At 42.8% G+C, this 72,089-nt stretch overlaps 1 long non-coding RNA gene across 3 annotated transcripts; it reads right to left on the bottom strand.

Annotated features, from left to right (window-relative positions):
• Positions 1-30,485: 30,485 nt before the first annotated feature.
• On the bottom strand, positions 30,486-67,121 carry LOC116073440. Of its 3 annotated transcripts, none has more exons than XR_004111802.1 (5): positions 66,928-67,121; positions 64,865-64,992; positions 62,420-62,626; positions 61,457-61,654; positions 30,486-30,683 (listed from the first exon to the last, which is right to left on the bottom strand). It is a non-coding gene; the product is annotated as an uncharacterized LOC116073440 (long non-coding RNA). The 3 variants fall into 3 exon arrangements; XR_004111803.1 differs by having other exon boundaries at positions 61,457-61,651; XR_004111804.1 differs by lacking the exon at positions 61,457-61,654.
• Positions 67,122-72,089: the final 4,968 nt, after the last annotated feature.

The following is a 72,089-nucleotide window of genomic DNA, read 5'->3' as shown; positions in this document are numbered from 1 at the left end:
CCTTTCCTTCAGTCTCTGCTCCACAATTTGTCTCCATATTTCCTCCCTTTGGTTGCCATTTTGTCCTATTGTCCTTTGCCTTACAGGAGCTTTGCAATTTTATGAGGTCTAATTTGTTAATTCTAGATCTTAGAGCATAAACCATTGGTGTTCTGTTCAGAAAAATTTCCCCTGTACCCATGTGTTTGAGGCTTTTCCCCACTTTCTCTTCTACTAGATTCAGTGTATCTAAACCTGATAAACAACTTCAGCAAAGTGGCTAGATATAAAATTAACTCAAACAAATCAATAGCCTTCGTATACTCAAAGGATAAACAGGCTGAGAAAGAAATTAAGGAAATGACACCCTTCACAGTATTCACAAACAATATAAAATATCTTGGTGTGACTCTAACCAAACAAGTGAAAGATCTGTATGACAAAGACTTCAGGTCTCTGAAGAAAGAAATCGAAAAAGACTTCAGAAGGTGGAAAGATCTCCCATGCTCATGGATTAGCAGGATTAATATAATAAAAATGGCCACATTTCCAGAAGCAATCTACAGATTCAATGCAATCTCCATCAAAATTCCAACTCAATTCTTCACAGAGTTAGAAAGATCAATTCTCAAATTCATTTGGAATAACAAAAACCCAGCACAGCCAAAACTATTCTCAACAATAAAAGAACTTCTGGGGAGGGAGGGATCACCATCCCTGACCTTAAACTGAACTTCAGAGCAATAGTGATAAAAACTGCATGGTATTGGTACAGTGACAGGCAGGTAGATCAATGGAATAGAATTGAAGACCCAGAAATGAACCCACACACCTATTGTCATTTGATCTTTGACAAAGGAGCTAAAACCATCCAGTGGAAAAAAGACAGCATTTTCAACAAATGGTGCTGATTCAACTGGCAGTCAACATGTAGAAGAATGCAAATTGATCCATTCCTATCTCCCTGTACAAAACTCGAGTCCAAGTGGATCAAAGACCCCCACATAAAACCAGATACACTGAATCTTATGGTAAAGTACTGTTTAATGACATGACAGAAATGCTATACTCATGATACATAGCAGTTGTATTGCCTGTGCAAGGTCTACACAAGATCATGCAGTCAACATTCTAACAATAAAGGAAGGAGGGGTTCACTAGCCATAACCCTCACAGAAGAATCATTGACCAATGATGGCTTCTAGAGGGCTGGGGGCAGTCACTTTTCTTCAAAGGTGTGGCCCCTGGTAGGTCAACTACATGTCAACATATGGATTCACCCATAAGTATATAGGCAGCACAAATTGGACAAAAACAGAAAGAAGACACAAAGTTTGGAAGGGGAGGGGAGTAGGGGATTTTTCTGAGAGGAGTTAGGGGACTGATGAGTGTTGAATGTGATCAAAATGCATTGTCTGCATTTATGAAATTCTCTAAGAATTAATAAAAATGTATTAAAATAATTGTGAGCCATTAGAAAATGCTTAATCTGAAATTCATGCCAGGTAAATAGTTAGAATCATAATGTCAAATAATATATGCTGGTAAGTTGTAAAGAAGTTGGAAACTTCATATGGTATTCTTCAATGGTGTAACTATCTGAGAAATTATCTGGCAGTTCCTTCAAAATATATGGTTATCAAAACTTGTATAGGATTACCATATAATCAGGAACTTTTGATACCCCCAGAGAATTGAGAATTTAATTTCATGCAAAACATAGCAGCATAATCAATGATAGCCAAATAAAAAAGCAATTCAAATGCCCATCAGTTAGTGAATGGGTGACCAGAATGTGGTAAATTCATACAATAGTATATTATTTGACCATGAAGAGGAATGAATATCTGACTCATGTTCCACTCTGGATGAATTTGGAGTGCTGATATAAACAGAGGAACTCAGCCACAAAGGCCACAAACTACATGACTACATACATAGGCAATATCTAGAGCAGAGAGCTCCATTAAGACAAAAAGAAAGAGGTGGTGGTTTCCAGAAGCTTGGAGAAGGGGGAATATTGTATGATTGTTAATGAATATGAGAGTTTTATTAATAGTAATGAAATTAGATTGCACTGAGGAGTGTACAATGTGAATTTTACAGTTTCAGCTGAATTGTTGTGCTGTGTGAATCAGACCTCAGTAGAATTCTCCTACACGTATACAGTATGGGCAGGAGTGGCTTTCTGGCTTCAGCAGAGGAAATTCTTGTCTAACCATCCTTACACAGCATGTTAGAATTGTAGTAGTTCCCAGTGCTTAGGGCTGACAAAGATGAAATGGGGATGCTCCATAAAGGGAAAGATGCTGTGAATAGCAACAGCAGTTTTAAAATGGAAAGCCCAGAGCATGTGCAAATAGGAAGAATCGGGGCTGCCTGTCACACATCACACTGTGCAGCCACACCTCCCCCAAAGGGAGCACCTGTGCTGCAAGGCATCATTTAAATAGATGGGGATTGGCATGCTCACAAATGACTCCAGAACTCTCACCTGTGCTCAACCCACATCTATGGTTTATAAACCACTTCTCCCATTCATTAATGTATTGATTTTCAAAGGCTTTCTAATGTTTCTGCTCCAAATGTGGAGAATCCTAGGTTTTGAAAATTTTTTAGACATGTGTCACTACAGGCGAGATGGAGCTCCTACACGAGCAGTGGAAAGAGCAGACACAGAGTGCCAGCATGGAGTCCTGCTGCTGGAAACTATGGACTCAACAATGTAGTAAATTAGGTCTCTTTTCTCTCTGGCTTACTAGAAAACGATTTGGGCTGTTCTCCAACCCTTTATTCCAGTTTCCCGTTACTCCCAACACAACACTTCCTCAAAACCAACCATACACATATGTAAGTGAGAAAAGCTGCTCTAGAAAGTTCTGCCTCGAATCCAAATGCATCAGAAGCGGGCCCAGAAGACTTGGGGTCCCTGTGAATGGAATCTCGAACACCACACAGTAGCTCCATAGCATTTTACAGCACTCATGAATTAGGTATTTACTTATAAAGTCTGGCCCCCAGCAACAGCCCTCCAGGTGCTTGCAGAGGCACAAATATCCTTCTCCAACCACTCAGCAGCCCTGCTCATATCCGGATGGACTGGTGGGCACCAGGGATGATGTGATGTGGGGCAGAGGAGATTCAAATACCAGGGCTGGCCAGGTTATTTGGAGCAAACACTGTGGGACACTTTAGAAAGTAGAAGGTTCTTTAGATGGCAGTAAATCAAACTTCTTGGAGGTTAATCAACTGGAGAGTCGGTAATGTGAAATTACTGCAGTCCTCTCCCTCAAGGAGTAAATGGCTTTATTGCCTTCCTCTGATAGAGAAACCGAGGTGTGAAAAGCAAGAGATGTGCATGGAGCCATAGAGAAAGACTCAAGTCTGGGAATAGTCCACAGGACACCTGGGAGTAAGGGACAAAAGCCTTGCTGGGACTCAGGCAGATTGCTGAACATCTCTGTGTCTCTCATCTCTCAAGTGTAAAATAACACAGCCTTAGTTCTGGTACACATTGTCTATATTTCAGGAGGATTTCAGGAGGTACAAAGCTGACACTACTGTGAACACACTTATTTTTGCCTTAGGGTTCATCAAGCAGTGATCCTTCCTTCAGGGCTGTCTTTGAGTATGAAGCGAGAAAAAAAAAAAAGCTACAGCTATATTTACTGAGAAACAATTATGTACCAGGTACTTGGTGACTCTCTTGTAGAATTCTCATAAAATCCTTTCTACCTGTGTCCTGAGGGCTGCCGTATTATACTCTCTGAAGAAGGGGAGTGCATATCCCGGGTTTGCTCAGCAAACAAGCAGAGGATGTAATGCAGGTCTATTCAGGTCTCTCTTTCTTTGAAGCCCATGTCCTCCCCCTCAGCCATGGAAATTACAACCTGAAGGGAGCTCTAGGTCTCATGGCTAAACTCAAATGCTGCTTCTAGTGACCAAGACAGAATAGAGTGGCTGCATACTTTTTAACTACCTGTGAATGTCCTAAAACATGTATTGTCTAAGGGACTTAAAACAGTGAAGTGTGCATGTAACTGCCTGAGTTGAAGGGCAAGCACTTCCACTTACCATATGAGCAAAGGGGGTGATGTGATTTAGATGCAGTTTAAATGTGCTCTGGGGTCCCATAGTGCTAGGATGCAGGTACTGTGGAGTGATGAAAGCTTTAGAATTAATGGCTTTGGAACCCCTTGAGCTTTGATGGGCTAGAGGCAGGTTAAGAAATTCCTCATACAGTCAATGGTAGCTGTGAAAGATTGTCTAAAAAAAAATAAATCTGAGACTGGCCTGTGCTGGTTTTCTGTCTTCTTTGATGGCTTGTTCTTCACACATGGTGGTGCTCCTTGTGATAAGGAGAATGCTTTCCGGAGTCCACACTCAACCAGAACTGTGAGCTAGGTAAGCCACAACTTACAGGTTAGCTTGTTTCAGGCACTCCCTTAAGAAAATGAAAAGCTAACTGTCTTAGTCAGGGTTTCTATTCCTGCACAAACATCATGACAAAGAAGCAAGTTGGGGAGGAAAGGGTTTATTTAGCTTACTTCCACATTGCTGTTGATCACCAGAGGAAGTCAGAACTGGAATTCAGGCAGGTCAGGAAGCAGGAGCTGATGCAGAGGTCATAGAGAGATGTTCCTTACTGGCTTGCTTCCCCTGACTTGCTCAGCCTGCTCTCTTATAGAGCCCAAACTTCCAGCCCAGGATGGCACCACCCACAAGGAGCCGTACCCCCTTGATCACTAATTGAGAAAATGCCCAACAGCTGGATCTCATGGAGGCACTTCCCCAACTGAAGCTCCCTTCTCTGTGATAACTCCAGCCTGTGTCAAGTTGACACACAAAACCAGCCAGTACACTAACAAATAGAGTAACTTTTAGTATGCAAGTTCAACTTTCCTCCTCTGTGCATCAAAGTAGTACCAACACATCTTCATACTACTGTGGTGAAATGGAACTGGAACTGATACACTTGGAGCTTCTATTGTATGACAGACTTTTTCTGGGAACACACACACACACAGACACACACACATACACACTCCAGATAGGGAGCTCATGACAAACCAGAGCACAGACAGTGCCAAAGCCTCAGTGCACCAGTAAGTTTCGTTGGAACTAGTTCAAGGAATGTGGGTGAGGGGTTGCTTACAGGATCAGAAGTAACTCAAGGACAGCTGCATCTCCAAACCTCACCTCAGCATGGGTGACAGTTCACAGAAGCTGGGAGTGTGAGGCACACTGTACAACCTACCGACAGCTCAACAAGTTGGAGAGGGTCCTTTCCAGGTGGCTCCATTGATCTATACCTCTTCTAAGTGGCTCAGCAAGTCTAAGCTTCTTGTGGGCAGCTGGATTGGTGGCTGGTCTAGTCTTAGAGTCAGTCCTCTTTGTGGTTTGGCTTATCTGAGAGAGACTCCCAGCCTTTTTTTACTGTTTATATACTCTGGGAATGGTGGGACATGATGAAGCTGATCAGTTTCAGGTCTTCCTTTGGAGTTGTTTACTTCCTGTCTAAGTGAGTTGCTCTATAGGACTGAGTGTTTCTATCTCAGAGAAACTGTGGTACACCAGATCCCAAGTCTGCATGGCCTCTGTTCAGTAAATGCAGAGGAGGGCCTGAAGTGCAGCTGCTGCCCTGTCCTTTGGCCTCTCACCTGGCCACTTCTGTCTTCCAGGTTTCCACTACTATCAACTTCTAGAAATAATTGTGTTTCTCTTTCCTCCATCTTTCTCAGAGGGTTTTCTTTCCTTGCGTCTTCCTAGACACACACAGCTCTCTCTGGCTGGGCGTCATGTTAAGTGAAGAATCCATGATGGTGATTCCTGGAAGCTGCCACTCAGATGGACTTTGGTTGGAACCACTCTGCAGGTAAGAGAAGAATGGGGCACTAGTGATAGGAGACAGGAAGAGGCACAAAGCTATCCCCATCTACTCCCAACTCAGGAAACAAGGATATTTGGACTGAAGAATGTCCAGAGCAAAAGCAGGCTGGTGAAGCACAGCCACGAACTATTTTTAACTGTCTATTCTCTTCTTCCATGCCTTTAAAGACTGGTTCAAATACATCTTTCAAATAGAACTGCTGTCCTTTGAAAGGAGTTGTGGTCTTTTAATGGCAGCATTGAGAGGTTTAAAAACCAGCCTCTCTACTTCCCTACCTGCAAAGATTCTTTGGGTAACTCAAAATGGGATTCACCCCTGGGCTCCAAAGATTCCTGTAGACAGCACCAAAGCCAGGAACAAGAACAGAGCTACAGAAGCCATGCATAGGAAGCTCCCACAAAGATGGCCCTCACAGGGGCAGAAAAAGGGTGGCTTTTGATTTCCATGAAGGCTAGAGATGAGCCACAGCCTTGCTTGGCTAGACTATTAATGGGTGTGTGAGGACACATTCAAAAACACCCAGGGTAAACTCTGAATCTTCCAGTTTTCACCAGGACCTCCTCCTCTCTCAGTGGACTGAGCATCACTAGAGAACAGCTAAAAAACAGTTTCCCTCTGACTTTCCAGGAGCTGGAGGGTCTTTCTACCACTACTAGATGTTGGCATTTTCTGAATACTTATGTTCCAGATACCTGGCAGAGCACTGGTCTGAAGTAGCAGAGTAAAGAATTGGTACCATTTTGTGTGTAGTAAATCTTCTACACACTTTGGTCTACTCTACCCTGTACTTTGTACATACCCATCCAGAGATCCCCATTGTCATCCCTCCCACCTGGGTCAGGTGGTTCAGAAGGGGAGATATGAGTCCCTGCCCCAATCTGGACTCTCAGCTCCCCTAATAAGCCTCAGCCCATGCTGCAGAGGTTTCTCTGCTTCTTATTAGAAGAATAAAAGGGAGGTGGGATCTAAAAAGGAGGCAAAGGGTGTATGTCCTTTATGTGACTCTCTCCAGGAATAAAGCTAGCACCTTCAGCGTTCTGGGTAGCAGATCCACATAGTTTACCAGCTACAGCAGTATGGAAGATCACACAAGCCACGTGTCCGTTATTCTAACTATTCAGATTTGTTTTTCAGCAAAACACCTTGACTTTATCTAGTTTTTGTTTTTCTTTTTAGTATACCTGGACCCTAAGATTTATTTGCTACCTGGTCCATCTTTAATATTCTTGTCTTTAATGTATGCTGTCTCTGTAGAGGTAGGATGAAGTAAGCTGAACTGGAGAGCCACACATGAACAAGGATGAGCCTGAAGTTATGGGCAGGCTAGACAGATTTCAGGAGAAGAATGCTAGGGGCATAACAAGGTCAGTAAGACAAGAAAGACCTCAGCAGCAATGACTAGAATAGACTAAAATGAAAACCCAAAGCAGGCTCTCTGTGTCAAGTTCTCCTCCCAGGGCCTTCCTGGGAACTCTACTCCCCACCTCTACCTGAAAACCAACGACTTTCAAGGCCTTGAGCCTAGTGAAGGACAAGAATTCTTTGCCCTGAGTATAAAGGCCAGACTTTTCATTTTCGAAAAGCTTTTACAGGCATTAGCTAATTTATTTTGTTCCACCCAGCTTGACACCACACCAGAGCTGAGCATGTAGAAAGAGATGTGTCAAAGTGTTAGCAATATTGATAGATCCAGGAAATCATCCACCAGTGAGCACAGTCTGCAGTCAGAAATAGAGATGGAAAGTGTAGGAGGTCACAGCATGGTAAGTTATGGGCCAGACAAGGAGCTCCCTCTCTTATTCTTACCATTCTTTCCTCTGTGGAAGCCTTGGGAACTGCTAGAGATTGCATTTTCTGTATCTCCTTAATATATATATATATATATATATATATATATATATATATATATATATATATATATATATATATATATATAGTTCAGTCGCTCCTTGATGGGACCAGGCAATGGTGAATGCTTTAAAAATGGAGTCTAGTGGGAGATCCTTGGATCTCTGGTGTCACCATCATGACTGTCAACTCAGAGACATGCCTCTAAGTGGGTCTTGAGAGTATCTCTATAATTAATAGAGGAGACAAAACCCCTGAGTGAGCAGTAACTCCTGGTATTTGATCTTAGGCAAAAGGCCCAGAAAATATGCCTGCCCAAGAAGTCTCATCCAGATAGTTAAAGGCTTAAGGAATACAAAAGGGCCGAGTAAGCAGTAAATCCTTGTATCTAGAGTAAGGACATTGATCTCTTCCCACCTTTGGACACAAGCTGAAAACTCAGTTAATCTTGCATTTCAAGTCTACCATCCTCATCCTAGAGAGCTTCACACTTCATACCTCCAAGTTTCACTTTGCCCACTGCAAGTCTATGGCTTTCAATTTCCAGAAGTTTATATTGTCAGTCTTTTATAACACACACACACACACACACACACAGCATACATGCACGTGTGCTTGTACACACACCACAAGATGTAGTAGAAGACCCTGACTAATATAACGTCGAAGTGTGTCCTGGATGGAGCTGTGTTGGAGAAGATGGCCGAAAACAAATTCACTAAACTCTCAAAAATGTTTTTAAAAAATGACTTCATGCTGTGTGATTAAGTCATAAAGGTAGTTGAATATAAAACTGCAGAACTGGGTGTTGGTTAGATCTTTAATGAGGTCATATGCTACATGAAGAATCACAACACAAGGTTGTTCTGTCAGAGGTTAGGAACAGACCCAGAACCTTGGGAAAATACTAGCATTGCTCCCCTAGGGGAGCCAAGCCTGCTTTCAAGTGAACTAGATGAGGCTAGGTGTGGTGGCTCATATGTATAATATAATTCCAGTACTGGAGAGGCAGAAGCAGGAGAATCCTGAGTTTGAGGCCACCCTGGACTACATCAGGAGATCCTGACTCAAAAACAAGAAACAAAACAAAACAAACAAAAAATACTTGAGGAAGGAGAGGATGAGGTGGAATGGGAAGGAGAGGCACACTGTACATGTAACATGGAATCTGTTGGATGGATTTGTAAGGAAAAGTGGTCTAGAATTTACCTGTGACCATAGCCCAGCAGTTTAATGTATCTCTCTCCTAAAGTCTTTCTTGCCTCCTGTGCTTACTTTTTACATCCCATTTCTTTCTTTTACAAAGGCATCATATTCCTGAACCACCAACCACTTCCATGAACTGCAATTTTTAAGTGAGTGATGTCATTCTATCATGCAGATAGACCCCAACTTCTTTAACAAATTCCTTATGTGGAGGCTTTTATATTTCCTCTAATTTTTCACTGTTAAAGAACACTATGGTGAAAGGCTTCCGCTTAAATTAACATCTCCACATTCCTGAATGTTTCCAGGGAAAAACATGCACAGATGCAGAGGCAGAAGGGTCATGAGTTTTGAGTTTAACCTGAATAAAAGCTGAGAAAAAAAAAAGACATTGACTGTCTTAGGGTTTGTATTCCTGCACAAAACATCATGACCAAGAAGCAAGTTGGAGAGGAAAGGGTTTATTCAGCTTACATTTTTACATTGCTGTTCATCACCAAAAGAAGTCAGGACAAGAACTCAAGCAGGTCAGGAAGCAGGAGCTGATGCAGAGGCCATGGACTTACTGGCTTGCTTCCCCTGGCTTGCTCAGCTTGCTTTCTTATAGAACTACCAGCCCAGGGATGGCACCACCCACAATGGGCCCTCCCACACTTGATCACTAATTGAGAAAATGCCTTACAGTTGGATCTCATGGAGGCATTACCTCAAGGGAGGCTCCTTTCTCTGATAACTCTAGCTTGTGTCAAGTTGACATACAAAACCAGCCAGTACATTGATCAATCTGAGAATGTTGAAAGCTATAGTTATGCCTCTTCAATGAGTGGTATCCCCAACCCCTCACAGAGAGGAGATAGCCATACTACCACAAACTCATTCACACCTCAACACATATTCTTTTCTATGTTTGTGCATGAATTTTTAGTAGAGGAATATCACAGGTTTTTTGTGAATGAAGTAGAAAGTGAGCCGGCCCTTGAGGAAATGGTGTAATTTCAATCAGGGTAAATGTGGACAAGAAATTTAGCACAGCTGTTTAAGGCGCAGTGCTGTTTTTAAAGACTCCAATAATCTAGATGTAGGAAAGCATCAGGTTCGTAGGTGATATACGGGAAGGATGGGCTAAAAAGACAGGCTAGGATGATATCACAGAGGGCCTTGAATGGCATCTTAAGAATCTTATATTTTAGTCTGCAGCAATTGGAAGCCATTAGCAGTTTCTGAGCAGGGGAGCAATGTGTTTTTGTATGCTATCCTGAGGTTGCCAAGAACCTGCCAGAAGGTTGTGAAATGGCAGGAGTAGGTTTCATAGTTTTGACAGTAACCAGGAGACATGTCTATTTTCCTCACTCTGGTATCACTGGGATTACAGTACTTCACCAATGTTTCAACATGTTTCCTATTAAGAGGACAAAACCCCATTGGAACAAATCAAAAGAGAGCAAGAAGAAGAAAAAAAATGGATGCAGAGCAGGCAGCACAGAAGGCAGCCAGGTCCACAAGCAGCATTTGATAATTCATCTTACTCCTTATTTCTCTCATCAATATTTTATGTCACTAGGAAACTCCAGCCTCATTTTCTGGTAATGAATTTATCATGAGACTAAGAGTAAGTTGCTGAAGCAGATGCCTGGGGAAGCCGGGTAGGAAGGCAGCTCCGAGCTTCAGCTTGCTGGCTCTGCCGCCCATAGGGCAGATGCCACAAGACCCAGCTAGCAAAAGCAAAGAAGCCTGGTCCTGAGCAACAAGGGGCTTTGTCTATGTGGAGCACTGAGTCCTCAGATAAACCCTCTTCAGAAATGCCTTCCCTCCCTAGGGGGCTGAGTAGTACTGGGGGGAGGTTAGTCAACACCACTGATTAATCACACACTGGGCCAAGAACCTTGTAATAGAACTGGGGAAAATTAGAGTACTCTAATATAGACCCTTGTTCTCACACAATTAGCTGTCTTTGTCCACATCCTACCATCTAGCAGAGAGCTCTGAGAGTGGGGTCTCGAAACTCCAGCAGCTGTCCCTTAAGGACCCTGGTGTCTAATTTCAGCTCTCACTCTGACTTGTGTGTAACTGGCATAAATCACTTAGTATAGCCTAGCTCCAGAAATCAAATTTTACAAATGGGAAAATAAAACTAGCCATAGCTATGTAAATGGCACTTCATGTGCTTTCAAAATATCCAATTCATTTCTACGGCAATCCTGAGCTATATACCATTGTTACTTACAGTTTGAGGATAAGGAAGTATATACCTAGATATATAGGGACCTTCCCCCACCCCATCATGAGCCAGCTTTGAATCCAAGGCTTTTGATGTGCTAATCATCATCCTCCACCATCTTTTATCACCTGTTAGAAAGAACTGTTACTATATGTAACCAAGAGAAGAAACTGTAATCCCATTCAAGGTGGCTAAAGGAATCACAGAATTTACTGGTCCACAGAAAAGCCAAAGTATATTGCTAATTTTGAGTATAGTTTGAGCAAGGTCAGACAGGACACACACTCAGTTCCCCTCTACTTCAGGTGCATTCCCATAGAGGAGCATATCTCTCAGACAAAAATCAGAGATAGAATGACATCAATCCCGTGAAGGGCCATTGGCACCGTGGTTACCTGTCTGAGTCAAGTGAGGACATTAAAGACCTCTCTGCCTTATGGCTAGAGTTACATCGCTATAGAATTATGTTATCGCAAGACCATGTATTTGGAGTAAGTATATGCAAAATAAAGGTCTCACTGAAGAAATAAATCTACCTTCATTGAGAAAAATTGAAATAAGATTAGAATTTATATACAGCATTCACTGGTGCAAACTAATTAATTACCTAAGTGGAATTTTTAAAGTAGGATAATTTCAGACACTCATTAGCACATGACACATAACCTCAGGGAAACACAGGCAAGAGTCACTACTAAAGGTTTGGGGGGTAATACTACTTCCTTTCCCTCCTTTAAAATTAAGTTTTAGCAACTCCTCAAGTCCTATTTCCCCATAGGGTAGCCTTCTGCTATCTATTGCATATGTAAAATTGATTATTGCAAGGTAGCATTACTGCCGATAATGCATCTTTAGAAAATTATAAATACCCTGCAAACAATCCCTGCTCATTCTAGAAGCAGAAATTATATTCGCCACTTCTCATTAAATTTCTGAAGAACTAATAAATGACTGATAGGCATTCTGTAACAATGTTTTGCAGAACATGCACATGGGGATGCTGACTGCTATAACCAGGCTCTATACTGGCTTAAAGACTAAATGTTGAGGATTTCTCAAAAGGTGCTGGCCAGAAGGGAGCAGGATCCCAAAAACAGCAGTAGGTCCCACAATCTAGGTCCCCTCACTTCAAAGTTAGTCTCTTCTATGCTGCAAGGTTCAAGTTTACTCACAAGTCCTGGGACCAGCTCACCAAAAATCTAGCCTCTCCCAAAAAGAAAGAAAAGCTGCCAGGAAAAAAAAAAAGCCTTTCACTGCAACCAATCTCCTTACTCAGGTTCAGCCTTGTGTAGCTCATCACTGGAATCCATCACATATCTTCTCCATTTTCTTTACCCAAGCCACTGCTTATGTACCAACAGTGTGTTCTAAATGTGTCCAGTTGTATAGTAATACTCAATATACTTTACTTACTTCTCTCTACCATCAGAACAACCAGTGGGAGGAAACTAAAATTACCCACTTTACAGGTGCAAAACTAAAAGCCTAAATAGACAGCTATTGTTTGGATCAGGAGTGTCCTCCAAAGACCCATGTGTTAAAGACTCAGTCCCACCTTGATGCTCTTGAGAGATGTTAAAACCTTCAAAAGGTTAGGTCTCAGTGGGAAAGGTCAAATTAGTTACTTCCCTTGTTGCTGTTATAATGACTGACCAAAGTATTTTAAAGAAGGAAAAGGTTTTGAAGGCATACAGTTCCATTGCAAGTCTATAATGACAGATAAACCATAGCAACAGGAACATGATGATGCTGGTCACCTTGAGTCTACTGGAAAGAAAAAGTAGGCAATGAGCTGTCCTGGTCATCTGTTTAGGATGCTGTATATAAATTCTAATCTAGTTTTTTCCTTTTACCTAGTCCTGGCCCCCAGCTTGTGAAGTGCTGCCAACACTTAGGGTGGGTATGCTTACTTCACTTAACCTAATGCAGAAAATGTATGTTCACAGACATACACAGAGATTTGTCAGCACAGTGATTGTAGATCCATCCACATAGACAATCCATGTAAACCATCATAGACCCATCTTCGTCAATTTGATACAAAACATATCACCTTTAAGCCAAACTTTCCACCCTTCCTCCTTCTAGGCTCATGGTCATCTAATTGCAAAATGTGTTCTATCCATCTTCAACTGCCTCCATAGTCTTTACTAGTTCCAACTCTTTAAAAATCTAAAATCCTAGTATCTTCTGAATCTCAAAGCAGCCTCTTAACTCTAAATTCTAATCAGATAAAACAAGCTGTGTATAGTTCTAATATGAAATGGTACCCATAAACATAACCATTCCTTGAAGCATGACAAGGAAAAATTGAGTCAACAAGAAAAGATACCAAGTCCTGTAGCTCCTGTCCAGCAGTGGGGCTACAAATGGATTCATCTGGACTCCAAATACCTTGGGTAGCCACACTTCCCATCTCTGTTGTTTAAACTCATAGTGTCTCTGTAGGGACAGTTCCACTCTGTGCCAGCAGCTTTCTTTCAGCCAGATATGTCTCATTGTTCTGGCCTCTCTAACATCCTGGAATATCCATTGCAACTTGGGTTTTACCCCCATGCAGTATCTTCTCAGAGTCTCCCTTTGAGGATTCTAAACCTGCCATATATTAGTTACACAGTTGCCATATATTAGTTACATATATACAGTTGCACAGAGATACTGTATGAGCCTGACCCTCCGTCAGTGTTACTTACTTGGAGATGCCCCCGAGTGAGACACCAAGACACAGATAGATGCAAAGGCAAGAGGTTTATTTTCTGGCACTTCGGGGTCAACCCTCAATCAGTCCCTCAAGGAGAATGATGAGAAGGCGACCCCCGAATGGCTATTACAAGCAGTTTTTATACCTTTTAGGAGCACAGGTTACATCAGCAAGGTTACAGTTCAAACTTATTGGCTGAGCATATTGACCTTTAAATCTACTGGCTAGCAAGCATGACACGCATTTGAACTCTACCTGGGACTTTCCAGAGGGTCAGGTAACTATCAGTCAGTACATTCTGAGAAGATTTTACTCAAGAATGTTCCTGTGGGTGGAGAATAGAACTTGGCCTAGCCTTGACCCCAGGTTGGGGAGAGAAGCTGTAAGGAGGGTGTGGGACAGGAAAAGCCCTTAAGGGTCCCTCACTGTGATACTTGATCAAAGCAACTTAAGGAAGAAGAGTTTTGGGGGCTTATGTTGGGAAGTCCACCCTGGTGAGGAGTGATGGTAGGAGTGTGAGCCTGCTGGTCACTTTGAGTCTCAGTCAGGAAGGAGAAAGTGCTAGGTGCTCCTACACAGTTCACTCCCTCCTATGTACACAGTCCTGGACCCTGAATCATAGTCCAGTGTTGCAAACATTTAGAATAGGTCTGCCTGTCTCGATTAACCAAATCTAGAAATTTCCTCACAGGTAAGCCCAGAAGTGAGTCTTTAGGATGATTCTTGATCCTATCACATTGGCAATGAAAATAAAGCACTCCAGGGGCTTAAGTCACTGGGTTGTACCCTCTAAGGAAATGTGGGAATACTGGTCTTTTTTTTTTCAGTTTTAATTAAAATATATCACTTTTCCTTGTCCTTTCCTCCTTCCAACCCCTACACACACACACACACGCACACACACACACACACACACACACATATACACACACGCACACTCATACATACATACATACATATATACATACATACATACATACAATCTGATGAACTTATTTCGTGTTGGTTTTATTTATATGGTTTTAGGGCTGACTATTTGGTACTAAACAATGAATAAAGTGTCTTTCCTCTAGGAGAGACAAAATCAGTCTCTCTCTTTTGCTCTCACTCTCTGGCTCTCACTCTTTCAAAATAGTTATTACTTGCCTATAGTTCTTTGTCAAGGAATATGGCCCATTGAAATATTCCCCTACCATATTAATGTGTCTTAGCATTGACTCTTCTTCATATCTTGCTTAGGCGTATTGCTGATGTTTATGAATGTAGCCACCACGTTATTTCTAGGATATACAACCTCACAGCAGATTTCCTGGTCCTCTGACTCTCATAATTTTTCCACCCCCTTTTACACGATGTTATCTGAGGATTAGAGTAATGAGTTGAGTTGTAGGTGTATCTACTGGAGCTTAGTTCCACAGTCAGTTGATCTCTGTAGCCATTTATGGTTTCTGTAATGGTCTCCTTTTGCTGAAAGAGAAACTTCTTTGATAGAGGATGAGAGCTACACTTATCTGTGGGTATAAGGAAAAATTTTACAATGCACTTAAGAATTATGCTGGTATAACTGAGTGATGGTGGTACATGCCTTTAATCTGCCACTTGGGTGGCAGAGGCACTTATATCTATGATCACACTAACCCTAAGTAGTTGGCTAATTTCCAGCACTAGGTATGATTTTCCCTCCTTTTGAGTGGGCCATAAATCCAATTAGATAGTTGTTTGTTACCACCAAGACAGGAGTGCCACTATTATAGTTTTAGAGCTATTTTGCCATGCTGATTGGTAGGGCTGATAGGCATATGAGCTGGATAGGACTATTGATTGTGTCTGTCCCTTGGAAGCTTGCCTTTCTGGTGCTACGAAAGCTTGACCCTAGGAAGGAGGCTTTGATGTTATACTCAGGTTTAATATGAAATGTTTTGTGTCTTCAGCAATAGGGACTTACCTTCAACCTCTGAGAAACAAAGTGGGGACCCATTTGAACTTTTGATTCTTGTCCACTCAACCATTAACAGAAAGATATACAACTGTGAGCCAAAATATTTTATTAAGTTGACTATTCTAGGTGTTTGTTACTTGTAATGGATAATTATCTAAGTTAAAGGTCAAAGAATTGGCTCTGAGACAGTAATAACTGACTACATTTGTAGAAAAGCCCAAGTCCTGGTCTCTCTGCCTTGTAGATTTGAGCCATTATAGGTAATATTGTCTCCTAATGAATGGCCATCAGCTGTCAATGATGAAATTACCTGTGAGCTCCTTCAGCAATTAGTGTCTCTTCAATTTCTTTTGTGGTTAATCATAAACAGCCTATAATAACTCAACTGTTGTCCTTCAACTAGTCATTGCTCCCTTAATTTGAACATTTATTTCTTGTCTTGACAAGCCTGTAAGATGCTTACAGGAATTTATATTCACCCTAATATGGTGTCTGTCACATATAACAGACACAAATTCCACATCTATAAGTCAGTACTTAGAATGGCAAAAAGCAGTCCTAGGTGAAAAGCCTTTGGTTTTGCAGCACCTTCCTCTCATAGGTGCGTACAGTGTCCATCTTGTCTTTACTCCTTCTTATAACACAGCAGCCCTGGCATCCAGCCCTATAACTTCCTCCTGACCCTACAAGTATATATAGTTATTACCTTTCGACATATTGTTTATAACATATTGTTTCAATATATTTTTTGTAAAAGGCAATACATAAAAATAAATTCAATTCAAAAGAAGAAAACATCCACAGTTGGTTAATGATCTTTTCCCAACCTATACTTTGCAAGGTCTCATTTGTCACAGATGCAGTTTGCTGAGTTCCTCCCGACTAAGATGTGTGTTCTACTCTAGTGTCCTCTCAGGACACTATGTGGTCCACATATGTGGTCTCTGGTCTAAGGAGTCCTTGAGAAAGAAATGAAGGCTAAGCACTATTTTTTACTATTTTGGTAAAAAGATATCATATAAAATATACTATTTTATAAGTGTTTGACTTGATTTAGTGGTATTACATACATCAACATGGCTAAGGAACTATCATCACTATCCACCTCCAGAATCTGTCACCATTATTAACTGAAATTTCATTCTCAGTAACCCATAGTCTACAAGCAGACCACTCCCCACAGTAATGTGCCATTGATGTTGCTCCAAGAAGACCACTGGAACTCCAGCTCTTCTCCAGCTGGGCCAACACTTGACATTTTGTTTGCTTTTCTTTTGTTGTTGTGATGATGATCAGGAGCCATACTAATGGGTGTGCACTGTTACCTCACTTACATTAAACTACATTTCCCAACAGCTAATGATGCTGAGCATCTTTTATCAGCTTATTGTCCATCTGGATCAATGTCTGTTCTAGTCCTTTGCCCATTTTTAAATTCATTTTTTGCTAACTTGTTTTTAAGCTGTAGAAGTCTGTTATATTTTCTTTATTGGGTACATAATTTACAAATACTTTATTCCATGATTTGTTCCCAGCCCCCAACCCTCTGTCTACAGGATTGAAGATGAACCTATGACACTATTCATAATCTGTGCCAGGCAGTGGTGGCACATGCCTTTAATCCTAACACTTGGGAAGAAGAGGCAGGCGGATTTCTGAGTTCGAGGCCAGCCTGGTCTACAGAGTGAGTTCCAGGACAGCCAGGGCTATACAGCAAAGCCCTGCCTCAAAAAACAAATAAACAAACAAAAAAGAATTTCATACATTGCATTTTGATCATATTAACTTCCCCTCCTCTAACTTTTCTTAGATCTTTTTCCCTTCCATACTCACCTTTATTTATTTACTTACTTACTTACTTACTTACTTACTTACTTACTTACTTACTTACTTAGTGAGACAGGGGAATTCTAAGTTGTGCGGGGCAGCTTTGAACTCCCTCTGCAACTTTCGATTCCTTCAATTTACAATCCTCCTCTTAGGTTCTCAGGCACCTAGGCTTACATTACAGGCTTATGTCTAGAGGTCTAGCTCACTCTCTCAATAGTTTCTACACTTGTCTGTTCCTTTGTGTCATAAACCAGAAATATCTACCACATCCAAAGCCATCAATCTTTGTGTTTTCCTCTAAGAGTGTCATGGTTTTACATATTATAGTTAGATACTGTATTAGCCACTTCTTCATCACTGTGACAGGACACCTGAGAGAAACAACAGGAGGAAATTTCCAGTCTGGCTCAGGGTTTTAGGAGGTTTAGTTGCTCGCTGCTTTGTCCATGTGCTTGAGGGGACAATTATAGCAGCCAGAGTCTATGGTAGAGGACAGTTATTCACATTATACTGGTCCAGGAAAAAGATTAAAACAGAAACTACCAAGAGGTGTGCCCTCCAAAGATCCCTAGTTACCTACTTCTGCCAGCTCGGCTCTACTTCCTCAAGCCTCTACAGATTTCCACCAACTGACAACTAAGCTCTTAAAACAGGAACCAGGAGAGGAGCATTCCAGGTTCACATCACCAGTGGTCTTAGCATGTTTATCAAGTAAGCACTGGACAGTGTGTAAGAGTATATCTTCGTATTATTCCTCTGTTCTCCATCTCTCCTTCTTCCTGTCCACATGAATAGCAGACAAAATAATGAAAATGAGGAAGTGTGAATCCTTCAACTCTTTTCACAGCTTGAGGAATACCAGAGTCCTTTGTGATTTCATGGGAATTATAAGACAGACTTTTTAAAAACTTATTTCTGAAAAAAAAAAAAGACTGATTTTGACAAATTTGCTTGAATGTGGCCATCACTTCAGTTGGTCCTGTCCTCGTAATAGTAGCTAGTTGTTTGGTTTTTTTTTTAAATCCCTGAATTGCAGTGTCTTTTCAGAAACAATTCTCTAAGCAATATATATATATTGTGCAGAACAAATACAATCAAATTCTAGAAGAGTTCAAGTTTAATTATAAAGATTCTATAGCCAGTGTGGTAAGCCCCCCATAGGCTCAGATATTTGAGTATTTGGTCCCTAGTTAGTGGTGCTGTTTGAGGAGGTTTAGGAGATATGACCTTGCTGGGGGAGATGTGTTGTTTGGAGAAAGCTTTGAAGTTTCAGAAGCCATGCCATTTCCAGTTAGCTCGCTGTGATTTGCACTTGAAGTCCAGGATGTGAGCCTGAGGCTTCTTGCTCCTATAGTAAGTATCATGCCCTCCATGATGATCTGCCATCATGGATTCTAACCCTCCAGAGCCATAAGCCCAAATAACTTCTTCTTTCTATAAGTTGCTTTGTTTGTGACATTTTATTACAACAACACAAAAGTAATTTATACAGCCAGGTTTCAAAGGATAAGTAGACATTGCAATAGTGAGTACCTGGGTGGTTCCCTATGAGCCAAGGTCATTCCTAATGCTTTGATATATATGAAGTGGCCTAATTCTAGAAGCTGTTCTTTAGAGCAGGCATTATTATTTCCCCCAATTCTATAGATAAACTAGACCACGAAAGAGAGAGGAAGTAACTCACCCAATTAACTATGCCCATAATTACAAAATCATAGATCTGGATCTAGAATTCCAACTTGGCCAGCCTGGCTTCAGGGAACCTTTGATTCTGCTGAATAATGGTCCCCCAGACAAACTAAATGCTAAACTGAAATTTTACAATGTGTTAGCTGAACAAGAAACTATAGAAGATCTCACTGGCTTGAGAATCTTGAGATAAGAGGACAACCCTGCATTATAAGAGCAGGCCCTAAACGCTGTTACAAACATTGTTATAAATACATGGAGAGACCACACAGATACTTTGGAGACATGGGCCATGTGAAGAGGCAGAAGCTGGAAGAGGCAAGAAGCAGATACCTCCTTGGAATCCCTAAGGCAGTGTGTGGCCCAGCAGCATTTTGAATCCCTAACCTGTAGAACTGTGGGAAAATAAATGTCTGTTGGTCTTTGCCATCAAGTCTGTTACTGCTGGCTGAGGCAGACTTAGGAAGCACCATGGCTATTAATCAGGGTTTTATGGAGCCACGTATTAGTGGATGTTACCTTTACCTGTGTCAGGTAAAACAATAGCAGCTAATACAACCTACAGGAGGATCTTGGGAAAAAAAGAATACCAAGCTGGCTGGATCATGAGCTAAGCACAAAGCTTACTTAACAAGATGATACTTTCCAATGCACTTTCTCATGGGTCCTACCACTTAACTATCTAACCCTACCGAATCTCCTCTACACACAGAACAGAATCCCAATCCAGGTCTTTCTTCAAGATCTAAGCCATGACTCCCCCTTTCTCTTCCAAGAAACTCTCTTCCTCTCCCTACATTCATCTTTTAAGGAAGAAAAGAAACAACCAGAAAGCCTCATGTGTGTCTGTGATATTCAATCCTCACAGTAGTTTGTGGTCTATGGTCTCTCTTATTCTTCCTGTCCTCTAGAAGCAAAAAGCCAAGGCTTAAAGAGGTCTAGGTACTTTGCCCATGGCACACAGAACTGGGAGTGGCTTGATCTTCAATCCACCACAGCTACACAAAGATCCAGCACATGGAAATGTGCAAGTTCCATACCCAAATGCTCATGATTTTTTTTCATTTAAAAATAAAAATAGCCTTGATATAAAGTTAAAAACAGGGTGATTTGCATGAGACCCTGAGCTCTCAATTACACCAATTACTTTATAATTACAGGCAATGCCATCTTGGGTTTTTCAAAACCTACATCTAGTCTTAAGGCTCTGTCAGGAAGAAGGCCTCTTTTCAGAGAGATTTCAATTAGTATGCATGTTGTATGCAGAGGGAGAGAGAGAGAGAGAGCCTGCTGAAGCTCCAGGGAAGAACAAGGAGACATGAGCTTGAGTCACCTCCCACTCACCAAATGGGGCTGTTTCTATAGGAAACCTGAACCTCTGAGAAACCCTCAACTCTCAGGTCTGGAAGAAGGGCACTTCCAGGCAAACTGCCTAAACCTTTGTTAAAAAAAAAAAAAATGCCACCTGTCTGATGCTCTGACTACAAACAAACGCTTCTTGGGGTTAGTGGAAAACAGTGTAACATTTAAATTACTACTAGCCACCTTACAAGCCCCAGGAAGTAACAAACAGAAAGGAGAGCTCTTCACATCCCTCTGGTTGCAAGGATGCTCTGCCCTCTCCCAGTGATCTCTGATGAAAGAGAGAATTGTCAGCAAGGATGTCAGCTTAGAAACTCTTAGAATGGGGATGGAGGAGTGGCTACACACAGCCAGTAAGTCCAATAGCTCTTCTCCACTCTCTTTGCTAAAGCACCAGCCCTAAAATATTGTCACTCGAAGTAGAGCTTCCTGACAGGAGCCAGGTGTATCTCCACACTAGAAAGGGAAGCTGAGGGAGCCAGAACATCAACAAACCTTGGCAACTCCTAAGACTAACTCCTTACTCCTGTAAAAGCCTGTCACCAGTACTCGTCCAAGCAGAGTGTTGCCCCGTGAAGCCACTCTGCTGCCAAGCACACAACTCTGGCCCTCCTCCCCTGTGTAAAGACATGAGTCGGCATGTGTCAAAGATATTTTGTTTTGCTCTGACAGGCGGATGTCATCTCTGCTCCACCTGCTGGGGCTAGCAGGTAAGATGGTACATTGAAGTCTGTGCAAACTTGGTACTCAGCTCTCTAAACAGCACCTTGGAAGGCTCTGTCTATCTCTCTCTCTCTCCTTCTGGAAGGAACTGCCACCTGACTATAATTAACTGACTCCCTGAAGATTTCTAGCCCATGGCTGAAACCAGTTCCTCCCACTGCTGATGTCGCTGTTCCACACTGCATTTCTTTAAGAGCACACCTCCAGTTACAGTTTGCAAAGCACCTTGGTTCCTGTCAGCTCAGTCACCAGGACACAGCACTGCTGAGAAAGGCTGTTTCTACTCTAGGCCTCCCCCTTCTGCTCTCTCCATGTCTAGTCTTCAGAAAATGGCTGAAATAAATAAAGGAAAGAAAAAAAGGAAGGGAGCAAGTCTGTGTTCTGAGAGATTGGAGCTCTCAGTGGGATTAAGCCTTGAGTGGGCTCCCTTTAAGCAGAAAACAAAGTCTGAGCTTTCTTGCATTAGCTCTCCACTCTCCCCCCCTCCCCCTAAATTCCAATCAGATCTCTGAATGAAAGGCCCTTCCCTGCCTGAATCTCCAGGAATTCCTATTTCCCTTTCTTTTCTTTCCTAGCATGTGGTGTCTCTATTTAAATGGTGTTTCTTATCTAGCTAGCTTCATAAAGGCATGGGTCTGTCTCACCTCCCCCATTTATTTTCTATGTAACTCACAAGGGCCTGCCACACCATCACTAATTCCCATCTTTCACCTCTTCTTGAACATGCCAGAAGGCTCCCATAAATTCTCCCAAGGTCACATGGCTAGTGTGGGCCTGGAAGGCCTGGGGTGTGAATAGAGTGACAGGTGGCATGGACACAGAGACCTACCTCTGATCCAACAAGCTGTGTGACCTTGGGTGTTATTTCTTGGTTTTCTTTAACTTGCTTGTGTTTCCTTACCTGATTCTTTAAGGGAAGACAATAATAGTGCCTACCACATAAAGCTGCTGTGAAAATGAAATGAATTAGTGCATGTAAAATGGATTTTAAATGTCTGACAGGTAGAATGCACTCACAAAATTTTAGCACCTTCGGTCAGCCTTTTCCCTGCTCATACATGGTGACTTCAAGCCACCCTTAGTCCTTGACTCAGACTCTAATGCCTGTGGGGTCTAATTCTGCTCTCTTCTGTCATCTGGTACTAACCCTACCACTTACCTGGATGGAGACTTCAGACTGGGAATCACTAGATCCAAACCTTACCCTCCTTATAAGACCTCCTTCCATAAGTGTTTTCCTCCATCTTGCAGGACTCTCAAAACTTCCCACTTCTTACAACACACAATATCTTACCTTTCTCCTCTCCTTTGAATGTCCCCCACCCTGAGTCTCTAATTAAAACCTATGTCATCCCTGGACACTGGTCTTCTTGGCCACTCTCTCACAAAGGGCTCCCTTAGCCTCTAGGCTCCCCCAGAACAAAACTTCCCAGGATCCATGGGGTTACCTCCAGAGATCTCATAAAGTCCCTTGCTTACATACTCAGTTCATCTGACTAAATACTTAGCTATCTCTCATCCTTGATCCAGTTATCTGATGCCTTTTACCTTAGAGCTTAATTCCTGACTGTTGGTAAACTGAAAATCACCCACATTCCAGAACCAACCTGCCTTCAATGACTCAGTGCCAAGGGTAACCTTATCACCAGCTGCCAAATGTGACACGTTTCCACTGTCCCCATGGGTTGCAGCTATCCACATGTGCTATATACCATTTATAAAGCCCTTTTCCGTCCTCACTTGGGAGCATCCTTTTGTATGCCCTTCCTCCAATAAATCTATCTCATGAGGTTTGCTACATGATGTGAATTTTTCAGCAGTGATCACTGCAAAAAAAAAACAAAACAAAACAAAACAAAATACCACGGATTATTTTCTCTGAAACAAGGCCTTTCCTATTTGGGGACTTTAATACACAAATGATCATACATCAAAAATCCTAACCTCAAGGAGTTGGGGATAAAGTTCAGTGGTAGAGCACTTGCCTAACATGTTAAAGGTCCCTGGATAGATTCCCAAAACTGTAAGAAAATGAATATGCAGTACACCAGCTAATGCTGTAGTGGGTATATAAGGGTCCATGATTCACTGAAGAATGATACCCTGGACTCAAATAGTATGTAAACACAAAGAGTGTTTTATTTTGGAGAATTCCAGTATCCTGGGGTCTCCCATTACCAAGATTGAGAGACAACCACGTGAGCTCCCAAGCCTGATTTAAAGCACATTAGGAGATTCTGGAATAGGTGAGCTTTATCCTACTCCATCTCTAAGGAACATTCTGTTACCAAGGCATGGGGGCTGCAAACTGCTGCTGGCCCATTGTCCTTGCCTCAGACCAGGTGTCAGGGCAGCTTCCGAGGCCTGGACTTGTCTAGACTTGCCCAGTTCTTGGAACCAGAGATTTAGGCCTAGTCTCCTGAACTGCCAATTTGAAGCCTGTCATGGAGTCAGCCTGGCCTTCTCAGTTTTTACTGTTGTCGTTGCTGCTGCTGCTGCTGCTGCTGCTACTGCTGCTGCTGCTGCTGCTGCTATTGCTATGATATAGTATGCGACAAGAGCAACATAAGGAAGGAAAGACTGGTCTTGGCTCACAGTTGGAGAACACAGTCCATCGTGGTAGGACCACGTGACAGCTGGTCACATGACACCCATAGGAAGATGATAAAGATGAATGCTACTGCTATTTGCTTATTTGGTCTGAGATCGAAGCCCATGGGATGATGCTGATGAGGACAGAAGATGAAGCATGTTAGTTAGATTTAGGGATAGGAACCCAAAAATGCCCTTGCTTCTCTCCTGACCAGAGGCCAGGGATGCTAGAAGTAAGATGACTACTTATCTCCTGTCCTTTAATTTCTGCCTGGAATACATGAAAGTATGACTGAAACTCCATTCTAGATCTGAAAGATCCCCAGAGCTTGGGAGACCCTCACTCAAGTCTCGGGATGATGCGACCACCCAATAACTCACGAGAGACCGATCTTGCTGCAATCATATGAGGTTTATTCGGGATAAGCCAGATCTGGGGTCAAACATGTAGCCTTGCAGGCCAGAGGAGTTCAACCTCGAACACAAGAAGTGAGGGGTATTTAAAGGGAAAAACCACAAACTGGGAGGGGGGGAGGGTTACCAAGGAAACATAACATAAAAACAGTGGAAAATTCCAAAGGGACCCAACCCCTGGTTGAGTCAGGGTCATAAGTAAAACCTTGTCAAGAGGAATGTGGTTTGGTCAATGCTATCTTCTTTATGGCTGACCGCTCCCTAGAACCACCCAGATGGCTCATATCCTACTTTTTGTTCTTGGACCTAACTAGAGGGAGCCTTTGTGGCCAACAGGTTTCTGAAACTGGCTAGTCTCCATTCTTGACTCATTACAGAGCTTTTCCATGCCTCCTTTTAGGTAAAGGTTATATATTATACATACATTACTATTAAATGCCATCATTTTAAATTCTAAAATTCTCCAGCCTTTCAGATCCTGATTTCTTCCCATGAATGGCTTTGGAATTGGATCTCTGTATTTTCATGGAGGAGATGAGTTATATCTATTCTCCAGTTTCAGCCAGCCTCCTGTAGGGGTCTGTGATTCATCAAAGAATGATAACCCAGACACAAATAGTATGCAAAAGCAAAGAGTGTTTTCTATTCTGCAGAAGTCCAACACACAGGGGTCTACCATTCATAAAATGGAGATGCCCACATGAGCTAGAAAGCTCAATTTAAAGCAGACTAGGATGTAGCTGCTTGTATTCAAATGCTAATTGGGTCCCCAAAAAAATTGTTTACATGAGAAGGTCTGCATGTAGCTTCTTGGAACCTGCCCTAAGTTGATTCTGATCGGTAAATAAAGATGCCAGCAGCCAATAACTGGAGAGGGCAGACAGAGGCAGGATTTTAGGATTCCCAGGCTTGGGACCAATAGGAGGAGGAGAATGAAATCTGCCAGTCTTTAGGAAACTGTGGAGAGAGGAGAGGCACAGAGGCTACCATGGGGTACAGAAGCAAGGAGCCCTGGGCTCTAGGCCAAGAAAGCACAGCCCAGAAGGCTGCACAAATGGGTCTGGAGTGGCCAAGATGGAACATAGAAATTAGTAAGTAGTAACTCAGAATTATCAGCAGGAGGTAGATTCTAGCAGCATGGAAGGCTGTTTGTGTGTCTTTCATTTGGGAGCCTAAACCATTGAAGCAGGTAGCATCCCTGTGTCAGGCATAATTAACAATTAATACAACTTTAGGGGAATTCCAGGTAGTGGTAGGTGACCTTTATCTTGATTTGTTGGCTCAATCTCTAGGGGTATGGCTGTCTTTGGGATTGGTTAGGACTCTGGGAACATTCCACAACTATTGCTGTTGGTTAAGGGAGAAGGCTGGAGACTGTTGCTGACTTACCACTCTTGCCTCAGGCCAGGTGGTGGGGCAGCTTCTGATGGCAGGGCAACTTTTGAGTGGTCCTTCCAGTAACTGACTTGCCCAGACATGCCCAATTCTGGGAAACAGAAACTTAGGCATAGTCCCCTAAACCTTCAGTTTTTAAACCTGGCAGTTTTTAAGCCTGTGATGGAGTGAGCCTGGTTTAGTTTTCTCGTTCGTAAGTGATTTGAAGGTCTGAGATCTTGAGGGGAAATGTTATAATAGTCTTGAGGATCTAGATCTTGAGGATACTGAAAAGGTCATTGAAGCTGGGGCCTTTGTTGATACCCATTAAGGTAAAGTCATTTGCTCTTTGTCAAAAGAATGGTATCTACAAATCTGGTCCTGTGTAGAGATATAAAATTTTGATCTGTTCCGAAGTTTGAAACATTACAGACTGTGATCTTCTCCCTTAAGGGTTAATGCAATTGGGCCTGTCAATCACCTAGCCAGGAGACTACCCTTCAGGAAGGCTAGTTCATGAAAACCCATGCTAAGGAGATGGGAGGAATAATTATCCCCTTAAAATAATATAATTATCCTTCTCAGAATGCCTGCCCTTCCCATGCAGCCTCTAGGAGAGTTTCTGGTATGTTGCCTGTAGCTTTCTTCCTTTTCTAAATTACTCAGGAAAATGTATCATTTTGTTTCTCTTTTCTCTATTGCTTTTCTTAAAGCCCGGGGTGGTTTCCCGGATGCTCTGGACTTTCTCCACTTTTCTCTGAAGCCCCACTCCTTCTCCCATGAGGCTTTTTGTCTGTCACACAGCCGCTCGCTTACCTCCATTACTAAGCCTGCCTGTTTGCACAAAGATGACCAGCTCTCTTCCTCTTTGGAGAGCTGCCAAGAATTACCTCTTGCCTACCCTGTTATTTGTCTCTCAAACTCTGATACAAATTGTCTTTGAGGGCGGTGGTGGCGTATGCCTTTAATCCCAGCACTTGGGAGGCAGAGACAGGTGGATTTCTGAGTTCGAGGCCAGCCTGGTCTACAGAGTGAGTTCCAGGACAGCCAAAGCTACACAGAGAGACCCTGTCTCGAAAAGCCAAAAAAAAAAAAAAAAAAATGTCTTTGAGATTCTTTCTGAACCTGATTTTAAATTATTTTATTAATGAGACTAAAAACCCAAGAAAGGGAATCTCCCAGTTCATTGTCTCTGTAGCCTGCTCTTACCTCTCCTTCCTCCTGTAGCTCAAACTCCAGGCATGAAAGTACATAAACCCTTGTTTCTACTTTCTTGCCCTCATTCTCTCTACTTCTGTGTGCTCTCTCTCACTCAGCTAAAGCACAATCTAGTTTTGTCCTACTGGATTATATTTACAGAGTGAAGGGCATTTAAGAAAAGCCCTCAGCCATGCTGGCTTATTTTAATTCATGTCAGTCCATTAAAGGAAACCACGATGCTGTCTGGCATTTATAGCTAAGTGTTTTTTCACATATACTCTGAGGCTTTACTCCATGGTTAAGTTACATGTTCTCATTCATGTGAAATGTCCATTCACCAATCCTTACTCACAGCTGATAACCTTATTTATATTTGATTGAAGAAAAACTGAGCAACAAGAAAACAGACACTCCTTCCACCACATCTGTCTGCCTTCTAACGTTTGCACCCATAAGACTTCCTTTCATCTGTTTCTCTGAGTGAGTACTCCTATCTAAGGTCTGCTCTTCCGCTTGTCCATTAAACCCATCCTTCCTCATCTGCTCAAGGACAAGACTGTAGCAATTTTCTCTCCTTTCTCTTACAGCACCAATTTTTCTCACTCTCCTCAGCCTATTCCATCAACATACAAACACACTTTGGTTTTTCAATTAAGAAACCGCTCTCACTCATGCCTCACAGGCAGCCTCTTCCATTCCTCTCTTTCCTAAGAACAAAGTTTCTATTATCTCGAATGCACAATCTCACATTCTCCCTTGAAATGCTCTACTGTGCTTTTTATTCTTACAACTCTGTTCTCTATGGTCCCTGGTATCACACGTGAGTCCTAGGTTTATGGCAGTTGTCAGTCCATGTTTACTTAGTGATCATCAGTATTTTACAGAGTTGATAGCTTTCTTCCTGTTTTAATACTTCCCTTAGCATGGCTTCTTGGATCCACAAACCTCCTTGACTGGTAGCATTTTCACCATCCCTTCTTGGTTTCTTTTTGAGTGTCTGTCTTATCTTACCTCCAAGCCCTAGGATATCCTAGTATATCCTGATGTACATCTGTAACACACCCCCTTCCCTGAGTTTTATCATTCATTTTTTGCTCCCAATATTGTCTTTCTATTTCTATTTAGACTCCATATTTTGGATTTCTAGTCCAGTCTTTACTATACACATAATTCAAATATCATACTGTCTGAGAAGCCATGCTGTGATAGTTTTTATATGTTCAGCCCAGGGAGTGGCACTATTAGAAGGTATGGCCTTATTGGAGTAGGTATGTCACTGTGGGTGTAGGCTTTAAGACCCTCATCCTAGATGCCTGGAAGTCAATATTCTGGTAGCAGCCTTCAGATAAAGGTGTAGAACTCTCAGTTCCTCCTGCACCATGCCTGTCTGGATGCTGCCATGCTCCTGCCTTGATGATAATGGACTGAACCTCTGAACCTGTAAGCCAGACCCAATTAAATGTTGTCCTTTATAAGAGTGGCCTTGGTCATGGTATCTGTTCATAGCAGTAAAAACCTAAGACATCCTATTAGGATGGCTAATGGATGTCTAAACCTTACTGTGCTAAGGTAAGCTCCTACCATATAAAACCTTGTCCCACTTTCTACTTTTTCTCTCATTAATTTATTTATTCACTTCATATCATGATCGAAGCCCCACCCCATGCAGTCCTGTCTCACATAACCCTTACCCCTATCCCCTGCCCCTTCTCTTCCAAGAAGGGGGAGCCTCCTGCTCCCCCCAGGTATCACTCTGCCCTGGCACATCAAATCACTGAGGCCAGACAAGCAGGCCAGCTAGAGGAATGGGATCCACAAACAGGGATCTAGGGACAGCCCCTGCTCTAGTTGTTGGGTGACCCACATGAAGACCAACCTACACATCTGCTTCATGTATGCAGAGGGCCCCTGTATGTTCCTGGTTGGTAGTTCAGTCTCTGGGAACCTCCAAGGGTCGAGGTTAGCTGACTATGTTGTTCTTCCAGGGGAGTTCATATCCCCTCAAGGTCTCTCAATCCTTCCCCCCAACTTGTCCCTGAATTCCATCCAATGTTTGTCTGTGCATCTCTGCATCTGTTTCAGTCAGCTGCTGAGTGGAGCCTCTCAGGAGACAGTTATGCTAGGCTCCTATCTGCAAGCATAACAGTATTATTAATAGTGTCAGGGATTGGTTCTTGCCCATGGGATGAGTCTCAAGTTGAGCCATTCATTGGTTGGCTATTCCCTTAGCCTCTGCTCCATCTATATGCCTGCACTTCTTGTAGGCAGGACAAATTTGGGGTTAAAGGATTTGTGGATGGGTTGGTATAATTATCCCTCCACTGGGGTCCTGCCTGGCTACAGGAGGTGGCTCCTTTAAGTTCTATATCCTCCAGTGCTAGGAGTCTCAGCAAGAGTCACTCCCATAGATTCCCAGGAGCTTTTCCTATCCCATGTCTCTGGCATGTCTTAGTGACACACTCCTCACCCCCACCTCCACCACCCCATCTGTGCCAGCCACTAGTTTCCATTCACTTTCCCAGCTCTCTCTCCTACTCTCTCCCCACACATGACCCTGAACAACCCCCTCATTTCCTTCCCCATCGCCTCTTCCACCCAGTTCCTTTCCTTTATTTGCCTCCAGTGACTATTTTTATTTCCCCTTCTGAATGAAATAGTTTCTAGTTCCACCCATTTGCCTGAAAAATTCATGATTCCTTTGTTTTTAATAGCTGAGTAGTATTCCATTGTATAAATGAACCATATTTTCTTTATCCATTCTTTGGTTGATGGGCATCTGGGTTTACTCCCAGTTTCTAGTTATTACTAATAAAGCTGCTATGAATATAGTGAAGCATATGTCTTTGTGGGATGCTGGAGCATCTTTTGGTTATATGCCTAGAAGTGTTACAGCTGGGTCTTGAGGTAGAACTATTCTGAATTTTCTGAGAAACTGCCAGATTGATTTCTAGAATGGTTGTATAGGTTTGCCCTCCCACCAGCAGAAGGTTTTGTGGGTGGGTTGGTATCCTTAGCCCTCCACTGGGGGATCCTGCCTGGCTACAGGAGGAGTGTTCACCTTGCTTAACATCCCTCCCAGCATATGCTGTCCCTTGAGTTTTTGATCTTGTGATGGGTGTGAGATGTAATCTCAGGGTCATTTTGTTTTGCGTTTTCCTGATGACTAAGGACACTGAACATATCCTTAGGTGTTTCTCATCCATTAAAAATTCCTTTGTTGAGAATTCTCTGTTTAGCTCTGTACCCCATTTTTGATTGAGTTATTTGGTTTGTTGGTGTCTAACTTTGTGCGTTCTTTATGTGTTTTAGATATTAGCCCTCTGTTGAATGCAGAGTTGCAGAAGATCTTTTCCCACTCTGTAGGCTGCAGTTTCATCCTGTTGACAGTCTCCTTTACCTTACAGAAGCTTTTCAGTTTCATGACGTCACATTTATTATTGATCTTAGTGTCTGAGCTATTGGTGTTCTGTTCAGGAAGTTGTCTTCTGTGCCAATATGTTCACAGGTATTCTTCACTTTCTCTTCTAGTTGGTTTCATGTTGAGGTCTTTGATCCACTTGGGCTTGAGTTTTGTGCAGGGTGATAAAAATGGGGCTATTTGTGTTCGTCTATATGCAGACATCCAGTAAGACCAGCACCACTTTTTGAAGATGCTTTCTTTTTGTCCCACTTTCTTAAAAAGTATCAGCCAATACAATGCATTCTTTCAACTGTGGAGCTAAACACACTGAAATTAGTTGGTATTTCTCCTTTCCTTGTTTTTATATGTAACCCATTAGCAAATAGTATCATTATGATCACTTTAACAGTATGTGCAGAATCTTACTGTGCTGGTTAATGATCATTAACTACTTTGGATTTAAACTCACCTAGGAAACATATACTCATCCTCAATGTTTTCAAAGAAATTTAATTGAAGAGAAAAGACTCACTGTGAATAAGGCTGGCAATATTACATGGGCTATGGTCCCAGACTGAGAAAGAAAGAAGAAAGAAAGAAAGAAAGAAAGAAAGAAAGAAAGAAAGAAAGAAAGAAAGAAAGAAAGAAAAAAGAAAGAAAGAAAGAGAGAGAGAGAGAGGGAGAGAGAGAGAAAGAAAGAAAGAAGAGAAGATAGAAGAAAGGAATAGAAAGGAAAAAGGAGGAACTAACCTTAGCAATATCTGTCTGTCTGTTTGTCTATCTCACTATCCCTGTGTATCTCACTATCCATCTCTCTTCTAACTATAGACACAATTAATGCAACCATCTGCCTCACAGTCCTGCTACCATGCCTTTTCTGCCATAATGGGTGGTACTCTCAAACCATAGAGCCAAAGTAAACTTTCTCCCTCAAGGAAAGATTGTCATAGCAACAAGACAAAGTGATGAATGTACAACACTGAGAATTGGGCTCGTTGCTATGACTATTTGTGTGCTTTGGAAGAAGTTGGAATGATCTGGACCTGTAGCTAGGGGAGCCTGAGAGTACCATAAGGAGAGCTTAATGGGCCGTTTTGGGAAGAAGCATGGAAGACCAGACAAAAGGGTAGAAAGTAAATATTGTGCTCACAATGACCCTTAGGGGAAGAGGACTCTCCTGGGCAAACTAGAGGCTGTTCATGTTTCCTTCTGGCAAACACATCTGGCTGCTTTCTGCCTCTTCTCTGGTCATCTGAGTAAGGCCAAATTGAAAGGCAATGGCCAGAACTGTTTGGTAGAAGCAATTTTAAGCAATAGCATAACATTCAGACTGTGGCATGGTGATGGCTCACTGTGCTTATTGAGGTTTATAATGAGAATTCAAAGCAGGAAGATACTTTTCAAATGTGCAGTTTGGCAAGGAACGAGTGTAAAGGAGTTTAAGCTGCAAGTAAGGCAGGTAGAGAGAAAGCAGCCCTAACTTTTCTACTTTTAAAAATTAAATATACATAAACTGGGGATGGAGGATAGCACATGTACCATAGTGATGGTCAAACAATAACCTCTGTCATCTGTTCTTTCCTGGGATCCAGGGATCAAACTCAGGTTATCAAGGTTAATAGCGAGCCTCTTTACCTATTGAGCTATCTTGTCAGCCCAACAGCAGCTATAACTCTTAAAGAGATTAGTACCATTAAATAGAAACCTTTCAGGCTCTGCATAAAAAAAAATGGTCTTTAAAAGAAGACCCACACAACAAAGCTTCAAATTCATTTGCCTGTGTTATCCAAAGTTCAGCTTTCAAAGCACACACAGAAGACAGCTTTGGCTAAAGGGTGCCAAGAATATACCTTAGGCTTACCAGATACCGATTGATGAACTCAGAAAGTCATTCATGGGGTGTAATGTAGAAATGAGTGAAAGAGTCACTGTGGCTTGTAACAAGGATCTAGAATGCTACAGAAGCCAGGCAATTTGTGGCAGGGTCAGGTTTATCTGCAAGGAGCCCATGAGAGACCACTGCATGAAGTTGAGAAAGTGAAGTTCAAGTTACAGTTGAGAGATCCAAGGAGGCTGGAGACGATAGGACCATGGGATCTTCCAAGGACAGCTGTAGGCATAGAACAGAGCATACCCAAGAGAGGGGCCATTTATGCTGCAGAAATAGAGCTGGGAGAATAAGGCTTTCAGAGATGAGATGTTTGAAGCACAAATGGCACCATCATGAGCTCTAGGTGACAGATATAAAGCTGCAGTATTTACTGTTGCCCTGCAGAGTGTTAGTCTTGTTTTAGCCCATGTTTCCCTCCTTTGCCCCCATTTCTCTCCTTTGGAATGAGAATATTCTATTTCATTGAATCTTGAAATATGTAGCTTTTTTTTTTCTTTCATATGGACTCACAGTTAAGAAATTGTCTTGACACCAAGTACTTCAGACACAGGACCTAAAGGATCCAAGCTGGATCTGACTCAAACCCCTCCTCTCTGAGAACTAACGTTTATAGTCCCAGAAGGTAATATATTAGCTGCCAAGGAGAGAGAGACAACCAATAGTCCTACCCGGCTGAAATCCTATGAACAACTTCGAAAGATATTTCTAAAGGCATAATAGTGGCAAGCAAAACTTGGTGGTAAAAAAAAAAGCTATCTAATTAGGCTTAAGGCCTGGTCAAGAGAAGGGAAATCATGTCTGGTACTGAAAATCTAGCCAGCAACCAGTCTTAGTGATGTCATGGTTCTTAGAAGAGAACCTGCAACCAATAGTTTATGCAACCAGCATAATTCTTAACTATATTCTAAAACCTATACTTAATGCCCACTATAGCTCTCAAGTCTCACCAAAGAGGCTTCTCTTTATGCAGTAAAAGGAATCTATCACAGAAATCCACAACTGGTCACAATGCAGAGATCAACTGATCATGGTGTGCCCAGCCCCAACAGATACATCTACAACACAATTCCTCCACCTCGTTCTCAGAGAAAAACAGTTATGGAAGAGAAGGTAAAAAGATTATAAGAGCCATGAGACTAGGAAATCTGTTGTGAGATATTGTGTCTCCTAGAAATACCAGGGAGACTTCACCTCTGATACTTCAACAATATGACTGCCTAAACAAGACCTAAACAAGTCCAAAACAACAGGCATGCTAATGTGGAAGAGTTACTTTTTTTTTTTTTCTAAATCACACAGATCCTTGCCCTTAGACAAAGATCTATAAGGAGCTAAGAGATACTAATAGTGGTACAAGTACTCTTTCCCTGGGAATGAGCTCCCTAATTGGCCATCCAATAAAAAATAGTCAGCCCTGAAATCATATACATACTACATACACAGAGCTTACCCAAGAGAGGGGCCATTTGTGCTGCAGAAATAGAGCTATGACAGGTGTGAACTACATATACTATAACATGAAGCTGACTCAGCATATATATACACATGCATATGCATATACATATATACTATATACATATGTATGTGTGTACATATACATCCATGTGCATGTACATATACATATACATCATATACACATATACATACATCCATGTACTTGTTTCTCCTGCCAGAAGGCATGCTTTCAAATTCCACATATATCCTTCAATCTTTTGTCTAAATTTCACCATATAGGCATTCTTTAGGCATTCTCTCTAAAACTTCTAGTCTCCATTTGGGCTCCCTGTTGTCAATGGTGCTGCTGCCCTCCAGAGAATACCACACATCTATTCATCTTGGGTTAGCTATCTTTTAGACTTCACAAGTTAGAAAATTTTTGACTGCTTTGGTTCTTGCTGCACCTATAGCACTCAAAGCAGTGGGTAATAAGCCCACATGTATTGATGGTGTAGCAGAGGCCAGAGGCCTTGAAGCAGAGCAGTGGCTCATTGCAATGATTATTCACAAGTAAAGCTGTTTGGTCAAACACTGCATGACACACCACATTTTCCAATGCCAGTACAATGAATGAATATGTGAAAGAAAGGCAAGAAAAACAGAGGAGAGGAATAGTACATGTGCAGTGGAAATGGAGACAGGACAGCTGTGACAGGTGTGAGAGAAGGCTGTGGTCGATAGAGGAGCAGATCATTGCTTAGAGGAGTCACCTAGACTTTTTTGTTTAATATTCATTTATTTTTTGTTTTCTTTGGGGGAGAGGTTATACAGGTAGAGGGAAGATATGGAAGGACTGGGAAATGAGTGGGATTTGGGGTGCATGGTATGAAATTCCCAAAGACTCAAGAAAAGATTATGTTAGAAGAAGGGGAGAAATAAAGGAAAAAATAGGTACATATGTAATAAGTACTGATGGCCATTGTTATCTGTTTGACAGCAATATCTTATGATTAAAACCCTTAATTTATATGCCCCTCTGTCCCACAATACACAACACACACACACACACACACACACACACACACACATGCTCTGCTTGATTCCAGTATTTCTTCCTTTCCTTTCTTTCCTTCGTTCTTGCCCCTCAAACCACCAACCATAAACTTGGCCACTCTACTTACGGTCAAGCCCACAGCTCCAGCTCCCAAAGCAGTCTCTACCCTCTTCACCTCTCCCATCTCCAACCGGAGCATAGCATTGTCTGGATAACTGAAACTGCTCCTAGCTGACTCTCCTCCGGCTTCCCCTTCTTTAGTGTTCATTCGACTTTCCTTACCCCAGATACGTTTCTGAAAACACTGCCACACTGGACACACACCCTTCCCTGGTCCCTAATCTGTCTGGCTTTCCCTCCTTCAGATCTTCCGTGGATCTCCAATTAGTTGCCTTCCCTGAACACTCTGCCTAAAGCAGGTACCTTGTCAACTCTGCTTTCTCCTCCACCACTGCTATTGCTAGTTTATTTTCCTGCAAGCGACTGTCAAGCTGCAATGACCTCATTTATTTATGTAAATGTTTTTTCTATGTCCCCATTGAAAGTGTGACATCAGACAGAAAATTAGCATGCAATAAGTAAACTGTTTGTAGGACTACAAATGCATCCAGGGAGGGCTAAAAGGGAACACAGAACTGCTGCCATCTCTACAGCCATCAGCTGTCCCCATCTGCCCTGGGAACAGCTGTCTTGTAGGAGCAGCAATGAAGACAGAGCAACTTGCTAGAACATCTGACCAACACAAGCAAGTGTCCTTGCTCCCCACTTTTCTCTGTCCATCCTTGGTCATTGCCTGGGTTCGTTTCTCCCTATCAGGTTCATGGTATTGGGGACAACCTTCTCCATCAAGCTGTACCCTCCGAGACAATATGTGAAAGGGATTAAGAAGCAAGAAATAACTCATCCCAAAATAACCTCTCCTTGGCTTCCAGCTGCTCTGAACAGCTGGACGCATTTTCCAAACTAGATACTTCTGACTTTATACTAATAACATGGGGGAAACCAAACACATTGAGACATGCTAAACAGGGTCATTGTTGCTAATTCCCTTAGGAGGATAAATGCCATCAGCTCTCTCTGTGAACATTTCTCAGCATAAAGTTTCAAACTCAGAGCTTAGCACTGGGTTGGGTAGCATCAAAGATTCATGAAGCATCCACCCATATGAAATTTATAAACTGGATGTGCTGAGACAAATAATAGCACAGGTTAGACAATTGGAAACTACCATAATAGAAGATAATGACGTTGCAAGCAGTACCCTTCAGGTTCAGAGAGGACCAAGGTCTGGAGCAATTGAGGAATGTTTCTGGAAGGAGTTTTGCACTATACTTCAACAAATCTAGAAAGGTGAAGAAAAGGTGGATATAGCCTGGATAAAGTTACTTGTATGTGTATTTTCAGGGCTGACCATTTCATATTAGATAACCAATTTCTGTGTGCTTCCCTGGGGAAAACTATTTCTCCTGCTCTCTGCATTCCTTAATTGCCTGTAGTTCTTTGTGTAAGACTGAAATCTCCTGGGCTTTCCCTTGTCCATGTTAGCGTGTCTATTGGCATGCACATACATACATATACACATACATATATAACAATGATTAGTGAAAAAAGAGGCCATTAATTTTTAAAAGAGCAAGAAGGTTTAGAGGGAGGAAGGGGGAGGGGGAAATCATTTAATTATATTAGAATCTCAAAAAAAAAAAGAGCAATATTTTTTAAAGGTAGGTACACAGAGAGATTGAGAATCATGAAGTTCCAAAATCAGGAACAAACTGGCATGAGGCAACTGGCCATCCTACAGCCAATTGTGACAGGGGGAGGTAAGCACAATGAAAATATGTAGTGTGAATCTCAAACCTACCACTTACACAAAATCATTTAACTTGCCTGGGATCTTTTCTTCACCTACCAAGTAAAAGTATTGCCTGCATTTCCTCCCTAGCTCTTTACACAGCCCACATGGAGATCAAAGGATATGGGAGAACCACTACACACAAGACACTAGTGTTGTTCCTGTTCCTTGGGAAGCATTCCATTAATGGTGAGTAGATGAGCCTGCTGAGGCTTGAAAGGCTGAAAGGCAGGAAGCCTTGGAGGCTCCCATCTTAGAGAAGCAGTGAAGACTTCACAGCTCAGAAGTGACGGATGCGTGCTTTGTGGAAACATGTTTCTTTTCCACACTGAATACAGGACAGCTGGGAAGCCAGGCCACATGCTAGCAGGCAACACCAGCTTCTTGCTTGAAGAGTAAAAGATTTTTATAAAGGGCACTGCCCCAGAATTGGGGAAAGCATCTGGTGTTCCTTTAGGAAGGCTATGATATTCTGCGCTTAGACTCTCTTGCCCTGCTCTGGGGCTGTCTTACAGTGCTGTCTCTGGAAATAAGGCTTTGGCAACTTCCTGTGGCAGGACTTTCTTCCCTTATAAATACCGCCATCTGTATTTAGCATATGAGAAACCCATCAGTTTGTCTGGCATTTTGCTAGCCTCCAAGTAGGAATGCACAACCTTCCAGGAGGGAGGGAGCTGCAGTCTGGAGCAGGTGGGGTTAGCAGAGGGTAGAGACAGCAGGCAGGGAGCCATAGAAATTACTCCAACTCTCACACAAAAGAGTTTGCCCTAGTGTTGTAGAGCCTGTGCAGTCTGGGGTTCCCATTAGCTTGTTTCTTAGCATTTCTGTGGAAGCAGAGTGTGCAGAACTGAGGCTAAGAAATTCTGAACTCAGATCCATCCACTTGCCGTAAACCTGGGTATCCCTTGTATGGTCTGAATCTGAAACATGCCCACCCACTCTTGTTTTCAGTGCTCAGTTAACTTCCAGTGTGTATCACCATTTTGAAAGCTCGGGAATCTTTAGCAATGGGGCCTCAATGGCAATAAATGAATGAATGAAGAAAGAAAGAAAGAAAGAAAGAAAGAAAGAAAGAAAGAAAGAAAGAAAGAGAGAAAGAGAGAGAGAGAGAGGAGGAAGGGAGAGATGGAGGAAAGGAAGGAAGGAAGAAAGAGAAAGAAAGAAAGAGAGAAAGAAAGAAAGAAAGAAGGAAGGAAAGAAAGAGGAGGAAGGGAGAGATGGAGGGAAGGAAGGAAGGAAGGAAGAAAGAGAGAAAGAAAGAAAGAAGGAAAGAAAGAAAGAGGAGGAAGGGAGAGATGGAGGAAAGGAAGAAAAAGAAAGAAAGAAAGAAAGAAAGAAAGAAAGAAAGAAAGAAAGAAAGAAAGAAAGAAAGCCTGCCTATAGGAAGGCTTTGGAATGTTACATCTACCCCTGATTCTTGCCTGTATTTTCAGCTTCATGGGCTATCACTCTATGAGCAGTCTCTACCACAAACAGGGCCATCCCTTCACCACCATGGTTAACTGAAATTTCACTGAAACCATAAGCTAAAATTAGCCTCTCCTCCCTTTAATAATTGGTCAGCTATTTTGTTACAGCAACATGAAAGTGATACACCCTGTGATGGTTCAGTTGCTGCTGTTTCCTCCGTAAAGGCAGAGCCAGGTCTTCCTCAGTGGGTTGCAGGTGTGAATACTACCTGCACCAGCTGGAATGCTTGCCTGTACCTCCCCACTCCAACTCCCACTTTTTAGACATTTCCACTGGGACAGTCCTTAGTACAGGACAGCCACTTGACTTTGTTAAGCTGAGGAGTTTTGAAAGTGCCTGATCTCCAGAGTCTAATTCTATATTAGTCATTTTTCATGTTACTGTGGTCAAGTACCTGGCAAGCAGTTTAAGAGAGAACATCCCCTTAATTTTACTTCTGATAATATTGAAGGAAAGATGGTCCATCATGGGGGGGGGGTGGTGGCACATGATTGCCAATGGTAGCAGGGGTGTGTAGCTGAGCCTTGTCAACTTATGTGATGTCTGAATAGGAAATAGAGCTGGCCCAAGCTTTCCCCCGATGTCCTACTTTCTCTAGCAAGGCTCTACCTCCTAAGGATTCCAGAACTTTCCAAAACACCACCAGTAGCTGGAAACCAGGTATTCAAACACATAAACCTATGAGGGTCAACTCATGTTCAAACTACAAGACCTCCCAGTTCAGCATTTTCTACCATCTGAGGTAGGACTGAGACACCCATGCTGGATTCATATAAGAAACCTGATTCTTGCAGAGACCTCTTTAGACCTTCTACCCAGGCAGAACTGAAAGAACCGCATGTTCAACTCTCCTGTAGTGTCTGTGTCCCTCAAGGGCAGTGATCAGATGCGTCTGATTCAGGACTCTTCTGTGACGCCTAGCACAGGGTCCGGGGTGTTGAGGGCACACAGCTGAACTGTGATTGGTGGTGCCCTTTGTTTTATGGTTCTGTATTCTTCCTATCCTTTCATTTTTTTTGTGTGGCTGGGGTGACACTTGTATTAGAATTAGAGTTGGCCAGACAGATAGCTGCATGTTCACACTTGAGTATCTGTCTGAAGCCCAGGCCATCTTTGAGTCACCAAATACAGAACAGCCATGAAAGGATGGGCTGTGCTCTCTTCCTCTGCTTCTGCCCTAGCCCAACAGGGACTATTAACACTGGGGAGGTCAACAGCCTTAGGTTCTGAGATACAGCCTAGAAGAAAGTTGGCCATTCCATGCACTCCAGTGAAGAGCTGGGACCACAGCCTCCATCTAGCCGCTGCCCTCTACAACCTTGTTTGTCTTTCTAAGCTCAGCCCAATGCCTCCCTAGCCAATGCCCCCCCAGAGAGAAACATGTGTTTAAGATTCCCTGCACGGGGGCTAAGAGGTGCTACCAAGCATCTTGCTGCAGAGTGAACTAATACTACCTGGTAAATTCTCTCTCTCTCACTTCAGTCCATCTTGTTAAAGCTGGCAGGCACCCCACAATGCTTCATTACCTGTGCCACTTGAAGGTAAGACTTCCTTTAATGAACTGAACTATGTGGGGAGCCCCCTGCTAAGCACCCCAGACAGTGAATCTGCCCTGAAAAGGAGGAAACCCTAACTGCCTGGCTTATCCACAGGCCAAACTGCTAAGAAACAGATGGGAGGATGGAAAGAGCTGATGGCAAAGAGTAAGAGGGCCCGCCTCTTGCTTGTTGTCACTCACTCCCAACACACTTGACAAGAGTATAAAAAATCTTTAGTCTCATTTAGAGGCCCCAGGATTGTCCACTTAACACAACTACAGCCTCAAGCATTACACCTTATTTTCTAACAAAGAAACAAAGCTACAGAAGGTCCTTATTTCTGGTGCTCTAGAAAGCACTCCAAGAAGCCGATAGAGGCTTGTGCAAGAAATGGAACAGAAAAACTGTATAGGACTTGTGTGGATTTGAAGCACCCAGGTTCCTGGAACAGGGCCTGCAGGTGACTGAGATATGGCATGTGAGACAGGAACAGCTAGCCCTGTGAATGTCTTTGTCCTTACACAGCTTGGCTCTCCTTACTGAGCAGGCACACTGTATGGAAAAGAATTCTCCTAATTAACCAGTCCTCTCTTCTTCCCCTACCATTAGAGAGGGCTCCCGCCAGAGGATAAAGTACTGGGGCAGCTAAGAGAGGACAGTCAACTTGGCATCGCCGACTGGGACAAGGCAGAGGGCCATCGGAAGGGCTTAATTACATCTCCAGCATGCCATTCCTCTATTCCCAGAAACCTCAGCTGCCAAGCACACTCCCCCACTCGCTGGCTTTGCTCTGTTTGATCTGTGTTTTATCCCTCTCCTCTCTCTCAACTCCCAGCCCCCTTCCCTTGCTGGGTGGCATTTAATTTGTTACATTCCATGTGCTCCTTTTCATGAGTTTGCGTCTCGATGCGCTTCTATCTTTCACTAAGTTCCTCAATTGCTGTTGCCCAAAGGGAGGAGGAAAGAAAGAAAGACCACGGCTGATGCCAGCGTGAATGCATGTGTGAGCTGCCATGGGTAGGAACAACTCCCAGATGAAAGGACCTTTGCATGCCTTGCATGGAGGAGAAACCCTGAGAGGGAGTGGAAGGAGAAAGGAAAATAGCTTGAGGAATGCACTACACAGTTTTCAGCATAAAAGGGTCTCCAACAAAATAGCCCCTGTTGTGAAGCTCCACTCGACAGGAATCGGCAAACAACTTTCCAGAAAGAAAAAAAAAAAAAATTGAAAAACAAATCCAAATGGGCTCTGGACACCTGGCAGGAAAGCAAAATGAATTATGATATCCTGAGACCCATTTGCAAAGGCTACTCATCCCTTGTGTCCCACACTACCACAGCCTTCTAAAACAATTCTCTTTACCCTCTTGACTATACCTTGAGATATCTGTCTATAGTCAGCTTTGTAGTACTGTAATGAAATACCCGACACATTTGTTTATGAAGTAGAGAGGTTTATTTAACTTGTAGTTGTTGGGTCCCTCAGCTGCAAGACATAGGAGCTTGCCACCTGAAACTCAACTCACGCCTGCTGTGCCTGAAACAAAGGCTCACTACTCTTGAGTTCTGCCTTCAAGGATTCCAGAGGAAACTAATGCCTGCTGGCTGGCAGCCTGAGGACATCTGTTGTTGACCTCCTCCCCCACTGTGGACTGCACCTCCAACCACACCCCTGAGTCGAGACCTGCGGGATGCCCTGAGTCTCCACCTTCAGTCCAGCAGCCAGCTTCCCTTGACTTTGTTCGGACTCTTCCTGACTCCTCCCGAATTCCTTATGTTATTCAGATGTCATTATAACCTAGAGATTCAGTTTTGCTGTCTTGTATATAAATGCTGAACCCCAAAAGTAAAGACGAGCCTTGATTGGAAACCCTCAACTTGGCTTCATGTCCTTTTGTTCTCGAACTCTGTGTTTCAGGTCTCCTTTCTCCCTTCGGTGGAGGCAGAACCTGGTTCATGAAACTGCGGGACAGTTTCAATAGTATGGAGGTTCCACTCCTAGATAGATGGCTACACTACTCTGGATTCCTGGTAAAGGTGTTACATCATGGTAGGATTATTAAGAAGAAGAAGCCTCTCTCATCACCAGCCAAGAACAGAGACAGTCAGAAAGACACCCCTAATACTCTTCCACTGGATCTCACCTTTCAAAGGTCCCTTCACTTCCCATCCTGTCATCCCGGAGAACCAAATTTTAACAAAGGACCTCTTGGAAATATTCATTCAAACCAGTGCAGTGGCTGAAGTGCTTCATGAAGCCAGCCCTTTACTGAGTGGCAAGTCATATGACTTGTGTGTGCCTCAGTTTCTCCTCCAATAGTTTCCTATCTTTTAAAATTATTTTATTATTATTATGTATGTGGTCATCTTGCCAGCATGTAAGGCTGTATACCATGTGCACACCTGGTGCACCTGGAAACCAGAAGGAAGGGTTTCAGATCCTCTGGTACTAGAGCTATAGATGTTTGTGAGCCACCATGCGGGTGCTGGGAATTAAACCCCGGTCCTCTGGATGACTTAACTGGTGAGTCATGTCTCCACTCCTAGGTCTTATCTTATATACAGGGAGTTGGAAGACTAGTATTCATGTGTAACACTTGCCATTCCCTCACTGTAGACACCCAGTTCTCTAACGGGAGTCAGTAGAGTTTGCTGCCTTTGGAAAAAGCAAGGCTGAGATGAAATATTCACACTCACAGGCTCTGAGTGGGCTCTGCTTTCTACAGAGAGGGGGATTGTGGGCATCTTCCACCAATCCATCTTCTGCCCATGATTTCATCCCCAGCCCCTTCAGCCCCTCCATTCTCCTTGCCCTGCTACATCCTGTTCTTGTCCTCCTCTGGCCCCAGGCATGCTACAGAAAACATCACCCCCTTCACACCCCTCCTTTCTATTGCTCTCCTGGCCTCCCTCTCCAGGCATCTGCTCTGAAAGGGGTGATTAATGAAAAGGCCACATGGGCATTGCATTATGAGATTAAATTCTATAAAGAGCAGCACCTGTGAGATTGAAGAATCCTAAATCAGCATCCAGGTCACACCTGGGCAGGATTTCTACTGGCATGAGAAATGGTCTAGGCAGAGGGCAAGGTGCAGTTCCTTGAGTCATCAAATCACAGAAGGCCTGAGCTACATGAGTTAGCAGAGGCCATTTCCCTAGTTGACTCAGTCCTCACAACACATTAGATTAAGTGGTCGAACAGACCGCTCTGGGAACTGCTCCAACAATGGAGACTTCCCTTCACTACAAAGGCTCTACTCCAAGGTAGAAAAGGAATCTCAAGTCTGCCTCACTTCAACTGGTATCTCCATCAGCTGCCTTCACTCATTCATTCATTCACAAATTTGTGCAGATCATCTCATGCAATGCTGTCATTCACTGGAAAACAGGCAAACCTCACCAAATGCTGCAACAGGAAAGGCTTTGAGTTCTATGGGAATTCATGGAAGAAGTGTCCCTTGAGCTTTGCAGGGAAAGTTTACGTGGACAGGTCAGAAAGGGCATGCCGGGAGGAACAACACTGAGAGTGGAAGTGGATCATAAAGTAAGTCAAATAGATGGCAAGCGTGGGAACAAGGTTGGATCATTAGGCCAGGGGTACAATCACACAACCCATGAGGGAGCCCTATAGATGAACAAGGCAGTTCCAGTGCAGAGAGAGCCGAGTTGAGAAAAAAGGGTGTGCTCAGGATAATTTCATGAGCCGCTCATTACACATGGCCATCATGGGACCCAGTATGTCCAGGCTGGTAGAGTAAGGCACCATAGGCTAAGTGGCTCCTTCACAGCAGAAAATAAGCACTCACCATTCTAGGATGATGGAGCCAGAGGCACTGGCAGAGATGGTGCCTGATGAGGGCCCTCATTCTGCTTAATAGAAAGCTCCTTCTTGCCACACCCCAAAACTGTGAAAATTGGAGGACTCTGTCTCATCCCTTGGAAGAACATCAGTTCCACTCATTAGGAGTGGAATCACCTTCATGATTTAGTTATCTCCCAAAAGCTCCACCTCCTAAGACTGCTCCTATGCATCTTGGGTTGGGTTTCTATATATGAATCCTAGGGAACACATATTCAGTCCTTTTCTTGTCCACCATGATCCTAGTGACCTCACCAACATTCCTGATCTCTCTACTGACAGGACAACTCCAGATCTGTCTCAGGGTCTCATACATGGCCCAAACACAGGGATGCCCTAGCTCTTAGTTATGACAGTCACCTGATATCACTTGCTCTCATTTGTCAGGTTCTTCTTGGTGATATGCTGCTCAAAAGCAGCCACATTAGGGGCAATCCAAGAGGATTTTCCTCAAGTCCATCAGAAAAGGGCCAGAGCTCAGCTCCTTCTGCTCCCTGGTCCTCAACAAGAACTTAGAAGAGCTCCCAGAGGGCTGAAGAAGGAATCTCCTCTTCTTCACCTTACACATCCCTATTCATCTCCAGCTTCAGTTCCTCCATTCCCAGTGTGATGATGAGACTCTGGGTGAGATTTTAGAACAGGAAATGCCCCTCATATAAAAAGAAATGCCACACAGCCACAAAATGAGGTAACAATTAGCAAAAAAAACAAAGAAACCAAGCATCACCATACAGTGTAACATGGATGAACCTCAGCACAATTTTTTGGACATAAGCTATGTGGCTATGCAGAAGGATTTCCAGACACAGAAATCATATTTAAGGTACCCAGGGACTACAAAAGCAGGGAAACAGAGTAGCTGTCAATGGATAGGGACTTCTGTGGGTGATAAAATCTTCTGCAACTAGGTTGTAGTGAGAGCTACACAGCATTGTGCCGTATAGGATGCAAGGGAACTATATACTTTCATGTGACTACAGTGGTGACCATGCTACATGTGTGTTACTAGACTAAGAAAAAGCCTGCTATTTGCACAGTATTCTGGGCCACATGCAGCATGTTCCTGACATTTGCCCCACAGCATTTCATCCTCATTCTGCTCCACCCCACTCTTCTCATGTGAAATGAAGGAGCAAAGGTCCTCCCTGGCCTGGACAAAAGGCCCAGTGCTCAGACTCACACCAGCTTCTGGACATCTGATCCAGAGTCTTTGTTCCAAACTCGTGAGTCCAGAGTTCGGACTCATAGAGGCTCATCAGTCTAGAGTGTGGTCCGCTAGGGAATTCCACTTGCTCCCTCGGCAGGAAGGAAGTGTAAGCAGGAAGTATGGGGTGGAAAAAGGGACTTAACCTCCTTATCTGAATATAGAACCAAGCGAAATCCTTCATCTCCTCTTCTGCCTATCTAAACTTCTGCAGTGAGCAGGCAGATGCTGGAGGAAATGTTGTGTGTGAAGACACGCTCTCCTCCCAGTGAGTGCTATAGCTTGGAGACCCCCACTGGAGCTCACAGGAAATCTAATCTCCACTGTGATGAGTGATGAGGGTGGAAACTTGATCCAACTATGGTATTTGGGTGATGGATAATTGAAGTCATATGGGGAGGCCCTAACCTATGGAACTAAAGCTTCTAAGATGAGAAGAAGACCTGAGCTAGGACATCTACGTCTCCATGGTTCTGTAGCACCTTAGGACTCTGTACATTTTCTACCAGCACTAGGGAAACTTGTCATTTTTAAACCAGCTTTCAGATTGATGCAACTATTCATCAATGTTTATTCTTTGCAAATTTCCAGTTACTGTTTGTGTGTGTTGTACTGTACGTAAGTTTTCCTGTGGTTGCTGGGTATATGTGTACACACGTGTGCATGGCGAGGTGTGAAGGCCAATTGTTTTTTGTAACTCTCAACCTTTTCCCCCCTTAAGACAGGGACCTCACTGAACCCAGAGCTAGGTTGGTTAGCTGGCTAATGATCTCCAAGAATCATCTGCCTCCATTGTCCCATCATAGCAGTTACAGATTTGTGCTACCATGTCTGCCTTTTATATAGTGTTGGGAATCAGACACTATAGTCCATCATGCTTGTAGGACAGACACTTTACCAACTAATCCATTTCCCTAACTCCAGGACTGTGGCTAAGATAAAGATACCTGAACTAGGATATCTATCTCATCATGTGCCACTCTGCAACATCCCCACAAGCAAAGAGGACCTCCAGTTTTTCACCTGTATTCCTTATGAATTACTTAGTCTTGGGTGCTCAGTTACAACCACAAAAAAAAAAAAAAAAAAAAAAAAAAAAAAAAAACAATGGAGTAAGGCACCCAGGTTCATCCTCCTAGGGAAGAAAGTCATAAAGAGCCTAGTGGTAGGGGTGACACCTGGGGTTCCAGTAGGGACACACAGAGGGACAGGAAGCAGGAAGAGGAAGCATGTAAAAAGACAGGATATCAATAAGAAGAAAGAAGACAGAGGTGGGAGTGGGGCCAGGCAGCCAATAAACTGAAACTATATTTTGGGTGAGCAGGTTGTAGGAAGAACGAGAGATAGCCTTCCCTCTTCTGAAGCCCCAGAGAGCACTGTGACCCAGTGCATTGAGCTTTAACCTCTATGCTTCTCACTCTAAGGAATCATCTCTCTTAGTTGACAAATGAGGGTCCAGCCAGCCAGAGGCAGGTGAGGGGACACAGAAGAAAGAACTGGGAGAGAGATGGCAAGACTGGTTTCAGAATTGCAAAGAAGCTTGGAAGCTATGATCAGAGAGAAGGGCAGCTGGCCCAGAAGCCCTACAAAGTCAAGAAAAGGGAGGGGCTACAGAAAGCAGCCCACACTTGGCCTCTGTCACCCCTACCCTCAGTCCCTAAGGCATCCACAGAGAGAAATCTCCTGAGTCTGCCAGAGAGCGCAGGGAAACCAAACCCCCATGACTATCTGCTTTTTCTTATTTGTGTTTGACAGTTTCTAGCCAAGACCAGCCTCATGATTCTGAACTGAAATGAAAATGATTCTGAACTCTAATCTTCCTGCCTCCCATCTGCTTGGATTGCAGCTGTTGGCCACAATGACCTGTTCACGTGGTGCTTCTTAGAAACACATGTCAGAAACTGAAGCTTAAAGTACTTAAGAGACTTGAGACCACAGCAGAAAGCACAGGTTGAAATCCCATTCACTCCTGTTCCCTGGGTTTCAATTCCTGTCTCTGGGTATAGGTCCAAGTATATGAGGCAAATTGGACTCCCTAACCTGGGTGTGGGTGTGGAGCTGAAGGCATGAGGGAAGAACACATGTCTAGAGCAAGAGATAGAAGCAGGAGAAGTTTTGCTCACTACTTAGTAGGGAACTAACCAATTGGGCCCCTAAGCCCATGCAGAGCCAGCCCTCAGAATAGCACTTGTATCAGGCCCACCATGCCCTAACTTGCTTTCTATTGCTGTAGTAAAACAACCTGGCCAAAAAGCAACTTGAGGAGAAATGTGTTTCTATGCCCTATAGATCTACTGGGAAAAGACAGCAGGAGTGCAAAGCAGGAAGCCGGGACAGGCCCTGAGCAGAGACCACAGAGAAAGGCTGCTGCAGGCCTGGTGGTTTGCTCGCTGGCTGTTCTTTAGTTACCTTTCATCTACAGCCCAGGAATAGCACTGCCCACAGTGGCCTGGACCCTCCTACACCAACTAGCAATCAAGCAAATGGCCCCACAGACAGCCACAGGCCAATCTGATAGGAGCAGTTCCTAAACTGAGGTTACTTCTCTTTCTAGGTGTATTAAATTGTGTGTCAAGTTTACCTACCACAGCCCTGAACCTGGCAGATTATTGACCAGCCTAATATAACCCTGTCTAGTAAGGGGTACACTCCCTATAACTTCACTCTGACCCCAATCTAAAGACACTTGCCTCCTGCAGACCCCATATGGAAAAAATTAACTATCCAATTAACTAATTAATTAATTAATTAAGCTAGAAGTTAACATGCAAGAAGATACCCAACAAGAACCACTCATGTATCTTTCCACTTATTCCAAATCCCAAATCTGTGCTCTGTGTAGACTAGAAGCTACAGTCCCATGCTCTGGCTGTGAGATTTGATAGACAGTGCAGTTTACGATGGTTCAGGCAGGCATCACTAAGATACCAGTGATACCTTGTCAGGAGGCTTGTCAGCTGCCACTCTGTGGAAAGCATTGCTCTGGGGCGGACATGTTCTTCCACCTAAACCAGTGGTTCTCAACCTGTGATCTGAGACCCCTTTGGGATTGAGTGACCCTTTCACAGGGGTCTCATATCAGATATCCTGCATATCGGCTATTTACTTTATGCATCATAACTAGAAAAATTACAGTGATGAAGTAGCAAGGAAAATAATGTTATGGTTAGAGATCACCACATGAGGAACTGTATTAAAGGGTCTCAGCACTAGGAAAGTTGAGAAGTGCTGACCTAGACACATCAAGCAAGGTGTTTAGCAAAGCTGAGTCACACTTGTCTGCCTGTGACAATCCTTTCTATGCTAGATGATGGCCAAAGTCCTTTCTCCCCCTAGCTAACTGAGCTGATTTTTTCACCAGTAGACTATACACTTACTTCTCGACCATCCATATCCCTTATCCTTCATTTGTTATAGGGCCATCATCCTTGCTTTCTCTTGGGCTGACTCCTTCCCTAGACTTACAGAGCTAGTCCTGGGCCTTGGGTTGCATCCACTCATGCAGTTCAGCAGCTACTGCAGGCTGCCCCGGGGCATGCAAGGGATTCTAGTGGCAGACACTTGTTAGAAATGCTTATTGTTTACAAGAAGAATACCAGTAGTCCGTGGGTATCTGGGGCCACCCTAGAAAATAACTTGGATAAGAGTGAAGCCAGCACAGGAGAACACAGCCATGGGATGATGGGAGACAGAGAGAAGAAGGAGAAAGAGGTAGCATCCTAATGATGTTACAAGTCCCAGAGTCAGCTATGCTTGAAGCCAATCCTAACTCCTTCACTTACTCTTTATATGAAGGAGTTGAATTGAATTTTTGACACTAAAACAGAAATGATGTCTCTATAATAGGTTTTCTGGGATGCTTGGTTGAGATAATATAAGCAAAGCACTTAGGCCAGTGCCTAGCACATAGTAATCCCTCAATAAATAATGATGGCTATTATGGGAAGCAAATGAGATGATGGATTTAAAAACACTCAGAAAGGCGTAAAACATTATAGAAAAGTGAGGTCCTGTTATGGGCTTTCCTGAGCTATACCTCACACTGTAGCTTTATTACCACTTTCTCCTTCACTAAATATTTCATGTACCCAATTAGGCTGGGAGAACCTCATGGTAAGGACTATGGTTTATAGTCAGTTTTAGCCATCGCAGAACGTAACTTGGTTGTCAAGTACACCACAGCATAGCAGGGCAGTCCAGATCTCAGGCTCCTGACACTGGCCTTGCCTCTTACCAGCTAGTAACCATACGGAGATGCTTTCACTCCTGTGAGGCCTAGCTTTCTACTACAAAAATGTGGGACTAAGCTGATAACTGCTACATTTAACCAATTAGGATTATATTAGATTCACTTTGCTTTCTTCATGTTACAATTTTTGGTTTTCTCTTTTGAAGTAGGGTTTCATAATGTTGTTCAGGCTCGCCTTGAACTCACTACATAGCCTAAGCTGGCTTTGAACTGACAATAATCCTACCTTCCTGACTCAGCTATCTAAGTATTGGGTTGACAGACATATGCTACCACTCACAGCTTAAAATTAGTTTGTTTACTCATTAAATAAATTAGTTACAAATAAGATTAATGTAACTGTACAGCATGCATAACCACATTTGGCACATAGGCATTTCTGTGACAGTAGGTGGTAAGACCCACTAATTAGATTATTATTAGAAATAAAAACATCTGCTAACTATATAAGGGACATACAACCCTTTCCCTAAAGCTGTGGTGGGCACAACAAGCCCCTGTCTTTAAGATTACAGCAGCTTCTACTTTCTAACTCTATCCTATCTTCCTTCATCTGGAATCCTCGTGTCCACTTTTAAAACTGAAAGGGAACAAAGGAGATGTGTGAGTTTGCAGATGAGAAAAGGGAGATTTGGAAAGGCTACACGATTTATCCAAGGTTCACAGCTTGTTATAAGCAGCGTGTGGGAGAAGCCAGGGCATGTGACACCAGACTCCTCATGGTTTCCCCACTCTGCTTCACTGCCTAAGGAGATGATACAGAAGCATATGGCTAAAATGTGTAAACACAAACAACTGCAGCTGCAGATTCCTCCTTTCCTTTAACAAATATTTATTTAGCGCTGAAATATGTACAACTGCCAAGAAATTAGGGAAATGGACTAGAATGGAGTGGAATCACTCTCCACCCTGTTGTTCTTAGGAAACAGGTGGTCAAGTTACCTTTCTCGAATTCTCTTGGCAAATGCTGAAGCACTTAAGGTTAGTCAAACACACAGGACAGAAATGGAGTTGATAAACCTTAAAATATGAGTTTGAGCATACCACCAGTCTTCAATATTGAGCCAAGGAATGAATTATTAAGAGTACCAATAAACCAACGGATAGATAGACTTATGGATGGATAGACTTATGGATGAATGGATGGATGGACGGATGGATAGATGGATGGATTGATGGATTAATGGATCAATGGATTGTCAAATCAATGGATCAATAGACGGACAGATGAATAGATGGGTGGATGGGTGGATGGATGATAGATGGATGGATGGATTGATGGACTGATGAATTAATAGATCAATGAATTGATGGATTGATAAATCAGTGGATCAATAGATGGATAGATGGGTAGACAGGCAGATGAAGAGATAGATGGATATGTTCTTCTAGAGGCAAATGTGTCTCTGAGTCATGAGTACAGAAGATTGTTCAAACACTCTCTCTTGACTTTTTTCCTCTCAACCATTTGATATGTAATATGAGAGAATGAGTTGTTCATTTAAAACATCTGCTAACTATATAAGAGACATACAACCCTTTCCCTAAAGCTGTGGTGGGCACAACAAGCCCCTATCTTTAAGATTACAGCAGCTTCTACTTTCTAACTCTATCCTATCTTCCTTCATCTGGAATCCTCATGTTCACCTTTAAAACTGAAAGGGAGCAAAGGAGATGTGTGAGTTTGCAGATGAGAAAAGGGAGATTTGGAAAGGCTACGCGATTTATCCAAGGTTCACAGCTTGTTATAAGCAGCGTGTGGGAGAAGCCAGGGCATGTGACACCAGACTCCTCATGGTTTCCCCACTCTACTTCATTACCTAAGGAGATGAAAAGAATTCAGAAAATCCAATACCTTAGCCTTACATATAAGAAAAGCAGTTACTAGAGCTAAGGGTCATACATGAGTGTTCAGTTCCATGGCCTTTGCAAACATAAGTATCTAGAACACTGGTTGTTCTTACTTTTCAAATGGGATCACGTCTTATAAAAGTTAAGATGCATCCAGAGCCTTTCCTTGACCCAGAGAAGCCATGCTCACCCCCAAGAAAAAGTATGCTTTACTAGAAGAATTATCTGGCCTTTGTTCCATCTATGTTGATCCTGGCTAAGGAATGGAAGATCATCGGATGGTTCTTGGAGCATCACTTTGTGAAGCTGCTAATGAGGTCTATGTACTTCTAACAGGAGCTGGCTCTGCTTGTGATTACTGCTCATTCTTGAGGAAAGTCATTGCTTTTCCTGCTCTGTTGCTCATTGTAATTCCATTTTTCCCATTCCTCATCCAGTCCAGCTATGGCTGGGCTGGGGCACAGTGGTACAAAGAGATGCACCTGCAATTCTGTCTGCCTTTTCTCTACAATCTTACCTTGTCCTTCTGTGTTCTCCCTCTCAGGTATACTCTCTACCACTTCTAGACATTTTAGACCCACCACTCAGGAAGCCTTTATTCTCTCCCAAAAGCACTTAGCCCTCTCTCCTAACTCATTGACTATACTGAAGGTTTAATACCTTGGACTCCCTGCCAAGACATACCACAAAAAGCACACTGTGTTTTCAAAACAGAATAAGTCTTCTTGGTAGTCAATGAGATACCATTCTGGCCAAAGAAATTGCAAGCTGAGACAAGCAGGTAATGATGTTAACCACAAAAAGTTATCAGACAGGAGGATGAACGGCTATCCTTGAAATTCTGTCGTAAACTGCCAATACTAGTGTAGAATTCCTGTTGCACTCTAACTGCTGGAAGGCAGTGAGACTCCTCAAGCCTCTGAGAAATCAAAAGATCAAATGACACAGGTTAAGAAATGCAAACTGAGCCACATGCTGTGTTCTTCAAATATTTCCAATGATTTTTCCGATGCTTTGAACTGATTCAACCCAAAGTATATTTGGACCCTAAATAGTTACTCCTTTGATTTATAAACTGGGTATAATTTAATTCACAGAGTCCCAACTCTCCACTGCTCCTCTATGCAAGGCTGGAAATACAAAGCCTCTGAGGCCGGTGTTGCTTTTCTCCTTAGGACAAAAGAATTATGGTTCATTTCTGTCTAAAGAACACAACCAAGTCAGGAAGGGAAATGGACAGAACAGCAGAACCAATACAAGAGGAAGGGTTGACCTGAGTCTAAAGAAGCCAGGTGTTAGCTGGGAAGGGGTTTTATCTTACAAATAGATATTTTTTTCTATTCTAGATCCTTCAAGATACTCTTATTTCGCAGCAGCAGAAGAAGCAGTAGGTCACAGAAAAGTAAGAAAGACAGGGGATCATTAAGCCAGGCCATTAAGAATCAGCCCATCCTCTTGCCCATTGGCTGAACCCAAATCATCACCACCAGATTGAGGCACCTGCTTCTCCAGAGGCAGTGAACCATGAGAAGCATCTCTGTTTAGGTAGGAAGGCTAACTGAGGATGAGGAGGCCAGACCTGAATCTGAAGCAGCCACCTTCTGCTGTGATTCCCATTCTCCTACCTGTTGGGTTTGCTCTCAAGAACTGGTGTATTTGTCCTCTAGGCAGGAAGAGCCCTATTGCCACATGCAGAACCATTTGCAAAGCCCATGTCCTTAAATGTTCAGTGTTTTTATCAGACATTAGGAAAGCCCTTGGTAATTTGCAGCAATTTGGTATGCTTGCTTTGCTTTTAGAAAATCCACAGCAATTCAATAAACACCCAGTCACTGTGGCTGTTAACACACACACAATATCTCTCCAGCTGCCTACCAGCTGTCATTCCAGGAAAGAGAGCCATCAGAGCCTTTCCACAACCTCCTATCTCTTTGACCCTCACACCTTTCTCTCTCCTACTAACATGAGCATCTATGAGAAGCCACATTCCCCAACACACACACACACACACACACACAGAGCTTCCATTCTACCCTTCTGCTGGGCACTGGGAAATGATGAGCACACATCCAAGTGAGTAAGCCCTTTGTGTGTCCCAGGTTGGCCTCATCTGGCTGTAAGTTACCATCTGTTGCATTTCCAGGGATGAGCAAGACCCAAAAAGAAGGATCCACCTCTCCATCTGCTGTCTTCAGCATAAGCTGCCTTGGACTTGCTAAGCCTGGCTGCAAACACACCAGTACAAAGGCAATAGTCTGGACTCTACCCCCAAAACCTGTTGCTTTTCCTCAGCCCTCGGAGCCATAACTAGTTTTAAATTCCTAATGATACATTGGTTCTTTTTCCCACTTGTTCCTCTGGCTAATCCTAGGGGTTCTCTCTAATAAGCGTTATACTAGCTACCACCTTCAGAAGTATGTGCTGATACAGACTACCCACTAATGTCCATGGGTAAAGTCTGAGTACTACTAGCTACCTACTGCTTTTGAGAGCCTAAGGCCACATCTCTCATTTTTCCATGGCTTAAGCATAGAGCTTGATATATAAATAAGTACCTAAAACGTGTGCACTGACTTTAATGAATGAAACAACTCATTATTAGGCACCATTATTTGCATGACTTATACAGTAGGACATAAAAGAATTTCATAATCTTTGCATGTTGTCATTTGAGTCCAAACCAACCCCCACCTAGAGATCCCGGTCAATAGCCTTCAGTCAAACTCAGTGCTGTTTCCAAAGAGGGAAAAAAAAAACAACTAAATGTTCCTGCAACTAAAAAGGATCATGTTGATATGTTGCAATGTCATCACCTATACCACAAGGGACTAGAGATAGATATTTGGTAAAATCAATCATAGAGATGTCTCCTCACAGCAGCTTCTACCTGCTGTGAGACAACATGTATGACAAATAAGGCTTGTAAAAATCCAGCCACCATCTACCCATCTCTAGTACCCAGAAGCAACTAACCACCTTCAAAGGTAAGATTCATGGAGCACCAGTCACCCTTGAGAAACACTACCACATAATACTTCTAAGCCAGCCATCATCTCCTTCATGGAAAGTGCTCACTGTAGTGGGTTGGCCTAATGTTGCTTATATTTTAATTTGGGGCCCCCCAAGACTTGTTATCGTAGAGAGAGAGAGTCTACAGGTATGATTGGTAAATAAAGATGCCACAGGAGGGAGAATGAGAACTGCCATGGGTTAAGGGCCAAGAGAATGTGGCCCAGAGGGCTGCCCAATTGGAGTTAAGAGCATCCCCGATGGAACATAGTAAATAGTGATAATTTAGAGTTATCAATAGAAAAGTAGATTCTAACAACATGGAGGTTAGGCAGCTTCCCAGCTATTGTGCTGTTTAAGACATATTAAGAATATAAAGGAGGGAGGTGGATTTCTGAGTTTGAGGCTAGCCTGGTCTGTAAGTGAGTACCAAGACAGCCAGGGCTACACAGAGAAACCCTGTCTCGAAAAGAAGAAGAAGAAGAAGAAGAAGAAGAAGAAGAAGAAGAAGAAGAAGAAGAAGAAGAAGAAGAAGAAGAAGAAGAAGAAGAAGAAGAAGAAGGTTGCCGGGCGGTGGTAGCACGCCTTTAATCCCAGCACTTGGGAGGCAGAGGCAGGCGGATTTCTGAGTTTGAGATCAGTCTGATCTACAGAGTGAGTTCCAAGACAGCCAGGGCTAAGTAGAGAAACCCTGTCTCAAATAAATAAATAAATAAATAAATAAATAAATAAATAAATAAATAAATATGCTGTGTGTATGTGTGTATGTGTTACATCTGGGAACATAAATCATCTAAGATAGGGAAGAAACCCCTGGCCAGAATTGTTAATATTTTTACTACAGCTCACCACATAGGCTTCCTCAGAGAGCTCGGCATCCCAGATTCTCTAGGCTTTCTAGGCTTTCTGGTAGCCGTGAGGAACCCAGCCACTTTCCAAGCCATATCCTCTTTTATGTTTGACACACTGTTTCTGAGCTGCAAAAACACACTATGATGGGTGTCTTTGTATGCCATTGGCCCAGATGGCCCCCACCCCAGCACGGCCCTCCAAAGAACACACAGCCTCCCCAATGGCTATATGTTATCACTGACTCCGAGGAGACTCATGCCAAGCAGGGGACAGAACAAGAATTTTAAATGGCACTCTCTGCACCCATAGCCTGGATCAAAAATGCCTAGAAAGGCATTTTGAGAAATTCTTCCAAAATTCACAAGCAACCAAAAGTCAGATGAGGACAACCCTTCACAAACACAGGGATAGATTGAATATTTAAAGTTGCTCTGTAGAGCCAAAGAGCCAGGTTATTTATTTTGCAAGGTTGATCAATCATTTGTTTCCCTAAAGAATGCCAGGCCTTTAACTACTCATCTGATTATGTCTGCAGCAACCACATTACTGCTGCCTTATACTTAATATTTCATCCACGTGGCTCCCAGCACACCAGTGGCTGCAGGAGGTTGACTCTCCACGGTGACGCCTGTTTGCTTTGAGGAATCACTCTGCTCACCCCGGTTTTACTCACCTTCCCCCCAACCCCCAGATTAGAAGGTAAAGGACAGAAATGGAATAATAACTGCTTATTTCTTTTCCTTCTCACTTCAAACAGGAGATTTACTTTCAAAAACCCCATTAAGGGTTTGATATGTTTGCTGAAAAACTGCTACTGACTTAAAAAGCACCAGCAAATTACATTGGCCTGCAGCTCCCAGTGGCTGTAAGGCTTCAAGATAAGGTAAAGTTCCAGTCTCAGCAGCAGGACTGTGGTCTGAATTGATACCAGCCCAAGCAGCGATTGCCTTTCCATGTGTAGGGTGGGCAAGAGGGATTCCGTTGTTTGTCAGTTTTAATGATAACAACAAATAGGTGTTAAGTACCTACAGGTGAGCTAGACATAGTACCAGATACAGAAAAAAAAAGGGGGGGGACACTGCCCTCATGCTGCTTCAGTCTAGAAGATAGACAACATAAATCTGTCACTCTGGGGACTGCCAGTCTCATTGTTGATTTGCCCTTCTACCTGCCACCCAAGTAATTTCCTCCAACATCACTTTTGTTTCATGCTACTAATGATTTAGTTTAGAGAGCCAGCCTTTCCACTGAAGGGAAACAAGGGGAACAGAAGTGTGCAGGTCAAAGGCATGGTACAAATAAGATAGTATCACAAATCATCAATGGAGTATGCTGCCTGCTTTCAATATTGAACAGTGGGACTAAGCAAATGGCTCAGTTGCTAAGAGCTGCTCTTTCAGAGGACCAAGTTGACAGCCCAATACTCCTACTACAGTTCATAATCACCTATAACTCCAGTTCTAAGAATTGATGCCTTCTCAGATGTCCTCGCTGTGATGGAAGCGGCACTTTGAATCTTGGAGTAGGAGAGATGGGGGAGTGCCACATTCTCAGAGGAGAAAAGGAGGGAGAGATGGAGGAGGAGCTGCTAGAGAGGACTGGAAGGAGAAGGGGGCTGGTATTGGGATGTAAAGTGAATAAATAAACAAATTAATGGAAAAAAGAGGGTGGAGGGAGAGCAGCATTCAGCTCTCACTACAAGATGAGTACTTCAAGCTCACTCTCTTACCATGAACTTCTGCTGCCTCCCAGAAAACATGATCAGCAATGCACTGCAAGGAACTGTTTGCAGCATCTGATTCTCCTGAACCTTGTGACCAGACTCAGTTAGGAATGAACCCCTGGCCCACAGCCCAGAGCTTGAGGCTTCCAGGCAAACTTTGCTACTCCAGCTGCCTGGCATATCCGTGAAGTGCATTTCTCCAGCTGCAAAGAAGGCCCACAAGAGACAAGGACCCTTGGCCAGGAACTGAGCAAGTACCCAGTTCGTTCTCACTGGATGAACAAGTGAAGCTATTCACAATTAAATGTCCACAAAACCAGGGAGTTCGGCCTGGCTTTCCATTTCAGTCAGGTTCATTTGGAGAGATTTGCAGTGAGTAGGTTCTCTCAGCCTCTGAGTAATTCCCAGAATCATTTCCAACTCTTTGACTGGTGTGCTTAGTGCCTCCAGTCACCAAAGATTAGCAGGGACTTTGAAATAATTGAAGAAGTAAAGATGAGACAGACAAAATAGATACAGAAAACAGTAAAGCCTGAGATGATTGGTCAATAGAAATGTGGATTAAATAAACCCATCCAGTTGCTAAAAGTCTGTATTCCCAGTTGCCAAGATAAACCCTTTGACATAAAGAAAGCAGCCTGGGACTGGAGAGATGGCTCAGGGGTTAAGAGAACTGGCTGTTCTTCCAGAGGTCCTGAGTTCAATTCCCACCAACCACATGGTAGCTCACAACCATCTGTAATGGGATCCAATGCCCTCTTCTGGCACACAGGTGTACATGCGGACAGAGCACTCATACATTCAATCTTTTTGTAAAAAGGAAAGAAAAGGGAGGGAAGGAAGGAAGGAAGGAAGGAAGGAAGGAAGGAAGGAAGGAGAGAAAAAGGAAAGGAAAGGAAAGGAAAGGAAAGGAAAGGAAAGGAAAGGAAAGGAAAGGAAAGGAAAGGAAAGGAAAGGAAAGGAAAGAAACTTCACTTAAAAAGAAAACTCAGCCAGGTCCCTTGTTCACAGAACTGAGGGGCCCTGGTCTAGTCATGTACCTGACCTTGCCATGTATCCTGACCCTGCCCACTGCTGGTAAAGTATTGTTGCATATACTTCTCTTCCCATCCAGGATGACATAAAATACAATCAAGGCTTCCCTATTTTCTCATTTATCTTTCCACTCTGAATCCCTCATTTTTGAGCCCGTTGTCTTTTGGGTATTTCTGGAAGCTCCAGCGCTTTGCTACTGACAGGAGGCTCAGCAAAAAGCAGTCAATGATTTCATTTGATATGTTTGTCTCTCTTAATAGCAAGTCTGACTCTTCTTGCCAAAGATTTAGGCTTAACCTTTTCTTCTGAACATTTTAGACAGAATTGTTTTCAGGGGACAACTCCCTTCCCTCAGCCTTCTAGCTATCTGCTTACCATGATGCCTTGTGAAGCTACACGATGTTTTCCTGACAGACTCACCCCGCCTGGGGTATCTAGGCTTTAGATGGAAGCTCTGGATATGACAAAGACACCCCGGGGCTGCAGAGCAGTGGAGCAAAGCCTTCTCAGGAAGCTCTCACACTGAAGCCGCTCAGAGTCCTTGTTAAGGACAGTGAGTCCCAGCTTAATTGCACATCTATGGCCCTGCTAACTAGGCCCAAGGTCTGAAACAGGACTCAGGGCAATCTTGAAATCATGTAATTTTTCGCCTCAATGAGCATGCAAATGTATTAGGGGAAGGCAAAGGAGAAAGGGGTCTTAATTCAAAGACTTCTGAAAACAGCAGTGAATGATAAAGGGGTTTAGATCATAGACAGGAGAGATGGGAGGTAGCACTGACTCCCAACTCTTTCCCACCTAAAGCCTGAGGAGGGAAAGACCACCTGGGCTGGGCAAGACCTGAATGCCTGGGGATTTGGAGCTTAGTAGCACAGTGCCAAATATAGCCACTGATTCCCATCCATCACCAAAAAGCACTGGGATAATGAGATATTCCTGGCAATGAGGATGACAAAGGAGAGGCAGAAGGCCATAGGCAAGCTACCTGTCCTGAAGGAAACATGGCATGGAAGAAAAGATGGAGCCATACAGAGAAGATGAAAACATGCAGAACTGAGCCACAGAAATGTATACCACCACCACCACTGCCACCACAGCTGCCACCCCCATTTCAAGAGCACAAATAGACAACATCTCTACTTTGGAATTGTTCAACAATATCATAGTTGTACAGTTGGAAAAGTTAGTGGTTTTGAAAGAACTGGTCTAAACTGGAAGGGAGAAATGTTTAAGGAATTCCTGGCAATGCTAAGAGTCAAGAAAGATAACCTTCAGATGAATTTTCTAATGCTCTGTAATATACCATTTAGATTTGCAGACAGATAAGAGATAGTCCACATTTCCCACGAGCATCTGTCCCTATCATTACATTCCTGTGTAGTCAGAGAGTACTTCAGTAGATAGGAGGAGCAGCAACAATCTCCCGACAAGGTTCAAGTCAACAGGCTGCCAGCTATACAGAGAGGCTCCACAGCAACCCTTTCCTTACTTTTTTCAAACCAGTCCACATGTAACTCCAGGGGAAGGCAGAGTGTGATTTCTGGGTGTCACCTAAGACACCACTGAGGTAAATCAACAGCCACAGGGCTTATAAGCCAACTACCAAGTGTTCCACCCTCTCAGACCCCTTGGGAAGAAGATGCCCTGGACTTCAACTTGCGAAAACAAGACAAGGAGGAGTGATGCTAAATGTGGCAAGAATCCCTTTGCTATGCATGCAGGAAATTTTGAGCTTACTGTTCTTACACAAGTTAAGAGTTTGGTAGCAACATACTCATCAAGAATTTATAGACAGAGAATGCAGCATATCCCTAAGAAAGTGCATGTATCTCTTCCCTCCTATGTTTTTTAATTCCAAAGTAATCTCATTTTAATTACATTTATAAATATAAAGTGGTTAATATTGTGTCATGTAAGACATCCACATCCACCTTAAAACCACACTTTAATTTCCATCTCGATTGCAAGTGTAAATCTGAAAACTGAGCACTGGGCAGATGAGAACAATTTTGAAGCCTCCCTCACATGAGCTGAGCCGCTTTGAAAACCACACTTGTGCTTTACTTCCCTCAATTGCATGTATAAATTTTTTAAAAGTTAATGCCAGGCTGTAGAGAAGAGCTTTAATTGAGTGTTAACGAGCTGCCAGATCAGCTTCCAGCCAGCCCTGCTTCTCAGCAGGGAGACTCAGAGGCCCCAAGATGCAGAACTGAGAGAGCATGTAAATAAGCCATGTGCCCCAGACACCTTCCATGAGACCCACATCCATCATACTTGGTCCACTTCCTGGAAAGCAGGTGGATGGGCGGACACAAGAGGGCAAGAGCCTGGAGGCCAGAGGGAAAGCCATGTGGGATTACTGGGAACCAAGGCCGTTCATGTAAAACTATGCCCTTCAAGATTCTAGAATGAAAGGCCTAGAAAGAATCTAAAATGTCTCTAAACACAGACTGCCTCATTTTGTAAATGAAGAAGTACAAAAATTACTTTCAGAAGAGGTTGGGAGACCTGATCAAAGTTGTCATGAATTAATGGTCAAAATCATAACTCTCAAATCTCTTTTCAGTGTATTAATTCAACCTCCATAGAGATCCTTTTAAATTTGGGATTTTAGTTGAACAGAAATAGCATGCTCACGTGGCTTAAAAATATACAAAGGGCTGGGGATGCAGCTTAATGATAGGATCTAAGTCTAGCATGTAGAAGACCCTGGTTTGATCCCTAGCTCAGTAGAAGAAAAGACAGCCAAAACAAAACAAAATAACAACAACAGAAATCAAACAAAACAGATTCAAAGCTACAAGAGGCAGATCTCTGCTCCACTGAAGCCCCCGAAGGCCTCATTTCCACACTCCAGGTCTGGTTCCTGTGTAGTTCTAATGCTTGCCCACTTTTCTTCTGGGAAATCCATTCCAAGTCCATCCTGTACTTACTCCCTCTGTATCCAATGTCAGCTCTAGACCTTATTCTAGCTTTCTGTGGGAAGGAGATTCTTGGTTTTTTTGAAACAGAATCTCTCTAGCTAGTCCTGAGTGGCTTGGAATTCCTACATAGACTAGGATGGCCATGAATTTTCAAAAATCTGCTTACCTCTGTGTCCTAAGTACCAGACACAAGTGTGGACTGCCACACCAGAGTTTGTAATTGTATCCTTCCCAGGCTGAAGACTGAACTCGGGGCCCTGCACTTGCTAGCCAAGTGGTCTACCTACTGAGGCAAATCATGTAGCTGTTTAGTTACTATTGATGAGTCCAATACCAATCTAACCTCAAATACTTTGCCTTCACATATGGCCCAATATGGGAGAGGGGATAGTATATATGAATGTCTCATTCAATCCCCAGTGAATACAACAGAAATGAGAGATAATGATGAGGCCTGCAGGTGGGTATGCCAAGAAACAGCCAGTAGTCAGGGTGGAAGAGGAAGCTGCTTTTTTCATTCAAATACCATGGAGACAAAAGACACAGTCTACAAGAAAAACAATTAAAGGCTCACCATCTCAATGATAAAAATCCTGACTGAATGAAAGTATAAACTTAAAAATCTGTGGATATGAAGATCAAGGGTCAGCCTGGGCTTCATGAGTCTGTCTGAAGCACACACACACACACACAGCCTTCAACAGTCCTTTTAAATGGAAAAAAAAAAAGGGAGAGGGTGCATAGATCTCTACCACAGTCTCATCAATTCTTCCAGTATACTTATAATTAAATTGAGAGAGAACAATTAAGCATGCTTAATATTTTTTCTGCAAAAGAACTATATCTGGTTATTAGCACAAGGAACAGACAAGAATCACATAAAGAGCGTAGATAATACATTAACTGTATTTTTGAAAGAATTACATGGCTAGCAGGATTGTGGCTCTACAGAACTTAGAATGAGTGCTGGGCTTCTACCAGCATCCATGCATACCAGTGGATGCAGAAGTTGGCACTGTGCCAAAGGAAAGGACCTTCCTCAGCACCTGCCTCATAGGGAACATAGTTCCCTACCTGAGACCAGGACCTGGGAGAGAACCTGAGGATAGCAGCCCTGTGGAGTCACCACTTGCCAGTGCATACCTCTCTTCTTCTTTGTTCCCTTTTGATATATTGGAGTTTTTTTTTTCTCTGTTCCATGACTATATATTCATGTGTTTAATTCCTGGATCACCAGATGGCTAGAAGTCATGTATGATCGGAATATATGTCTTGAGCGTATCCTTTACAGGAGAGATGGCTTCATATGCTAACTTCCAGAGGTTGCATTTGATGCCTCTGCTAGATGAAAGGGTAAAGAGGTGTATTTAGGGAGAAATAAGCATACCTCGTGTATGGGAAGGAGACTATATGCAATATTTGGTGCCAGACAGGAAGTCTGTTGCATAAGTTGTTCATATTATCCTCTTTCTATTTCTGGGCTATAGTAAAATGTCACTTCCTTGCCAACTTTTTGTGTGACCATATGATTTGCTTTGACCAATGAAAAGTATACGAGAATGTGTCACTTCATTGGGAAACTTTTAAGAATAAAATGTAGACACTGTGGATGGGGATGTAAATTAGTACAGCCATTATGGAAAGCAGTAAGGAGGTTCCTCAGAAGCTAAAAATAGAACGACCATATGATCTAGCAGTTCTACTTCTGGGTAGATATGCAAAGGAAATTAAATCAGTATGTTGGAGAGATGGCTGCTTCCCACTTTCACTATAGCATTGCCCATAAGAACCACATGACTAGTCTGCCTGACAACACATAAATGGGTAAAGCAGGGATAGATAGAAGACTGATGACAGATAGATGGATGAATGGATGGATGGATGGATGGATGGATGGATGGATGGATGGATAGACAGACAGACAGGCAGGCAGACAGACAGGCAGATAGGCATGAGTTTAAGACTTTTTTAGACTTCAAAAAGAAGGGGATAACATGGACAAACATGAGCAGAATTATGTTCAAGGAACTAATCCAAACACACTAAGACACATACCACATAATCTCACTTCTTGAGGAATCTAAAACAGTAAAGAGTTATAATCACCAGAGCCCAGGACAAGGAGGAGAGGATGCAAAGTTGTTGCTATGAGGATACAAAATTCCAATTAGAAAGAATAATAAATTCAAAAGATTTATCGCAAAATGTGACTGTAACTCATGAAGATCTATGGCATGCTTGAAAATTGCTGCAAGTTGATCATGGCTCTCACAGAGAAGGAGAACAGTTGGCAATGAGCTCGACTTCAGCATTCTAGAGAGCAAGCATATGAAAACATCATATTGTTTTGATAAACATACATGTATTATTAGTCAGTGATTTAAATAATTAAATAATCCATCCTATCAAATATTTACAAAAGCATTTAACATTTCAGCAAAAGATCCACCTCACACCGGTTTCCCCTGCCAGTGATGGTGAGCAGGGAATGCTGAATTAGCATAAGCCCAGATGAGGATAGCCTGGAGCACAAGCCCCAGCCAGCCAAGGATGGCATGGGGCTCCTTCGAGAATGAACGTTCATTGGTGCAAAACAGCAAGATTAATGCTGGTTTGTTCTCGGGTGGCAAAACCTAGCCTATGCTGTCGGCTGAGCTAATCAATGGAGAGTTCCTCTGCAGACTGGTAACTTGATGGGCTTAGCTTTGACTGGGCTCTGCTCAGGACCGGAAGCTCTTCTGGATGTCAATTTTCTTAGAGAGGAATCATCTGCTGAGTTTTTGTAGGAGGGCAGGTTTCCTGGATCAGGGAGTGGGAGAAGAGGGACCATAAGTTTCCCCAAACTTTCACTTGGTCCTTCTTTACTTTCAGATCAAGTCCATGGCTCTTCACAAGCTTCCCAGTTTCTGCTAGGAAGGAGCAGAGCAACCACACAGCTCCACACACAGGGTGGTGGGGAAGCCAGGCCTCCAGTACTTTTGAGCAATCAAAGCTTTTCAGCCCCAAGGCTGCCAAGGTAGCTATATCCAAAGCCTAGTACTTTTCAGTTTGTTTTTCATTTGTTTACTGTCCCCTCAAACACAGGCATACACACATACACACACACACACACACACACACACACACACACACACACACACACGCGCGCGCACGCATTTGCACACACACACACATTCCATGCACAGGCATACTCATACACACACACACACACATATACATACACAAACATATACCATGCACAATACACACATAACACACACACACACACACACATATACATACACAAACATATACCATGCACAATACACACATAACACACACACACACACACACATATACACAGATATATACACACACAGACACAGACACACCCACCATAGATACACACACTGTATGGTGCTACCAGTCTTTCCTCTTCCATCTGCTCTCTAGCTATTAACATTGATGTTCACCTCTTACATGTTATTCTCTCTTTCCTTGATCTATTTGTCTATTACTAATACTTCTTCCTTTTAAAAATCCCATAGCATCATTACAGTAACAAAAACATGTGTTTGCAACTCCAAGTTTTACCAAAATTCTTCTACTAGATACTAATTCCACTTGAAATTCATAACCTTACACATTGCCATGAGGGAACTTGGCTTATTTATCAGTCAATTCATAAGTATTTACTGTGAAATTCATGTGCCATATGGAAGATGGTGTCACAGGAACAAGAAAAAGTGAAAGCCAATCACCTCTCTCTCTCTCTCTCTCTCTCTCTCTCTCTCTCTCTCTCTCTCTCTCTCTCTCTCTCTCTCTCCCTCTCTCTCTCCCCTCTCCAGCCCCTGAGTTCCAAGAGTCCAGAAGCCACAACCTCTGTTATTCGCCTCTGCAGGTCAGAATCAGCCGAGTAATGATTATCTCATCATCGGGGAATATTTGAAATATATAGCATATCCAGCTCTCAAAAACCATGCCAGATTCTTGTGAAGGATGGCTAATGCTTTAGACAAGTAAACAATGCAGGTTATATCCAAGGGGTATATAGTAATGAACTCAAGCTGATTTCATTTTAACAGTAGAAGTTTTTTGAAACAAAGCACCGAGGCTTGGAGAGATTAGACAAACGGTCAAATATGATGAAGCCTGTGGTATTACTTCAGCACAAAGTGGATTGACACAGTCCTTGATATGTTACTATGTCCTTGCTTAGTAATACCAATACTAAGTCTGAGCAGGGTTTCAGTAGTTCAGACCCCCTGGTTAGCTACTGGCATGAGGCATATGACATGCATGCCAATCCCTTTATCCGTATACAACAGCTCATGAATCTTGAGGTTGACATTGGCTTCGACCATGGAGTTCTGTGGAAGAGGTGGGATGTCAGTATGATATCCTGCCTCCATCATCTACAAGACAGTGTTCTCAGTCTCAGGAACCCCAGAATAGAGTCCTCGCTGCCCCATAGGAATCATGTGACCCACCAAGCCCCTCTTACCTGGTGTGAGTTCTAACAGAAAACCAGAGACTGAGCAATTTACAATAAAAAGAAACTCATGTCCTTACAACATTAGTGGCTGAGGATTCAAGCACAAGCTGGCTTCAACTGAGTACCTCTCCCATATCACGACACAGACTTGATCTCCGATGCAATAGTGAATAGAGACTGGGGATGTGGCTCAGAAGCAGAGAACCTGTGGAGGGAGCACAAAGCCCTGGTTTGATTCCCAGCACTAAGAAAGTAGGCTATGAGAGTTGGTCATGAGAATCAGCCATGAGAGCTCTGCCCTCAAGGAAGGCCTCATGCCCTCTCATAGACCTGTTGAGAGGATGCAATCACCACCCTCTTTCTCCCACACTTTATTCCAACATGATAACACACCAAGATGCCCTTACCAGATAGGACCTCTTGATCTGGGACTCAGCCACCACACATATGTACCAAATACATTTCTATTCATTACAAAACACCCAGCCTGTGTATCATGTTTCTCTGGCCCAAGATGAGTTAGCATCTTTCTGGGTGTCTTCTTCTACATTCCCCAAACACAGGGTAGTGAGGAACAGAAAGCACAAATGATTAAGTCTGAGATACATGTGACATCTACTTGGGTGTCCCCTCTATGCCACCCTCTCACACACTCCAAGTCACACTGTTCAAACCTGATAGACCCCTTCCCAACCAATGACAGCTTGAGACTAGCTCAGGGTCAAGTGTCACAAGGGCATCCCTGAGATCTGATCCCACTCACCACTTATCATTATATGTGTACAGTTCCCATAGACTGCATTTTAAATTATACTACACACTCCCTCTAGTGTGTTTCTTCCTCCATGTCCCCTGCCCTCCTTACTAGCTGAAAGTCCCTAGAAGCAATGATATAGCCCAAATAAAGGCCAGGGGTGGGGTGGGGGAGCCGAAGTTGTATAGTCACCAACCCAATGAGATGTGTTGAACATCTAAACTTAAAAGAGCTGTAAAAGTCAAGTCACCCAATATGTCATCCTCAGAACTGATGACTCTAGAAACACCAGAAGATGGTATATTAACCAGGCAACCTTGAATATGAAGGAAAGAACTTGAAGGTCACAACAGAGCTCTATACAGATGCTGGCAGATGAGAGAGTAGAAGGCACTTGAGATGGTGGAGAAAGGGGTTATACGGCACCCCTGTGCTTTGCAGGGGAATGTGGCTATGCTGGGTTTGCTTGCATGGTTCTCTCCAATGAATCTGAAGTTTGCATTGAGGCAAATGGTCCCCCCTCCCCGGCTCCCATATGGTTCCATCTTAGAGGACAGGAAGCAGCCTTCCAACCTGCCTGAACTCGCAGATGGGAGTGGGAGGGTGAGTCAGAAGCAGGCAAGGAGCTGGAATGCAGGGAAATGATGGAGTCTTCAAATCAGATCGAAAACCTTCACTCCAGAGGTCTGATTACCAGGTCTGTGATGTCTCATCCACTAACTTTTAAAGTCTGATGAATTTCAGGCTTCCACTTCTAATCCTGGTTGGAATTAACCATCAGAAGCAGATGTTTCCTTTCACCAGGAAGGGAAATCACAGCAAATGTGCATTTTAAAGTAGGTGAAGTGATACCATTGCCTCTGCCTCTCCACTTAGGTTCTGAATATTTTGTAAAGTCCCCAACTCAATGACTACCTATAAAAATAGTAAATTTCGGGTATCAGATTGTAAGATAAACATCTAGGTAAGCAATGAAGATTATTTTAGTGCCTCACCAGGGAAGGCAGGTGTGTGTGAGCTGAGTGGAGAGATTTGGACTCTGTATGGAAGAGTACCATCCAATCAGTAGGAATAAACCAAATATAGAATGTGAACTGATCTGTAAGAGCTGGGTTGACTTTTCTCTGCTGCCTTGGACAGCAGAACTTCAGGCACGTTTGGATTTCATAACTATATTGGTGACTTACCATCCCAACTCCTTGCTCTTCATTTTTGACAATAAGCATTACACTGGCTAGTTTTTGTCACCTTGATACAAACTAAAGTCATTTGGGGAAATGGAACAAAATCAAACAATTGCCTAGACCAACTGACCTATACTAGATCCAGGAGAGCATTGTCTTAATTGCTAATTAGTATAGGAGGCTAATTAATAGGCAGGTGTACCTGGGCTTTGTACAAAAAAGGAGCTGACTCCATGGAGAGCAAGCCAATAAGTAGCTTTCCTCCATGGTCTCTGCTTCAGCTCCTGTCTCCAGGTTTCCTGACTTCCCTTGGTGATGAACTGTAACCTGTAAGCCAATAAAGCCCTTAATTCCCCAATTTGGTTTTGCTCAGTATATTATCATGGTAACTAAGGTTCTTAAGCTTTTGGTTTTCTGACCAGGCTTCTAGAATCCCCAGGTCTCCATGGGACTTAGCCATCATAATCATGTGAGCCACATCCCTTAATAAATTACCTCTCATATATCTATAAACATATATCATCAATCTGTCTCTCTGAGGAATCCTGATTGATACACTCACCATTTGAAAGAGTCATGAGTACTCTGGTTCCTTTCAATCAATGGAAAGGTCAGACAGGTTCAACCAATGTAAGAGAGGACTGAAGGTAGAGGCGGGGAGACCAACAGGGAAGAAGTGTAGGTTCTTCTGAGACAGGAGTTCTCTACTGAAGACTTTATTCTAAGCAGCAGTTCAACCACTTCATAAAAGGTGACCTACTTAGTTCCCATGAGAACAGCTGGGAAACGATATGCAGGCACAAATGCTGAATGAGGCTCAGAGTGCCTGAGTGGCTAACAAAGCAACAGAGCCATTGCAGCGAAGCACACTTGAGTTCAGGTATCTATGAAACACCAAGTTCTAATACCCCAAACCATATTTATGGCAAACAAATGACCTCACTCTTCCTCTTGGTTAGAGTACAATTTAACCACTAGAAAATGGCCTAAAATACAGATGTACAGAGCCTCTAAGATGCCACTCTAAGCCAACTCTTTCTGCCATTATTGAAAGTTAAAATACAATGGGCAAAAGTTTGGGTTGGATTCTCTCTCTCTCTCTCTCTCTCTCTCTCTCTCTCTCTCTCTCTCTCTCTCTCTCTCCACTCCCTCTCATCTCTGTTCTTCTCTCCTGTAGTGAGTGAAGTCATTCCGTTTTTTTGCCAACTCATTTCCCCACCCCACCCCCATCTCTTCACTCTCTTGCCTTCTGATCTTCAGCAATGTATTCATGTATTCATTTAAAAGTTCTGTCTGTGCTAAAGCCGGTGCTGCTTGTAATTGCTGGCGGCCAAAAGCTGTTCTGTTTTTTCTGGCTGAGAGTACTAGGCAATCATCAGCTGTAATTATTTCGAGTCTTGTTACAGATGGAACTTCGAGGTTTTCAGTCTTAAACAGAATTCATTATTCAAATGTCTCCAGAATTGACAGGAAGGGGTTCAGGGCAAGACTTTGGTGAACTAAGGAACTGTAGAAGGTCCAGAAGAGAAGGACTGTCTGCCTTGTCGGGCATCCTGGTGGCCACATGGAACCTCATATGCTCCTGTCATCATCTCAACCTTGGACTTCAGGTCCTTCCTTTTAAGTCAGCTGTTTCTACACCAGAAATGGTACAGAAACACCAATGACCTCCCCAGCTCCCAAACACACAACACCTTTGTATCCGTAATTCCAAGAGGTACACTGACTCTCTTCATTAGAAACAGAACTCTATTGAGAAACTGCATGACCCGAGAACTCTGAGAAGCAAATCTCTGTACCATCAGCATCCTAGCACCTGGTTCCAATCCATCTTGAGACACTTGTAGGAGTGGTTACCTGGTTCCTCCAGAATGCTGCATAAGGGCTGTGTGAAGTGTTGCTCTCAGTCCCCAGTCAGCTCTACAGACTTAGAGGCACACTGCCTTGAGAGTGGATAATGAAAGCAGAAAGTTCTCTTCTTAGGCTAGCATGTCGCTTGGTGGTGCACTGTTTGCCCAGCATGCTTAAGGCCCATAGTGATCCCCAGCGATGTAAAAGGAAAGTGTTTAAGGAATCTCCCTTGAACTAGGGAAATGGCTTTTTCACTAAAGTATTTGCTGAGCAAACATGAGGACTAGAGTTTGGGTCCCCTGTGTTCACAAAGGAGAAGAAGGAGAAGGGGAGAGGGGAGGGGGAGAAGGAGAACAAAGAAAAGAAAGGAAAGGAACCGCTAGTCACAGAAGTTTATCTGTAACCCCAGGCTGGCAATATAGGTGTAAAAAAAATGCAGATTCCTAGAGCTTGGTGGGCAGCTAGCCCTGGAAAATCAGTAAGCCTCTGGGCCAGTGTAAGAACTTAACTTTGCAAATAAGGAAGACTGACTGGAGAGGTGGCTCAGCGGTTCACAGTGCATAGAGTTCTCATAGAGCACCAAGTAGCTCCCAAGCACAGGGAATGTCAGTCACAGGGGAGCCAATGCTTCTGAATCCCAACTCTACTGGGCACCTGCACTCACACACAGACACTCGCACTCAGACAGACATATAAATCCCCCACAACATATTACAGTTAAAATAGTGAATATGTAGAACAAAGACAGTGTACCGAAAGCTGTAAGAGAAAACCCACAAGTCACAGACAAATAGAAACCATCAAAATAACAGCCAAATTTTCACTGGGAACTTTAAAAGCTTAAGGGTCTGGGCAATGTGCTTCACTTTCTAAAAGACCATGGATGCCGACACAGACTAGTGTAGCTATCAAAACTATTGGCCATAGTTGAAGGAGAAAGAAAAGCTTTCCATAATATTAACAGACAAAAGGAATTTGTATCAGCCAGAGCAGCTCTACAGAGACTATGGGAGGTATTTCTTAGGATTGGAGAAAGAAATAAAAATATCAAGAGACTGCAGAAAAAAAATGAAGTTATAATTATAAGGACACAAAATAGAACTAAAAACATAAATAGCAAACAAATAAAATGAATGTTATCAAGACACAGCTTTCAATAAAAACTTTAGCCGGGCGGTGGTGGCGCACGCCTTTAATCCCAGCCCTTGGGAGGCAGAGGCAGGTGGATTTCTGAGTTCGAGGCCAGCCTGGTCTACAGAGTGAGTTCCAGGACAGCCAGGGCTATACAGAGAAACCCTGTCTCAAAAAACCAAGAAAAATAAAAAAAAACTTTAAATATCAATCATCGTCATCATCACAGGTTGAACAGATGAAGAGACAAAAATCTATCTTCCTATTGACTACAATAAACTCATCTTCAAAAAGTGAAAGGATGGGAAGGTACATCCAACAAAACAGACTTACTAAAGTTAATCAGAAGAGATAATAAAGGACACTTCACTCTAATTAAGGGCATAATTATCTAAGAAGATATTAAAATCCTAAATCTGCATACACCAAACTCTGTCACACACACTTTCATAAAAATCATAGACCTGGAATTGACAAGGATTAACTCCAACTTATTAATAATAGTTGGCTTCAATACTTCACTTTATCCAATAGACCTGTCATCTTGGCAAAAATAAACATAAAAGTATCAGAATGAAGTGACATACCTCAAATGGACCCAACAGATATTTACAAAATATTTCACCCAAAGACCAAAGAATATGCACTATACTCAACAGCCATAAAATAGACCATATCCATCAACACAAGACAAATCTTAACAAAGAAAAATTGAAATAACTCCATGTATCCTATCTGAGCACAGTTCAATAAAGCTTAAGATCAACAGTAAATGAATGTCTAGCAATTACACAAACTTATGGAAATGAAACAACACATTGCTGGATGATGAATGGACCAAAAAGGAAATCAAGTATTTTTTATATCAAGAATGAAATGAAAATAAAAACACAATAAAACAAAACTTCTGGGACATGTTTTTAAAAGAAAAAAACAGCCAAACGAAGGAAATTTATAGGTCTAACCACTTGCATTAAAACATCAGAAAAAGCACAAATAAATAACTTAACAATGCCATGCAAGGATTTGGAAAAACAAGACCAAACCAAGCTCAAATTGAGTAGATCACAAGAAATAATAATCATTGAAGCAGAAATTAATAAAATATAAACAAAGAAGACAATACAAACAATTAACACATATAGGAGCTAGTCATTAGAGAAGATAAATAAGATTGACAGACCCTTAGTCCAACTAACCAAAAGAAAGGAGAGAACTGAATTTAACAGAATCGGAGATAAATCAGGAAGCACTAGACACCAAAAACATTCAGAATATTATAAGAAAGTACTTTAAAAATCCTGTGCTCCACTAAGTTACAAAAATCTAAAAGAATTGGAAGAATTTCCAGATTTATCCAAATCATCAGAGTTAAACCAAGAAGAGATCAACAACTTAAACAGACCAATGCAAATAAGAAAATTGAAACAGTTATAAAAAGCCTTCCAACTCCTAAAATGTCCAGGGGCTGGAGAGATGGCTCAGTGGCTAAGAGCACTGACTGCTGTTACAGAGGACCTAGGCGCCATTTCCAACACCCACATGACAGTTTACAACTGTCTGAAATTCCAGTTCCAGAGGACCTACCACCTTCTCATACACATACATGCAGGTAAAACACATAAAATAAAAACATAACATGTAAAAGGAAGAAAGAAAGAAGGGGGAGAGAGAGAAAGAGCGAAAGAAAGAAGGAAAGAAAGAAAGGGGGGAAAAAGTCCTGGCACAGATGAGTTCACAGCAGACATCAGACTTTCAGACTTTCAGAGAATGACTGCAATTAATATCCTTTAAATTATTCAAAAAAATAGTGAACCTCTGGCCTCCCCATGCATGTATACACACATGTATACACATGGCCACATGTGTGTACACATACACACACCCCAAAACAATTCAGTAAGTCTCTCCGTCTCCCCTGATTTTTTCTACCTCTCCTATTTGTCTCACTCACCCATCCCCTTCTTCCTGCTCTCTTCCAGAGTCCTCTCCTTTCTCCTCCTGTCTCTCCTTTCCTAGAGTCTTTCTTTGCCCTCCTCCCTGTCTCTTTTCTTTCTCCTATCCCTTTTCACTTATTTACTGTGGCTTTCAGCCCTCCTTGTCGCTTTCCCTACATATATTTCTCTTGTGTACTGTATGGAAGCATCACCTGTCAATAAAAAGCTGATTGGTCAAGGAGCTGAGACAGAAAATAGGAGGTGGGAGTTCCAGTAGGGAGACAGAGCTCTGCAATAGTCAGGCATGGGAGGAGATTCAATAGATGATGGGAGGAGATTCAATAGAACTGAAGGGGTAACCAGCCGTGAGGCACTCATAGAATAGAATAAACGGCTTAATTACGTTATGAGCTAGTCAGGGAACAAGCCCAAGCTTATGGCCTAG

Source organism: Mastomys coucha, unplaced genomic scaffold (genome assembly GCF_008632895.1).
Source record: "Mastomys coucha isolate ucsf_1 unplaced genomic scaffold, UCSF_Mcou_1 pScaffold23, whole genome shotgun sequence".
NCBI classification, from domain to species: Eukaryota; Metazoa; Chordata; class Mammalia; order Rodentia; family Muridae; genus Mastomys; species Mastomys coucha.
This window is presented reverse-complemented; position numbering and strand designations above follow the sequence as displayed.